Raw genomic sequence first — 72089 nt, 5'->3', positions numbered from 1 at the left:
CATCCATAAAGCCCCCCAGTTTTCCTCAATTGTGAATCTAAAGAAACCCAATTCAAAAATGTTGTGATTACATTGTGGGTAAGGCTGTATTGTGATCCTAATCTAGTGAGTAGGATTAAATTATGTTCATATGATGATTATATGGTTTTTATGAGGTTTTCATGATGAGTTTTAGTGTTTAATGTTAAAGGTGATCATGGTGACTTTAGGCCATTAGAGGTTAGATAAGGTTATAAGTTGATCTTGTTAATTCAATTGTATTGTATGCTACTTGATCATGATTGAATCACCTAGTTATGAGTTGAACTATACTTGATTAATTAAGATTGATCTTTTTGAATTGAACTTTAAAGATGAATTATCTCTACATTTTCCTAGTAATGAAGAATGTGAGAAGAAATCTTAGGCTAGAAGATCCTATAATCTACCCATGATTGGAGATAGAATGAATAGATAAATAATGAACCTTAGGTTGGTTGTATTGGCTGTAGGTTTAGGACGATTGAACGAAAGTGATAGATTTACTTGAGCATAGAGAGATTGTAAAGGACATCCCTCTATGAGATAAAAATATTGGTCAAGTCTGAACAAGAAAACCTTAAAGTATATGCTTGACTCTAAGTGGATATGCAAAGTGCGACGGATAGTCTAGCAAGGGTCTAAAATCCAAGTAGAAAGGAGAGCCACACCTAGTATTTGTGATGACTATCCAAGTAGGTCTCATGAGGCGGGAGTCATTCACGTAGTTGAGTCAAGGTATCCTAGTAGAGATCTCCATATCCTATAAACTTAGACGTGCTTGAGAAACATCTCTTAGTGTTCAAATCAAATAATGAATTTAGAAATTCCCAAGGGGTATCTCGTAGCGTTCATAATGTGTGAATGAACTTAGACATGCCGAAGGAGTATCTCGTAGTGTTCATGATTATTAAGGGATCAAGACATACCTTAAAAAGTATCTTGTAAGATCCATATGATTAAGGAACTTAGACATGATTAAACAAGTATCTTATATTGTTCAAAAGATAAAGATAGTGTATAGTCTCCAAAGTAAGAAGTAATAGAAAAGAATCCAAAAGTAGTACCTTGCATGAATCGTGTTATGGCCCATCATAAGTGCATTGCACAAGGTATAACCTAGGGTCACTAATGAAGGAGAGATTGAAGATAGGATTGGATTAGAGTTGCCTATCCTAGTATAGTAGACTAAAGATGAGAGAATCTTAATAAATGAAGTTAAGTCATGATAAATCCATGGATGGTAAACACGTAAATGATGACTTCAAGATAGGCTTAGTTTGTGAGGTAGTATGGGCTTTCTTATGTACATTGAAAAAACATGTTTTGAGGTGATCACAATGGTATAATACTCTTTAGTATTAATAACTTAGGTATTAATTATGATAGTGGATTATGATAAAGAATGAACAAAGAGAGGTACTTAGCTTTGGTAGTAGAATGTGATGCTACCTTAGCCTTGCACAAGTATACTTAACGGTGGCTTGTGATATGATTCATTTGAGTAAGAAGGACAAAGGGGTTAGGTATGAACTATTTTATGTTTATGATGCTTTAATATGCTTATTATTTACATGTTATGCTCATGTGTTTATCTGTTATGAATTATGATTATGTTTGTTATTGCCTAACCCTTTGAGATATATTATGATTTTGTATGGTAGTTTCCACACTTGGTACAATTCGTACTAACGCATATTGCCTACGTATTATTCCATGTAAGGTCATGAAGAGTGTAACATTCCAGAAAATTTACTTCTCTAGTGATGAGTTTATTAGGTTTTAAGAATATGTACTGGGGTACATAGGCATCCCAAAGTCTAATAATTAGTAATATGAGGTATGTTAGAGAATATTGGCTTATGGGGGTTAGCCAATTTCTATGTATAAACAAGTAACTTAAGATATACTTTGATGTTAAAATGCTCCAATCCAAGATTGTTTAGTAATTCTACCTACAATGAAGACCTTAAGCTAAATTTTTTATTTTCAACGCTCACACACATTAGGTACGAGGCATCCAAGTGTCAATCCTAGGAACCATAACACATGAGCATTTAAAATGATCATGAAGATTAAGAAGTGTCCAAGGACATAGTCGGGATCCTTGAGATAAGAAGTGCGCAGCAACACATGTGCAAGCACATGTGCAAGCACATGTGCAAGTAAATGTGCTACCAGCCAAGAGACCAAACGACCAAGCCCAATCGAATTCAGTTAGGCTGGTTAGGGGGCAGGCGCGCGTCGAGTCAAGCCACGTGTGCCTAGATTCCTAACAAATCCTAGGATCTAACTAACTTACCTAACTAGCTAACTAACCTAGGACTAACTAAAATAAACTAATTAGTGTGCCCGAAATCCTAAGATCTAACCGGGTGACACTAGCCGAGTAGCTAACTAAAGAAACATCCTAGTACCTAACCTAGGATAGTCCAAATGGGTTGTTTATGGTCCTAGTGACTTAGGGGTAGTTTAGTAATTACCCTAGATCACTTAATTAATTAAATTAGCAACTTAATAAATTAATTCAAAATCATGGTCAAACCCGAAACCCTTAGCAAATTTTCAGAATTTGGCTAAGTCAAATGCTTTCCTATTTTTAGTGAGTTTAGGAGAGCATTTTGGTATTTAGATAATTGATTTATTTAATTAAGTTAATTAGCCTAAGTTGAATTAGTCAATATTCAGTTCCTAAGACATAGACTCACGTATAACTAGGTAAGAAACTCTTGACTGACAAAAAGTGAACAAACATAAGAAAAATAAAAAAATTCTCTCGGCTCTCCTTAGGCGATGTCAAGGCAATTCTTCAAGATTTCGTGCCAAGTACAAGGTGATCTTAGTATATTCAATTCTACAATAAAGTATGGATTTTTTCCTCTTGGATTCCTTTCCCCAGGTTGATATTCAAATGTTTTGAACTCTATAAAATCGAAACTAGGGTTGTTCCTAATGAAATTGTCCAATGTTCATCTCCCTAGTTCACCCTATTTCCAATTCTAGTAGTATGTACCATGCAAATCTCGAGCATGTTTTTGGTATTTGGTGCTAACTAATCATTATTTGTAGGTTTATGTGATTTGATAATGTCGAATGAGAACTATAGCTTAGATCCGATGATTAATGCCTAATTGTGTTCGAGAAGATGAAATTGTTATACGTCATTTAAGAAATTCAGTTTACTTTTGAAAGGAATGAAAGTTTCGATTAGTGTTTGTGTTTACAGTAAATATGTTTCTAAGTGTTTGGAATGCAATATTTCCAAGAAGACATAAGAATGAGAATCAGAGCTAGTTAATGAATATCAATGCTAAATCAACTTTATAGCTTGGCCAAATTAAGTACTGAATTGTTCTTTTTATTAAAGGTTGGTTTGCTTAAAATAATGAGATTTCTACAGTATGTATATGAAGTTAATTGTTTTGGCTAGTGATAATATCATGACAAGTGCTTCGTGAAAGTTTGGTTTATGCCAATAAATTTGTCAGCAATATTATTTCCAAAATATGTAATAGAATTGGCCAATGACTAAGTCATACGAATCTTATATGACCAATGTAAATTATGGTGTTTCTTGTAAGGCATAATACACTATAAAGATTGAATTGACAAGTTGTAACTCAACGAACTCATAACCTAGGGTATTGTCATGACCTGAATTCTGGAATCCGAATCGCAACCGGCGTCGTTGACCTCTTAGAGGTTGCAGACAAGCCTCTTCTTGCATTCATCACATTTATCTAGTTAAATTTGCAAAAAACTTGAAAGTTTTTTACACTAATGAAGTATACATATATTTCATATATTTCTTTGGTAGATACATCATATACTATGCTCAAGGTAAAGGAAAACCATCTAACAAATGCAAAATCAATTCAAATTAAAGAATAACATATCATAGTAGTTTTCCAAAACGGCCTTATTACAAAGCTTTTAATAAATGTATGAAAGAAACTCTAGGTACAACATCCACTAGCTCTGTCTAAATACTAATGCTAGACTTAAACTGTAGCATCCTCAAAATCAAGGGACCTATCAAATGGTCTAGAGAACGCTGAGTCCAAACCGCTGCAATGAGTCTTCAATCTGTTCTCTGATCTGCACCTATAAAATAGTAAATTCTATAGGGTTAGTATGCCATATGTACTAAGAATTGATGTATGCACACACTAACATTAGGCTATGCATGATCAAGGAAAGATCTTCCTAAACAACATGCCATTTTTTGGAAAGTCTAGTTACTAGACTTTCCTAATTTGTTAGCTATGAATTGTGGTATAAATATGATGTATTTTAATGCATTTGAGGCACACAACTCATTTTCTATGTGATTACAAGGCATTATAATCATCAACATAATTTAGAACAACTCGTGCGAATATTTGAAAATTTGCTATGCCCAACCCAAGAGCTATTTCGTTGGGACTCAGTTTATTTTTCAATCTATTTCTTCTTCTTGGTGTGTAGTTCAATAATTTCTTTGGTCCTATGTTTTACTTATAAGTGCAATGATTCATTGTAGTCCCATACCCACAATGACTCAAGGAAGTAATCCAAGGACTAAGGAATGATTTCACTATCCTTACAATGAGTCATTTATTACATTATATATATTCATTAACACTTCATAAGCCAGTCTCTATTGACTATGCTACTTATTTCATCATCTTCATGTTAGGGAAGAAATGAAGCTTTTCTATTATGTTTCTACGCCCCTTTATTGGCATCATATAAGAAGTCATTATAATCCAATCTTATTTGGCTTTGCCTATTATTTGCTGAAACTTCGTTGGTGTTGATATTGGAAAGTGACATTCTTAAGCTCATAGTTTCAAACCTCACTTTGAACACACGTTCCATAATCTTTATTTCTTGCTTTCTTAGAGACATCTTTTAAAGTAAGATCATGAAAGATAACATGAAATCCTGTGACTTTCCAACACCTAAAAGAGGTGATTCACCGATTAAAATAAATCTAGATCATGTGAGCTAACATGAAATCTAGTGTCTGTCCCACACTGAAAAGCGGTGATTCACTGGCTAAAGTGAATCGATCTCATGTGTTTGCCCCACACCTGAAGGGGTGGCTCACGGCTAAAGTGAACCAAGAACATTCTTTTGAGCATTAACTGACATAGATAATGTGATCTAAACATGAAATCTGGTGTCTTCCCCACACCGAAAAGAGGTGATCTCACTGGCCAATGTGATACCAAAATATACCTAGCTATCTTAGGTGGAATCCACATGCTAGTTCCTATGTTGTCTAGATATAGTTCGAAGACTAGGAGACATATGGAGACTACTTATCCACCTCGGTGGTAGCCTCATCTCATGAGACTTACACGTGCAAGAACAGGCTCATAGATACACTAATGGTGATTTGCTCACTTTCTTTATCTTCTTATCTTTTAGAGTTGACTCAAACATTATGGAAGCTTGCTTCTAGATTAAGGTTTAATTACTCTATTGATGACTTTTCATCCCATTCTTTACATTAATTAAATGTGAATTATCCTTAAATAACATCTTTGTTGTTTATGAGACTTGTCTCACACGTTCTAACACCCTCATTGGTGAGTATCTTAACATAGTATCTTAGGTGTAACTTAGACTTGTATCACTTCCTTTAACACCTCATTCTGTTTACTTTCTTAACTTATACATATTCAATTGTGTCAATACTAAATTTACTTGCTTACGTTCATTTGATAGCTTCATATTATCGTTTGTGGACGATGAGAACTTCATTCGATGAATTACATATGTTCATAGTTCATTTGGTTAGGGTATGTTGGGACTTGTCCCAATGACTGGCACGCCTTTGGATATGGATTCATTGAATTACCTTAGATGTGATTATATTGTCATTTCAATACTTTTTCTATATATGATTGGCATAAAATTAGTATTGGCGTAGAAAATTTTAAAGTGACTTCATAGCCAATTTATTGGCACAAGCCAAAGTTAGACTCATTCATGTTTAGTTTGGTATACCTTAGCCATTAGACAATCTTCTAATTATTTAAAGATAACATTATAATCCAATTCCCTTCAACTTATTGGACAATGTATTTTTAGCCATTTTATTGGCATAAGCCAACCATTCATTCAAGATGTGATTTCATGGAGATCTCTTATCCAACCTTATTACATAGTTTAAGCATAACATTTAGTAGCCATTTCGGATAGCTTCATATGAACAATTAAATGAACATAACATCCTCAAAAAGTCACATTTAACAGTAGATATACACCTAATGACCATAACATCTCAAGACTAACACTTTCAGACATAAGTTAATGCAACATTGTTCTTTATATTGCGTAATGAACACATAAAATCATACATGTACAAAATATAGGTTCATTAGACATTTAAAAATCAAGAACCTACACATTAAAATAAGCCAACACCACATACCAACAACATGATCAAGATTACATCTATACACTTATTGGAATCGAAAACAAGGATACTAGGGAGGAAGGACGTTCAAAAAGAACATTGGGAAACAACCCTAGTTTAGAGATTTCATAGATTCAAGACGATGGAAAATACTCTTGAATAAAGAATTCTAGTAAATAAAACCAATAACTTAAGTAGAACTTAATCTACGAAGACCACCTTGAACGAAAACTTGGAGAAACCTTGAAATCGCCTAGAACGTCTATGAACTTTCTGGCTCTTTCTTTTGTTCATTTTAATGTTGTGTTCACTGAGTGTTTGATCGTGAGTTTTAGGTTTAGGAACTGATCTTGACTCATTCAACAAGTATTAATAAGTTAATTTAATAAATAAATTAATTAATTACTAAAAAGCCCCTCCTATATTGACTAGAACTAGGAAAAACACAACACTTAGTCAAATCCAAAAATTTTCTTAAGAATTTCGTTTCGACCCCTTTAAATTAATTAATTAAATGAAAAATTTAATTAATTAATGTACCTAAGGTAATTACTAAAGTACCCCTAACTCATTGGTACCATAACTAACCCTTTTTACCATCCTAGGTTAAGTACTAGGATGTTTCTTGATTAGTAGGTTAATGTACGAATTTTGGTTTGACCCCTTTAATTTGATTAATTAAATGGATAATTTAATTAATTAAGTGACCTAGGGTAATTTATAAAGTACCCTTAAGTCATTATGACAATAACTAACCCTTTGGACCATCCTTGGTTTGGTACTAGGTTGTCTTTTTCTTGTCTTAACTGAAATCTTAAAACTACTTTGTGATTTCGGTTTCTCCCTTTTAGATTAATTATTTAATCTGATAAATTAATTAATTAAGTAACCTAGGGTAATTACTAAAGTATCCCTAAGTTTTTAGGACCATAACCAACCCTTTGGACAATTTTAGGTTAGGTACTAGGTTGTCTTTTGCTTGCCTTAACCGAAATCTGGAAATGGCTTTGTGATTTTGGTTTTGTCCATTTAAATTAATTAATCAAGTTGATACATTAATTAATTGAGTAACCTAGGGTAATTACTAATGTTTTTTAAGACTATAACCAACCTTTTGGACAATCCTAGGTTAGGTACTAGGTTGTCTCTTTAACTTAATACTAGGTTGGTGTCACCCAATTTAAGTCTTAGGTTGTCGGGTGCACTAATTAGTTTATTTTGGTTTGTCCTAGGTTAATTAATTAGTTAGGGAATTAGGTTAGAGTCTATAATTATTTATAGAGCTAGGCTTCACATGGGTGAACCCATGTGCACGCCTTCCCCCTAACTACTGTAACCAAATTCAGTTAGGGTTGTCCCCTCCTATAGCCGATTCCCACATGCTTTGACCATGTGGTTGCACATGGATTGGTGGTACTTTCCTAACTAACTATTATTTATTTCCTATTTGGAATATTTGCTTATTGTCTCATGGACCCTCACTATGTCCTTGGGCACTACTTAATCTACATGATCATTTTAAATAGTCATGTGATATGGTACTAGGCTTGACACTTTACCTAATGTGTTACTATTATGCAACTTGATTTTTAGCTTAGGGTCATTATTGCAGGTACATCTCTTAAAGAAGCTCATTAATACTTAGAAATTTTGCTAACACCCTTTAAGCCAATATTTTCTACTATCCCAATATTTTGCTTATTTGGGTTTTATATAGAAATTGGCTAATACTTAGACAATTTTCTATACTATGCCCAATATTTCTCAATATTAGGCATTGGAATGCCTATGTATCCCAAATACGCTTTCTTAAAGATCTATTGGGCTCTCCACTAGACATGTCATTTTTTGGAATGTTAAAGGTATGCCAATGATTAGGACAAGTCCCAACATACCCGATCTAAATGAATTTATGAACATAATAGTATATTGAACAAGTACTTATAATTTTCATAAAGAATGGTACAAGACTACCAAATAAAAGTGAACAAGATAAGGTGAGTAATGAAATAACTAAAAGCTTATGAGTTATGGAATTAACCTAGAATGAGGTATTAAAGGAAGTGAGAGAAGTTTCACTTGCACCTAAACAATTATGTTAAAGATACTCACATAAGAGGGTGTTAGAAATCATGAGACAAGTCTCATTCACACCATAATTATAATGTAAGATTTAAGTTCACATTCATCAATTATATAAAGAGAGGAGAACTCATTCCTGAAGATAAGCATATCTTATACTAGAAGCAAGTTTCCATAATTTATGAGTCAACTCTAAAAGTCGTAAAGTATGATAAATTGAGCTAAGCACAGATAGACTACTAATGAGCTTGTGCAAGCACATGTAAGCCTTACGAGACGAGATTACCACCAAGGTGGATAAGGGTCTCCAAATTCTCCTAGTGTTTATACTATGTTGTAAGCATAGGTTACTAGCTATTGGATACACCTAAGAAAGCTAGGAATTATTCGGTTTCACTTTGGCTGGTGAACCACCTCTTTTAAATGTGGGAAAGACACTGGATTTCATGTTAGCTCACATGATCTATGTCTTTTAAATGCTAAAGATTTCTTTAAGAAACTAAGAAAGAAATAAATAAAGAACTAGGAAGATGAGGGGTGTTCGAATAGGATGACCAAAGAGTGAGGTTCGACTAAGTAATGATGTAAGTCATTCTTACTAATTACACAGAAAGATCCTAATGGAATTTTAAAAGAATATCCTAAGTCAACCTAGCATTTTCAAAGTGAAAATGAGATCAAAGAATAAGAAATGTAAGTTCAAAGTGAACCAAGTAAGCAAAAGCATAAGTATATCAAATCATCAACATTTGATAAGAATGAAGTTTTTAATAGTTATTGGCTTATGCAAATAAAGGGAGCAAAACATAATGACTCATGAATTGGAGTATGAACATATGCCCCACCATATTTATATTATCCAAATGATCAACTAATGGGCGTAGACAATAAAGATGGGGTTATAAAGACTTCATGCCCAATTTAACAAGAATGGAAAGAATAACTTGTGAGTAGGGTAGTCAAATCATTTCTTTAGTCTTTTGGATTACTTACTTGATTTATTGTATCAATGGGAATAACATGAATAATTTAACTGTTAAGTAAAATATAGGATGAAAGGAGATCATTGAACTACACAACAAAAAGAAGAAAAGACTGAAAAATAAACTAAGTCAAGGAGAGAGAGCTCTCGGCCTAAGGGGAGGAAAAATATTAAATTTTTCTTGAATTGTTCTAAAATTATGTTAATGATTCAAAGGTCTTATGTTCATATAAAAAATGATTTCTGTGCTTTAAATGCATGAAAATATGTCATTCATAGTATGATTCATAAATAACGAATTAGGAAAGTGAGGTCACTTCACTTTCTAAAAATGATATGTTGCTATAGGAAGAGCTTTCCTGGATCATGTATAGTCCTTATGCGTTTATGTGCATTTAACCATAATCAGTACAAGTGTATACTAACCCATATACAATTACTATCTTTATAGGTGCAGGTCCTTGAAGAAGATGGAAGATTAGTTGAAGTTGTTTAGACTAGTACCTCCAGACTTTGGTAGGTCCTCGTGAGTTCGAGGATGCCTACACTTTATTTTCTAGCTTTAGTAGATTATACATAGCTAGTGGATGTTTTCCCTAGCATTCCCTTTTAACCATTTGTTCAAGCTTTCATATTAAGGCTGTTTTGGCAACTATTAATGATACAATTAATTCTTCATTTCAATTGTTCAATCTGTTAATAGATGGTTGTTTAGTTTGAGCTCTTAGTATATCACTCTTATATAATAATTATATGAAGTCTAAGTTCACTTGAGTAAGTTTAAAAAGTTTTAAAATTTTTGCTAAATTTAATAGTATGATTGTGATGAAACCTAATAAGAGGCTTGTCTGCGACCTGTGTGTGATTAACGATGCTGGTCTCTTCTAGGGTCTAGGACCTAGGTGTGAAAAACTTGGTATCAGAGCATGAGGTTAAATTACCTAGGAACGAAGGAGTTGTTAGTTTCTAGCTTATGGTTGTGAAGTTAACCACAACCATGACTTAGAGACTTAGTGATGGTAAGAATCTTCCATTCTTCTACTCTTTATCCTGCCGTGTACAATTTTGACATTTTGTTTCATTCTAGAATCTAACTTCCTTCTTGTGTGTGCTTGTAGAAAAAGAATGAAAACAAGAAACGCAGGAAGGAGAGTTGGAGAAACAACTGATGGGGGAAACCAAGCTCCTCCCCAAGCCCTAGTTGTTGGAGTGCAAGTGTTTGTCAACCCAACTGCGTTGACAGATGGAGAAGTGAGAGCAACACTGGTTTAGATGGCCCAAGCCATCGCTACTCAGGCACAAGCTATCACAACCCAGACCACTAGAGTGGGTGCTCCTAGGGAGAACCCATATGCTAGCACCATGGCTAGCATACTGAGAGATTTCAATAGCATACTGAGAGATTTCACCATATGAATCCTCCAGTCTACTTCTGGTCCAGAACCAATGAGAATCCCCATGAGTTTGTGGATGAAGTCCATAAGATTCTCTGTGTTATGCGTGTTAATAAATAGGAGAAGGCTGAGTTGGCTGCATACCAGCTCAAGGATGTGGCTCAGGTATGGTACATGATGTGGGTAGATAGACGAGCACCAAGAGATGCCCCCATCACTCGAGACATTCTCATAACTTCATTCCTGGAGAGGTTCTTTCCCAGAATTTAGAGAAAGGCTAAGGTTGAGGAGTTCATCAACTTATGTCAAGGAGGTATGTCAATCAAGGAATACTCCTTGAAGTTTGTTAAACTTTCCAATTATAGTTTTTCCTTAGTGTCCAGTAACAGGGATGAGATGAGCAGGTTTGTGACTGGTGTATCAAAGGATCTGGTGGAGGAATGTCGGGCAGCCATGTTGCATGATAATGTGGACTTTACTAGGTTGATGGTACATTCACAGTAGGTGGAGGAGATTCGTTGGAGGAAGAGAGGCCGAGAAGGCAAGAATCCAAGGCCCTCAGATCAGGCTAGTTCTAGCACTGGTAGGAGTTCTCTTTGAGTTAAGAACAGGCCCAAGTTCAAGAAAGGGCACCGGCACTTAGGTAATCCTACTCCTTCCAGCAACACTAATGACAAATGGGGAAAGTATGCCCCAAAGAAGGGCAATGATAGAAATTCCCAGCGTGACAGAAAGCTGTGTGGTAAGTGGGGCCGTTTTCATGGAGGTGAATGCATGGTAGGTTCTAATGCCTGCTATAGGTGTGGCAAGAGTGGACATATGATCAGGGACTGCCCATATGTGAAGAATCTGGCCAAGAAAGATACTCAGCCTCGGCCTAATCCTATTCCTGCAGTCGAGCCTCGCAAGAGGAACACTATCTATGTTTTGAAAGGTAGAGAGGAGCAGGAGAAGTCAACTGATGTGCTCACTAGTAATTTGCATGTATTTTCTTTTCTTGTGTATGCATTGTTAGATCCAGGATCAACCTTGTCTTCTGTTACTCCTTTATTAGCTACTAAATATGAATTGCTTCCTAAGATCTTGCATGATCCTTTTTTAAGTTAGTACTCCGACACGAGACAACGTTAGAGATGAAACAGTATATAGAGATTGCCCAATAGTTGTTCTTAATAGAGTTACCTATACTGACCAAATAGGATTAACCATTCTTGACTTTGATATAATTTTGGATATGGATTTGCTCCATAAATGCTATGCTACCATTAGGGATGGCAGGGGAACCGGGATGGCCCGCCCCGACCCGAACCCGGCCCATCCCCCAGGGTTTAAGGGGTTTAAGGGGTGGGGGGATGAGGGGACCAGTTAGGGGACGGTTCACCCCTGCTTTCCGATCGACCCAGCCCGGTCCTGGCCAGGTTGAACCGGCCAGTTCGCGGGATCTCCTTCCCCCCCTTTTTTTTAAAAGTTTTAAAACTGACTGTTTAGATCCGTTGGGGAAACGGCTAGTGCCCCCCCCAACGGATTTATGTCCCTTTTTGTGTTCCCAAACACCCTCTACTTTTAATACTTTATTTTAAACCCTCAAGTTATAATAATTAAACTTTAACCCATTTTTAATACTATAAATACACCTATCCCCTACTATTTCTTACAAAATCATCTTTTCTCATTTCTCTCATCTATTTTCTATATCCTATCAACTCTCAATTCTCAAGTGTCAATTTAATTTCTATTCAATTTTAATTCTCATATTATTAGATTCCATATATTTCAATTTTTAATACAAAATTTTCATATTATATCAATAAATATAATTATATTATCTCATATTTGTTATCAAGTATTGGTTGGAGACTTGGAGTTACAAATTACAAGTTACAATAAATCACAAGCTTCACAATCGGTTTAACGTCTGCTATTAATGAAGACGCTTGGTACATTCGTTTCATAATATTTATATTTTATTATTCGTCTTTACTTTTGTGTTATTATTATTTTTATATTACACTTTATATATATATATATATACATACATATATACACACACACACACACACACACACACAGACACACACACACACACACACACACACACACACACACACACACACACATATATATATATATAATTAAGTATGAGTTCTACCAAAAAAACTAGCAGTAAAGGAAAAGAGACATCACAAGATAACGAAGAAAGTAGACTTTTTAAATTATTTAATTTTGGTAAAAAAAATAGTAAAGTAAAAAGAGTAGTAAAAGTGGTGGTACTTCATCTAAATCAACGAGTAGAGTTAGATTTAACATAAAGGATTCTACTTATGTTGATGATACTCCTTATAATATTGATTCAAATGTTCAACTCGATCACGAAAGTTTAGAACGACGTTATGTTAATATTAATCCTAATGTTGATGAAAATTCAGGTGAAGAAGTAGAAGCTGATTTGGGAGAAGAGGAGTTAGATGAAACACCTACTATTCCGGTGACAGAAGTTCGAAATGAGACTATCAATTTACCGGAGCAATATTTTGGACATCCACCCCTTATACCTCCTACAAGGGTGAAGGTGAAGTATCAACGACCTAAAACTTCTATTGTGTGGCAATTTATGACTTTTGATAAAGAAAATATTGTTGCTATTTGTAATAAGTGTAAGCAACCTTTTAAACATAAACAAGGTGGGGGTCGAGGTGGAACGAGGGGATTAAATAGACATTTGTTATCTTGTGTGCCGATTCAATATAAAGAAGCTAAAGCATAAGCCAATAGAAAAAAGGGAATTTCAATTAATGAATTAGATATTACCGGGAATGCATCGATAGGGGCTTCTAACATGGTTCAAGGAACATTAGATCCTTTTAACCCCGCTGGTCCAATAACACAACGTAAATATAATAAGGAATTAGATTGGGAAAATTCAGCTAAAATGGTTTTCGTTTGTGGTTTTACTTATAGTTTTCCTTCAAATCCCGATTTTGTTGAATATATTCAACAAACTTATAATCCGGATTATAGAGGCTTTTCAAGAAATACTGTTAAAATTGATGTGTTTGAATATCAAGGTAAACATTGTCAATTTCTTCGTTGTCTATTTGGCATATTAGATAGTAGAGTGTCTATAACTTCGGACATGGGTCGTAGTGTTAATGGAAATGATTATTTAACTATTAATGCACATTGGATTGATCATAATTGGAATTTGCAAAAAAGAATTATAAGTTATAAACTATGTATAGAGAAAAAAACTAGTGCATATTTAGCTTCAAATATTTTAAGTGTTTTAGATTATTACATGATTATAGATAAAACAATGTCTGTCGCATTACATAATGCATCTAATAATACAAATGCTGCTAACATGTTAAAAGTTAGATTATGTCCAATTGACAATAATATTTTTCATGTTAGATTGTTGCACATATATTAAATTTAGTTGTACAAGATGGTATTTCATCATTTGATTGTGGTAATGTAAAAGTTGAATATGCTGTTACCTTGATTTTTCATACAAACAATGCTGCTAGAATTAGGGAATTTAATGAGCGTTGTTCACTATGTGAATTGTCACCTAGAAAAATTCCAAAACATATTAAAACAAGGTGGAATTCTCTTTACGAAATGCTTTCGGTTGCTTATAAATATAGAAGACCCATACAAATGGGTTTTAATGCTCATAATGTTGATCCATTAGATAGAATTTGTGATGAAGATTGGGAAGAAACTAAAGAACTATTACAATTTTTAAGACTTTTTTATGATGGTACTACCATGTTTTTCGGAATTTATTATCCTACTATTTCATCCGTGTTAATAAATATTTGTGCTCTTTCAATTCAATTTTGTAAATATAAAAAAATAGATAAATTTAGAGTTGCAATTGAAGGTATGATTGAAACATTTAAAAAATATTTTTTTTCCTATTCCTCGAGTTTTTTTAACGGCTACTTTACTTCATCCTTCTTATAAATTACAAGGTGTGCAAGGCCTTGTCGACAGTTTTTATGAAACTTTAGAAATTTTACCGGAAGAAATTCTAAATTGTCAAGCGTGTAAGTCTAGCATAAAAGTAGAAGCAAAAGTTTTGTATGAAAAATATAGAACTACTGAAAATTTTCAATGAGAAGTTGGTCAAACTTCTAATGTTGAGATTGATTCGTCAGTTCCAATTTCATGTTATATGCGAGGTTTTCTTGGTCTTAATTCTACTAACTGTGATGATTTTGAAGAATATGTTAATCAATCTTTAGAATCATTGGAAATCAAAGATGGCAATGAAGATTTATTAGGATGGTGGAGTAGGCCAAGCGATGCATTTCCAACTTTGAGCAAAATGGTTCATGATGTTCTAGCTATTCAAGCTTCATCAGTTGTATCAGAGGCTGCTTTCAGTGCGGCAAGGTTTAAAATTGGTGATCATAGATATTCATTGGCGGAAGACAGTTTGGAAACAATAGTTTTATTTAGAGACTGGTGCAATGCCGAAAGGAGGAATAACAATTTGCTAAAGTTAAGTAAAAACAAGCAAGTTGGATCAAAACACAAATTGAATGCAGTGATGATGAATTAGAGGCACAAGAATTTCTAACAAGTTTTCCAACACCGGAGGATATCACCATCGATATGATGCGACAATTAGAATTAAATTTTAAAGGAGAAAACAAATATTTTCAGATTACATTCGAGAACTAATTGAAACAGAACCCTTCCTAGAAGGTGGCTGCGTAAAATTAGTTACTCATCTAATATCTGTAACAAATATTAGTTTTACGTATGAGAACTTATTGAAACAGAACCTTTCCTAGAAGGTGGCTGCGTAGATTAGTTACTCCACTAATATTTGTTAATTGTAAGTTGTAACTTCTAAGTTCTATTGAATAAATTTGAAGGTTTTAACTTTTGTTCAAGCTTTTTTATACAATTTTTGTTTTTCATTTTAATTTTAATATATACAATTAAATATATATGCTAAAGTAGTAATCTAATTTTAAAATACTTAATTTAAAGTTTACAATTTACATTACTTTAAAATATTTAAATTACAAATTTAAACTTCTCAAATTTGAAATTTAAAACTTTAAAGTTCAAACTTGAAATTTGAAACATGAATCTTAAAATTTGAAAATTGAAACTTTAAATTTGAAAATTTATTTTGATATTTGAAAATAAAAAATTAAATTAAAAATTGATTAGCTAAAGAAGTATCATTTCAATAAAAATATATAAATATTTAAAAAAAGAATCCCCCGTCCCATGACACCCCGTCCCGTCCTGTCCCCCCAAATCTCATCCCATCCCATATATATAGTGGGACGGGATGGGACCTATTTTTTGCCCCCCAACCCCAACCCAAACCAATTTCCATTCCTCTATATAGAATGACTCCAGTTGAACTCGAAGAGTTGAAGTTGCAGTTAAAAGATCTACTTGATAAGGGATTCATGCAGCCGATCATATCCCATGGGGTGCTCCAGCGGTGTTCATTAAGAAGAGGGATGGAACCCTTAGAATGTGTATCGATTATCGGCAACTCAACAAATTCACTGTAAAGAACAAATACCCTCTTCCTAGAATTGATGATCTATTTGATTAGATCCAAGGTTCAAGTTTCTTTTCTAAAATAGATCTCTGGTCAGGGTATCACCAACTTATAGTAATACAAGAGGACATTCCTAAGACTGCCTTCCGTACTAGGTATGGTCATTACCAGTTTCTTGTCATGTCATTAGGTCCCACTAAAGCACCAACTGCATTTATGGACCTTACGAATAGGGTGTTCAGTGAATACCTTGGTTCTGTTATCATAGTATTCATAGATGACATCCTCATATACTCTAAGACCAGAGAAGAGCATGAACAATATTTGAGAATGACATTACAAGTACTCAGAGAAAATCAGTTGTATGCAAAATTCAGCAAATGTGAGTTTTGGCTGAGATTAATAACCTTCTTTGGTCATGTTGTGTCCAATTTTTCTGTAGAGGTTGATCCAAAAAAGATTGAGTCAGTAAAGAACTGGCTGAGACCCCTTACTCCCACAGACATCCGGAGTTTCTTGGGTTTGGCTAATTACTCTTGCAGGTTTGTTGAGGGATTTTCCTTTATTGCTGCTCCATTGACATCTTTAAAAAAGAAGAAGACAAAGTTTGAGTGGTCGAAAACTTGTGAAAAGAGATTGCAAGAGCTTAAGAACCGACTCACTTCAGCCCCATTTCTCACATTGCCAAGGAGGGGTAAAGGGTACGTGGTGTACTGTGATGCTTCTCGAGTAGGTTTGAGGATCTGTTTTTCTTCAGAATGCCAAGGTGATTTCATATGCATCAAGACAATCGAAAATCCACATGAAGAATTACCCTACCTATGATCTTGTGTTAACTGCGGTGGTATTTGCGTTAAAACTTTGGAGACATTACTTATATGGTGTACATGTTGATGTATTTACTGACCATAAAATTCTTCAGTATGTTTTTACACTGAGAGAATTGAATCTTCTTCAGAGAAGATGGCTAGAGCTTCTCAAGGATTATGACATGAGTTTCCACTATCACCCAGGTAAGGACAATGTAGTGACCAATTCTTTGAGCCGATTAAGTATAGGGCAGTGTGTGTCATATTGATGATGAGAAGGAGCTGGTTAAAAAGGTACACCCATTGGCTAGGTTAGGTGTACGACTGGTAGATACACCAAGTGGGGTGTTTCAATTCATTCCAGTTCTAAATCATTATTTGTTGTAGATGTTAAAGCTAAGCAGCATCTCAACCCAGTACTCATAGAGTTGAAAGACTCAGTGTTGAGTAAGCTGAATAAATCCTTCTCCCTAGGAGGGATGGTGTGCTTAGATACCAAGGCAGATTTTGAGTGCCCAATATTGATAATCTGAGTCCCAAGATTATTTCAGAGGCTCATGGATTGATGTATTCCATTCATCCAGGTTCCACAAAGATGTATCACAATCTCAAGGAGATCTATTGGTGGGAAGGTATGAAGCGAGACATTTCTATGTTTGTGGAGGAGTGCCCCAATTGCCAATAGGGTTAAGGCCGAAAACTTTAAGCCTGGAGGTCTTACCCAGTCGATTGAGATCCCAACATAGAAGTTGGAGGCTATTAATATGGACTTTATAGTTGGTCTGCCCAGGAACAGGAAACTGCATGATTCCATTTGGGTCATTGTTGGCAGGATGATTAAGTCTTCTACTTCAATCCTGTGAAGTCTACTTACAGGGTTGAAGATTATGCCAAAATGTATATTGTGAGATAGTGAGGTGTCATGGTATCCCTTTATATATCATTTTGGATAGAGGACCAGTTCACTTCCCACTTTTGGAGATCTTTCAAAAAGAGCTTGGTTACACAGGTGAAGCTCAATACTACTTTTCATCCTCAGACGGATGGATAAGTAGATCTTTCCATTTAGACCCTTAAGACATGCTGAGAGCATGTGTTATTGAGTGCAAGGGGATTTGTGATGATCACTTGCAACTAATTGAGTTCTCTTATAATAGTAGCTACCATTCCAGTATTAGGAGGACACCTTTTGAAGCACTCTATGGCAGGAGATGTAGGTCCCCAGTTGGGTGTTCTAAGGTAGGAGATTCTCCCATCCTTGGTCCTGAGATCATACATTAGTCTATGGAAAAGGTGAGAATGATCAAGGATAGATTGGTTACTTCTTACAGTAATAAAAAATCCTATGTAGTTAACAGGAAGAGGGTTCTTGAATTCGAGGTAGGCTATCAAGTCTACACAAAGTTATCATCCATAAAAGGGATAATGAGGTTCGGTAAGAAAGAGAAGTTGAGTAAGAGGTATATATGTCCTTATGAGGTCTTACAGCGAGTAGGGAATGTTGAGTATGAACTGAACTTACCAAATAACTTCGCTTCCAATCATCCACTTTTTCATGTTTTGATTCTCAAAAGTGTCTACGTGATCCAACATCCATCCTGCCTATTGAGGGGCTAGTAGTCAATGGTAACATTTCTTATGAAGAGGTTACAGTTGAAATTTTAGATCGCCAAGTGAAGCAGTCGAGGAACAAGGCGGTGGCCACCGTAATGGTGTTATGGAGGAACCACCTTGTTGAGGGAGCAACATGGGAGGCCGAGGCCAACATGAGATCCCGTTATCCTCACTTGTTCAGTTATTGAGGTTAGATATGGTCTTCCTAAGTTCGATTTTGTGTATGAAACTCAAAATTTAGTGCAGTAGTTGGTTTTGGTGTTTTAAGTCCATAACTATGTGTTTTATACTTGCACTATATGAGTTAATATTAGTTCATACTTGCATTAATGTTGTTGTTTTTTTATAGCGTTGACACTATTTTTTTGTCACATGAGTTGTAATGTGCACTACGTGAAAGTGACATTGAGAAGAAAGTTCCTCAATCTCAGGTCTAAAACTTCAGATTAGTTTTGAGTGATGTGCATCATCTAGAGTAAATTGTGAATTAGATATTCACAAAGAGTAATGTTTCAAGTATGTTGATGTGTTTTTCGAAAATACCCTCTTTGATTCAAAATGATGTGTAGTGTCATTCGGGGACGAATGTTCCTAAGGGGGGGGGGGATAATGTAACATTCTAGAAAATGTACTTGTCTAATGAAGAGTGTATTAGGTTTTAAGAATATGTATTGGGTTACGTAGTCATTCCAAAGCATAATAATTAGTAATATGGGGTATGTTAGAGAATATTGGCTTAAGGGTGTTAGCCAATTTCTATGTATTAACAAGTAACTTAAGATATACTTTGATTTTCAAATACTCCAATCCAAGCTTGTTTAGGAATTGTACTTGCAATGAAGACGCTAAGCAATTTTTTTTTAATTTCAACGCTTATATACATTAGGTACGAGCCATCCAAGTGTCAAGCCTAGTGTGAGGTCCCACGACAAATCCAACCTGATTTGGCATCCGAATGGGGCAGAAGGATCTAGACTTGTGAAGAGGTTTGTAGAGAACTCTAGAACCTTCTAGATGTCTAGAGAAGACTAGAGAATTCCTTAGAATTCTCTAGGATACCTTAGATCCTTTTGGAAGAGATTAGCATATTCTAGGATGTGTAAAGTTCTCTAGAATATGGACTTGTAGAGTAATTTTTATTTACACTTAGGCCCTTAGGAGATAGTATAAATAGGAGGGCCTCTCATTTGTAAATCATCCAACAATCCAACCAAGCAAAGTGGCAAGAAAGTCTTCCAAGATTAATACAAGCCCTCTTCCAAAGTTCTTTCTAAGTCTTTCTTTACATTCTTTTAGCAATCTAAGGCTTACTTGAGCATAGAAGATCGTGAGAGAGTCGTGAGTAAGCTTTTGAGTGCCGCACGGAGTCTTAGAAAATACTTTAAGTCCGTGACAAAGTGGAATCAGAGCAGGTTGATTATAAGATAATGACTAACGATGGAGACGTAAACGGCACTAGCACCACCAACGTCCGCATGGATGGTTGAAAGAAGAACTGAAAGGTGAAGAAACATCAAAAGGGTAACAAGGAAATGCTGCCCGAGCTCACACCTAGTGAGGCACTAACATCTCACCCACCCTCGACTGTCCATGGAAGTGACGAAGAAATAGGCGAAGATGCCATAGACGTCACTGCCGGAGAAGAATCGGTCGCAATTGTAGAAGTGGCAAGACAAGCTGTCGAGATCTTAGGCCGACGCATGAACGTGACTAACAGCAAGTTCAAGACCCTTGAGGACTTCACCCTTGAGGAGAACGAGAGCATACAAAAGGAGTTGGAGGGACGCCAGTGGGCCGAGTTTGAGATGCAGGAGGTCATCACTTCCTTGGAGTGTCAGCTTATTGAAGCGCTTGACATAATCGAGATGTTGAAGGCTGAAGTGAAAGCACTCAAGGAAGGCGTGGAGGTTGGAGGATCCGCATTACCTGACCGGGATAAGGAGGCCAAAGTCGAGGCTCCCAAGCCACCTATATTCAAAGGCGTCTGTGACGCCCAAGAGGTGGAGAACTTTCTATGGCTCTTGGAGAACTACTTCAAGTGTAGTTGGGTGAGAAGTGACGAAAACAAGATCAACATTGCCGTGTTGTATCTTTCGGAGATGGCTATGCTATGGTGGAGGCGCAAAAAGTCCGAGATCGGGAAGGGGACGTGCACCATCAAAACGTGGGAACAATTCCACGAGGAATTCAAGAAAGCCTTCTACCCTAACAATGTCGTGTACGAGGTAAAGCATAAATTCTGGGAATTAAAGAAATTGGAAAGCATTCGGGCGTATGTGAAAGAGTTCAAAACTCTAACGCTTCAAATTCCAAACCTCACGGATGAAGACACGCTTTTCTACTTCATGGACGGACTGCAGAATTGGGCCAGGATAGAGTTTGAGCGGCGTCAGGTCAAGATCATAGACGAGTCCATCACACAAGCCGAAGACTTGACAGATTTCAAACATAATCGGCATGACAAGGTGATGTGCAAGGAAACAAGAAGTAGTCATACTAAAGGTGGGGGACACCGTTGACAAGGCAAGGAACAACAGGTACACCTCAAGAAGCATGACACACACAAACTGGACGGCAAGCGGTTTGGACGTCAGAGCTACATAGAGAAGTGGACGAAGGCCAGCAAAGGAGATGTATGCTACATATGCGGAGGACCACACGGCTATGCCAGCTGCCCCGAGATGAAGAACCTTGGTGCCATCCTACGCGAATGGAAGGAGAAGGACGCATAAGAGCAAGGGCAGGACGCAGGCACGACACAGTTGGGCATGGTTGAACTGTGGGGTGCGATAGACAAGCAAACCGAGAAGCCAGGATATTTCAGCACACAATATATCAACATCTTTATCAACATACGACAAGCTCGTGCCCGTGGTAGAATCCGGGGCTGAACAAAACATTATGAAAAAAACAGCGACATACAGGTAGGGCTGAACGTTGTTCCAAGCAACACCAGCCACAAGACAGTTAATGCCCCACCGACTCCCGTGTCCGGGATCGCTAAGGAGTAAGCATCACGTTAGGAAAGTGGCAAGGTAAAAAAAAACTTTACCGTCGCTCCTTTAAACATATTTGATATCATCCTCAGGCAAGAGTTATTTCAGCGCTGCCACACTATAATAGACCCCACCTCCAACGAATATTGGTCATGGAGAGGGAAGGGTCATGCATGGTACCTCTATTTAAAGTACCAAAGAAAGAAGAAGATGCCCACTTCGGACATGCATATTGTGAAGGGCCTAAAGAAAGGAGAACTGCCGTTCTTAGTCACCATTGCAAGTTCAGAAAAAGACTATGGTGATATAGAGTCCTTGCCACCAATCATAGAGACTGTCCTCGAAGAGAACAAGGATGTGATGATGGACGAGTTGCCGAAAACTCTACCTCTAAGGCAAGAGGTAGATCACAAGATAAAGTTGGATGTCGGATCCAAGCCACCTGCACATACACCTTACCACATGGCTCCACCTGAGTTAGAGGAGCTAAGGAAGCATTTGAAGGAGATCCTCGAGGTCGGTCACATCCATCTATCCAAGGCAACTAATGGCGCGCCAATACTGTTCTAGAATAATAAAGACGGCTCGTTACGCTTATGCATCGACTACCGGGCGCTCAATAAGGTCACGATCAAGAACAAATATCCGATCCCGCTGATTGCAGAATTATTTGATCGTCTTGGACAGGTGAAGTACTTCACCAAGATGGATCTCCGGAAAGGCTACTACCAAGTGCGCATTGCAGAAGGAGATGAGCCAAAGACAACGTCCGTGACTAGATACGGAGCATATGATTAGTTGGTAATGTGTTTCGCCTCAACCAACGTACCCGCCAACTTTTGCACGCTGATGAACAAGATCCTTCATCCTTACTTAGACCAGCTCGTGGTGGTATACTTGGATGACATAGTAATCTTTAGCAACACCTCGGAGGAACACGTGGAGCACTTGAGGAAAGTCTTCAAAATCTTACGAGTGAACCAGCTCTACGTCAAGCGGGAAAAATGCGAGTTTGCCCAGCCCAAGGTGCACTTCTTAGGCCATATTATCACCCAAGGCGAACTCCGGATGGACGAGGCGAAGATTAGGGCGATCCAAGAGTGGGAGGCACCCAAGAAAGTAACCGAGCTGCGATCATTCCTTGGACTTGTAAACTACCATCGTACATTGTCTACGCACATGGAGGCATTACCTATTAGGCTCAAAATTCATAGTGAAGACCGACAATGTTACCACTAGCTTCTTTCAGTCTCAGAAGAAGATCACCCCAAAGCAATCTAGATGGCAAGATTTCCTAGCTGAATTCGACTACGTGTTGGAGTACAAGCAAGGGAGGGGCAATGTCATCGCCGGCGCACTAAGATGGAAGGCTGAGCTTGCTTCCATCACTACAGCTCATTGTGACATTCAAGACACAATCAAGGATGGCATGCAAGACAATCCGGAGGACAAGAAGCTGATGGACTTGGCGACCCAAGGAAAAACCAGGCGCTTTTGGGTAGTAAATGGATTCTTGCTTACTACCTGTCAGAGGGTTTATGTACCCAAGTTCGGATCCATCAGGCGTCATATCATAAAAAAAAAGCAATGACACACAGTGGGTTGGGCATCCAGGGCAGCGAAGAACGAGGGCCCTGATAGAGACTCTTTACTTCTGGCCACTCATGCGGGATGATATTGAGTTTTATGTGCAAAACTTGTATTGTGTGCCAACAAGACAAGGTGGAGCAGAAGCAATAGAGAGGGTTGCTAGAGCCACTACCCGTAGCAGAAAGCCCATGGGAGAGCGTGACCATGGACTTCATTTCTTCCTTGCCGAAGTCCAACGGGTTTGGCACAATTATGGTCGTGGTAGACATATTTTCAAAATATGCTACATTCATGCCTGCAATAGCCGGTTGCATAACAAAGGAAGCCACTCAATTGTTCTTCAAGAATATAGTGAAGTATTGGGGGCTATCGAGACATATCATTAGCGATCGAGACCCCCACTTCACTGGGAACTTTTGGAATGAACTCTTTGAAATTCTTGGAACGAAACTTCACTTTTCCAAAAGTTTCCACCCGCAAACTTACGGCCATACTGAACGCGTCAACGCCCTTTTAGAGTGTTATATAAGGCACTATGTCAGTGCACACAAAAAGAATTTTGCCAGACTCCTAGATATGGCACAATTTTCTTATATTTTGAAGAGGAGTGATTCCATAGGGCGCACACCATTCGAGTTGGCGACATGCCAACAACCCCAAACTCTGCATTCGTTGCCAAAGTATTCTAGAGAATTCTAAGGAATTCTATAGTCTTCTCCATAGATCTAGAAGGTTCTAGAGTTCTCTACAAACCTCTTCATAACTCTAGATCCTTCTTCCCCATTCGGATGCCAAATCAAGTTGGATTTGTGGCAGGACGTCACACTCTCCCCCACCTAATGATGTGACGATCGTGACACATTTTTGCAAGAACTCCTAGACTTTTTCCTTAAACTGCCACAAGTCTTCGTATTTCTTCCATGTGGCTTCTTCTAGAGTTTGTCCCTTCTAATGTACGAGGAACATGACGCTGGCTTGCTGAACTCGCTTCTATTTCGCTTGGTAATCTATGATGGCTTTGATTTCTTGGTCGTGGGAGGCGGTGACAATGATGGGTTCCTGTTGTGATCGGTTCCGGCTGGGATCGTCCTTGTCTTCATGATACGGCTTGAGGACGCTCGCATGAAAGACTGGATGGATCTTTAAGTGTGGAGGTAACTCCAACTTGTATGAAATTTTTCCCACTTTGGCAATGATCTTGAACTGACCCTCATATATACGTACTAAGTTTTGATGGACGCCTTTTAGTGCTTTGAGTTGCCTTGTGTTGAACTTTACCAAGACCATGTCACCTTCTTTGTAGTCCGTGGGACGACGCTTGCGGTCAGCAAACTTTTTCATCTTCTTATCTGCCTTTTGCAAGTAGAACTTTGAAGTGTCAAGCTGCTCTTCCCATTCCTTGGCAATATGGTAAGCACCCAAACTCTTTCCCTCAAAAGTATTTGGCAATGAATGCGGAGATTGGGGTTGTTGGCCTGTCGCCAACTCAAATGGTGTGAGCCCTGTTGATTCACTCCTCTACAAATTATAAGAAAATTGCGCCATATGTAGGAGTTTGGCCCAATCCTTTTGGTGCGCACTGACAATGTGCCTTAGATATACCTCTAACAGGGCATTGATGCGTTCAGTCTGGCCGTCAGTTTGCGGGTGGAAACTTGTAGAAAAGTGTAGTTTCGTGCCAAGAATTTCAAATTGTTCATTCCAAAAGTTCCCAATGAACTGAGGGTCTTGGTCGTTGATGATATGTCTCGGCAACCCCCAATATTTCACTACATTCTTGAAGAACAATTGAGCGGCTTCCTTTGCTGTGCAACCGGTTGTGGTAGGCATGAATGTAGCATATTTTGAAAATCTGTCTACCACAACCATAATCGTGTAAAACCCGTTGAATTTCGGCAAGGAAGTGATGAAGTCCATGGTCACGCTCTCCGACGGGCGTTCTGCTACGGGTAGTGGCTCTAGCAACCCTCCCGGTTGTTTCTGATCCACCTTGTCCTATTGGCACACAAGAAAAGTTTGCACATAACACTCAATGTCATCTTGCATGCGTGGCCAGAAGTAAAGAGTCTCTATCAGCTTCCTCGTTCTTCGTACATTGGACGGTACAAACTCTAGAAGAAGCCACATGGGAGAAATATGAAGACTTGTGGCAGTTCAAGGACAAAGTCTAGGAGTTCTTGCAACAATTTGTCGTGGTCGCAACATCATTAGGTGGGGGAGAGTATGACATCCGGCCATAAATCCAACCTGATTTGGCATCCGAATGGGGCAGAAGGATCTAGATTTGTGAAGAGGTTTGTAGAGAACTCTAGAACCTTCTAGATATTTGGAGAATACTAGAGTATTCCTTAGAATTTTCTATAATACTTTAGATCCTTTTGGAAGAGATTAGAATATTCTAGGATGTGTACAATTCTCTAGAATATGTACTAAAGTTTAATTACTTTAGGGACTTGTAGAGTAATTTTTATTTACACTCAGGCCCTTAGGAGGTAGTATAAATAGGAGGGCCTCTCATTTTTAAATCATCCAACAATCCAACCAAGAAAAGTTGCAAGAAAGTCTTCCTAGCTTAATAGAAGCCCTCTTCCAAAGTTCTTTTTAAGTCTTTCTTTACATTCTCTTAGCAATATAAGGCTTACATGAGCTTACAAGATTGTGAAAGATTCGTGAGTAAGTTGTCGAGTGCTGCACGGAGTCTTAGCAAATACTCTAAATCCGTGACACTAGGTACCATAGCACATGATCATATAAAATGATAATGTAGATTAAGCAGTGCCCAAGGACATAGTCAGGATCCTTGGGACAAGTAGTGCGCAGCAACACATGTTCAAGGAGATGTGCTACCGGCCAAGAGACCAAACGACCAAGCCCAACTAAATTCGATTAGGGAGGTTAGGGGGTAGGTGCACCTTTGGTCAAGCTACGTGGGGCCTAGGTTTCTAACCAATATTAGGCGCTAACTAACTTTCCTAAATAGCGAAATAACCTAGGACTAACTAAAATAAACTTACTAGTGTTCCCAAAATCCTAAAACCGAACCGGGTAACCCTAGCCGAGTAGCTAACTAAAGAAACATCCTAGTACCTAACCTAGGATAGTCCGAATGGGTTTGTTATGGTCCTAGTGACTTAAAGGTAGTTTAGTAATTAACCTAGGTAAATTAAATAATTAAATTAGCAACTTAATTAATTAATTTAAAATCATGGTCAAACATGAAACCCTTAGCAAATATTCAGAATTTGGCTAAGTCAAATGCTTTTCTATTTTTAGTCAATTTAGGAGGGGCATTTTGGTAATTAGCCAATTGATTTATTTAATTAAGTTAATTAGTCTGAGTTGAATTAGTCTATATTCAGTTTCTAAGACTTAGACTCACGTTTAACTATGTAAGAAACTCTCGACTGAAAAACAGTGAAAAAATTTAAGAAAAACAGAAAAATCTCTTGGTTCTCCTTAGGCAATTTCAAGGCAATTCTTCAAGATTTTCGTGCAATGTATGGAGTGATATTCATAGATTTAATTCTACATTAAGGTATGGGTTCTCTCTTGGATCCCTTTCCCAAAAGGCTTTCAAATATTTTGAATTCAAGAAAACTGAAACTAAGGTTGTTCCCAATGAAATTGTCAAATGTTCATCTCTCTAATTCTGCCCATTTTCGATTCTAGTAGTATGTATAATTCAAATCTCGAGCATGTTGTTGGTTTGTTGTGATAACTAATCATTATGTGTAGGATTTTGTGATTTGATAATGTCGAATAAGACCAATAGGTTAGATCCGTATGATTAATGCCTAATTGTGTTCGAGAAGATGAAATTGTAACAAGCCATTTTTGGAATTCACTGTACTGTTGAAAGAAATGAAGGTTTCGATTACTATTTATGTTTACAATAAATATGTTTGTAAGTGTTTGGAATGATATATTTCCAAGAAGACATAAGAATGAGAATTAAAGCTAGTTAATGAATCTTCAATGCCAAATAAACTTTATAGCTTGGCCAAATTAAGCACCGAATTGTTCTTATTATTAAAAGTTGGATTGTTTAAAATGATGAATTTTCTATAGTATATACATGAAGTTAATTGACTTGTCTAGTGATAATATCATTACAAGTGTTTAGTTAAAGTTCGATTTATGCCAATAAATTGGCCAGCAATATTATTTCAAAAATATGTAATAGAATTGGACAATGACTAAGTCATACCAATCTTATATGTCCAATGTAAAATATGGTATTTGTTGTAAGGCCAAATATATGTTAAATATTAACTTGACAAGTTGTAACTCAATGAACTCATAATCTAGGGTATGCCAATAATTAGGACAAGTCCCAACATACCCTATCTAATGAACTTGTGAACATAGTACTACATTGAATAAGTCCTTATAAATTTCATAAAAAATGGTACAAGAGTAACAAATAATAGTGAACAAGATAAGGTGAGTAATGAAATAACTAAAAGCTTATTAGTTATGAAATTGACCTAGAATGGGGTGTTAAAGAAGTGAGACGAGTCTCACTTGCACCTAAACAATTATGTTAAAGATACTCGCATGAGAGGGTGTTATAAATCGTGAGACAAGTCTCATTCACACCATAATGATAACGTTAGAATTAAGTTCACATAAATTAAGTACAGAAAGGGATGATAAGTCATCCATTGAGCTAAGCATACCTCATACTAGAAGCAAGCTTCATAATGTATGATTCAACTCGAAAAGTTGTAAGCATGATAAATTGAGCTAAGAACTTATAGACTAGTAATGAGCTTGTGCAAGCACATGTAGGTCTTATGAGATGAGACTACAACCAAGGTGGATAAGGGTCTTCAAATTCTCATAGTTTTTAAACTATGTCTCTAGCATAGGTTTCTAGCTAGTGGATTCACCTAAGAAAGCTAGGAAGTATTCGGTTTCACTTTAGCCGGTGAGCCGCCTCTTTTTTCAGTGTGGGGAAGACACTGGATTTCATGTTAGCTCACATGATCTATGTCGATTAAATGCAAAAAATTTCTTTAAGAAACTAAGAAATAAATGAAGAAAGAACTAGGAAAATGAGGGGTGTTCGAATAGGATGACCAAAGGGGAGGTTCGACTAAGTAATGATGTAAGTCATTCTTACTAATTGCATAGTAAGATCTGAATGGAAATTTAAAAGAATATCCTAAGTCAACCTAGCATGTTCAAAGTGAAAATGAGATCAAAGAAGAAGAAGTGTAAGTTCAAAGTGAACTAAGTAAGCAAATGCATAAGTATATCAAATATCAGTGTTTGATAAGAATGAAGTTTTTAACAGTTATTGGCTTATGCAAATAAAGGGAGCAAAACATAATGACTCATAAATTGGAGTATGAACATATACCTTAGAATCTTTATATTATGAAAATTATAAAATAATGGGCATAGCCAATAAAGATGGACATAGAAAGACTTCATGCCCAATTTAACAAGAATGGAAAGAATAACTTGTGAGTGGGGTAGTCAAAAATCATTTTCTCAGTCTTTTGGATTACTTACTTGATTCAGTAGCAATGAGACTACAATAAATCATTGGACTCATAAGTATAACATAGGATCAAAGGAGATCATTGAAATACAAAACAAAAAGAAGAAAAGACTGAAAAATAAACTAAAACTCTGGGAGAGGGAGCTCTCGGCCTAAAGGGAGCAAAAATATTAAATTTTGCTTGAGTTTTTCTAAAATTATATTCATGAATTCCAAGGTCTTATTTTCATAGAGAAAATGAGTTGTGTGCTTTAAATGCATGAAAATATATCATATTCATAGCATATTCATAAATAACGAATTAGGAAAATGAAGTGACTTCACTTTCCCAAAATGGCATGTTACTATAGGAAGAACTTTCCTTGATCATGCATAGTCCCTATGTGTTTATGAGCATACACTCGTACTGAGTACAAGTGTTGTGCACTAACCTATATACAATTACTATCTTTATTGTGCTGGTCCTTAAAGAAAATTGAAGATTAGTTAAAGCGGTTTGAACTAGTAACTTCAGACATTGGTAGGTCCTCTTAGTTTGAGGATGCCTACTCTTTATTTTATATCTTTAGTAGATTAGCCATATCAAGTGGATGTTGTACCTAGCGTTTCCTTTGAAGCATTTGTTCAAGCTTTCGTATTAAGGCCGGTTTGACAACTATTAATGATATAATTAATTCTTCATTTCAATTGTTCAATCTGTCAATAGATGGTTGTTTAGTTTTAGTTGTTAGTACAACACTCTTATACAAGAATTATATGAAGTCTAAGTACACTTTAGTAAGTTTAAAAAGTTTTAAATTTTCTGCTAAATTTAACTGTATGATTGTCATGAAAGCTAAGAATAGGCTTGTGTGCGACCTCTAAGAGGTTAAAGACGCCGGTCTTATCTAGGGTACGACCCTGGTGTGACAAAGAATTTGAGGTTCTTTGAAGGGTAGAGTTTCTAAGGTTTTGAAGAAGTGAAGATTGGTGAGTACTCATAGTATTCAAAAACACGATTCTTATGTTCTTTTATGTTTTCTATATGTTTTAGATTTTTTTGGGTTACATCACAAGATTTTCATTCATCACAAAGTTAGATGGTTTTGAGATAATGTTATTAGAGATGCTTCCGCTTTTATGAAATACCTTTTGGTTTACATTTAAAGAATGTTTTAAATGTCCCTCCATTTATGCATGATGTTATTTAATGAAGTCAAGTGGCTTGTACAATACCTCCAAGAGGTCAAGAATGTTGCGCTGTGCTTCAAGAATACCATATCTTCTATGGAAAAGTTTTGGGTGGTGAAAAACATGGCATGAGAGAATAAGGTTATGAAATGGTCTTGGGATGTCTAAAACCACGTATAGTAGAGTCTTATTCATCGGTGTGAGTCGCGACACACCTATGAGTACGAGGTAATGGGATGCTTAGGACCTTTTCTAATGTTTGCCTATGATTTTGTTTAGGTTATGGGTAACACTAGAGCTAATTCTAGAAGGTAAGGAGATGGGAGGGGGGAGAAATAGATTCCACCCAAGTTCAAGATCAAGTGCCTCGCTAAGTGAGAGAGCAAGTTCCTCCTCAAGTTCCTAATGATCCTCTAATAAGAAATTCTTTGTTTGAGGAGTTAAGGGCTTCTATGAATTTTGTGTCTCAAGCCTTAACGATACAAGATAATAGAGGAGAGGTGGGTCTGACAAATCCTATAGGAAGAATAGGTTCTACTAGAGTAAGGGACTTCATGAGGATGAATCCACCGGAGTTTTATGTCTCTAAAGTTGGTGAGTGTCCGAATGGGTTTATTGATGAGGTGTATAAGGTGCTTGTAATGATGCGAGTGTCTTTTATTTAAAAGGTGGAGTTTGCTGCCTATCAATTAAAAGTTGTTGCCCAAATTTGGTTTGAACAATGTAAATATAGTAGACCAATAGGAGCTGGTCGTATAGTGTGGGAGACTTTTATGTTGGCTTTCCTTGATAGATTCTTTCCTAGGGAATTGAAGGAGGCTATGATGGAGGAGTTTATAAACCTCAAGAAAGGCGATTTTAGTGCTAAGAAGTTTTCTTTAAATTTACTCTTTTGTATAAGTATGCTCTAAGCTTGGTAGCAAATCCTAGTGACTTGATGAATAGGCTCTTAACGGGAGTGTTCGACCCAGTAGAAGAAGAGAGTAGTACGTCCATGCTTGTGGATGACATGGACATCTCAAGGCTTATGGTGTTTGACCAACAAATAGAAGAGTCAAAACTAAGGAAGGAGAGGGCTAGAGAAAAGAAAATTTCTAGGTTTGAAGGTGATAAGTCTTTCCATGCTAAGTCCAAGGGACAAGATAGGCGTAGAAATAAATGAAGATAATCATTCAAGATTTTTCCAACACCTCCAAGGTTGAAAAGGAGAAGGGTAGAGGGTCTTCCAAATCTATTTGCCCAAGTGTCGAAGTAGTCAATATGGTAAGTGTCTAGACGACACGGATGGTTGTTTTGGGTCTGGGAAGGATGGGCATGAAGTGAGAGATTGTCTGAATCTTAAGATTAAAGGAAGATAAGGAAAGAAAGTTCACCCCGGTATATTTTATAGTGCTCCTCTAAATAAGGGTAGGTTTTATGCTCTCCAATCCAAGGGCGATCAAGAATGATCTCCTTATGTCCCTTCGCGGTATGTGTCTTTAATGATTTATGAAGATTTTTAGAATTTCTTATGATTATGAATTGTCTTGTGTTTTTGGTGTTTCCTAATGATGAGTAATTGATGTTAGTAATACATGTGTGGATAATTCCCAACTGGAGGGGGGGGGGGGAAGGGAATAAGGAGACTTTTGATGAGGTCTTTATATGATTATGTGTAGTTATGATTAGCTTGGAATTAATTTATTTCCTTAATTTGGGTATGTGAATTTAGGTATAATTCATATACGAAGGGCTTCCTGTGTAGAGTTGGTCCTTTTGCTTAGTAAGGTGTCATTCGGGGACGAATGTATCCCAAGTGGGGGATATTTAATGATCCCAAAACGAATTAGGTGAACCTAGATCCTAACATATGTGTCATGAAGTTATGACGTATTAAAATGATCAAATATGGTGTTAAGAGTCAGTATGTAGAGTTTGATAGAGTTTGTAGGTGAAACGTCCAAGAACGTCAGGTGTTGCTTGAAAGTTAGCCTTGAGACGTACTAGTGCGCCTAAGTATGTTTCGTGACATTTTATGTAGTTTTTGGAGCTCAAATTGATAGGGAAGGTTGCTAACATCTAGACAATCCTATTTATGGTAGAAACATCCACGAAAAATTCTCCAAGGACCAACCTAAGGGTCTTTGATGAGGACCAAACTTGTGAGCAAAACTATCAAAAACTAGTCCTAACCAACGAGGGGCGTCAATGGACCTACAGTCCGTTGACGCCCTGTCAATGGGGGCGTAGGTTGACACTTAGACTGTGGATCTCAATCGACTAAAAATGGGTCTCTTGCAAAAACGACGGTTGCCAGTATGGCCCATCGTCTGGTCAATGCCCCATAGTTGGCCCTCGTCGATGAAGCAACAATCTTTGTACTCACTTTCGGCCAAGGGAGGGGCAATGTATAAATTCCTCCACATTCAAATAAATGCATGGTCAACTATTTCAGGTATTTTTACATATGTTACGAGTATTTAAAGAATAAAAGACCCCTTTAGAGTCTAGACGCCAAATTAAAACTCTCAAGAACACAATAGAAAAAGATGAGAGGTTGAGGGCAACAACTTAGGAGGAATTATCCAGGGATCAAGCTAAATTAAGCCTCAAATTCAAGGTATGTAAACATTATTCAATCATGAATTCTTCCATCCATGAAGTCACCCCTAGTTTTCCTCAATTGTGAATCCAAAGAACCTCAATCTAGAGAGGGTTGTGTTTGCATTGTAGGTAAGGCTTGATTTGGATCCCAATCTAGTGAATAGAATTCAATTATTTTGATATGAAGATTATTTGCTGTTTTCATGAGGTTTTCATAATGAATTATAGTATTTGAATGTTGAAGATGATCATGGTGATTTTGGGCCGTTAAAGGCTAGATTAAGGTTATAAGTTGATCTTCTTAATTCAATTGTATTGTATGCTCCTTGATCATAACTGAATCACCTAGGTATGAGTTGAACTAGACTTGATTGATTAAGATTGTTCTTGATTTAATTGAATTATAAAGATGAATTATGTCTATATTCACATAGTAATGAAGAATGGGAGAAGAAAGCTAAGGCTAGAAGATCCTAAAATCTACCTACGAATGAAGATAGAATGAATTGATGAATAATGAACCTTAGCCTTGTTGTGGTTGATGTAGATTTTAGATGATTGAATCAATGTGATAAATTCACTGAGCATGGATAGATTGTAAAAGACATCCCTCTATAAGAGAGAAGTATTAAGCAAGTCTTAACAAGGAAACCTTGAATTACATGCTTGAATCCAAGTTTATATGCAAAGTGAGATGAATAGTCTAGAAAGGATTTAGATTCCAAGTAGAAAGGAGAGACATACCTAATAGTTGTGATTACTATATAATTAGGTCTCACGAGGCAGGAGTCCTTCACGTAGTCGATTTGCGGTATACTAGTAGAGATATCCATATCTTATAAATCTACACTTGCTTGAGAAGCAAGTAGTGTTCAAAGAAAAGAATAAACTTAAACATTCCAAGGGTATCTCTTAGTGTTGATTATGTGTGAATAAACTTAGATATGCCCAAGGGGTATCTCCTAGTGTTTATGATCATTCAAGGATAAATAGATACCTTAAAGAGTATCTCATAGGAGCGATATAATTAAGGAACTTAGACATGGCTAGAGAAGTATTTTATAGTGTTAAAAATATAAAGAGAGTGTCTAGGCTCCAATGTAAGATGTAACAAAATGGTGTTATGGGACATCATAAGTGCATTGCAAATGGTATAACCTAGCGGCACTTATGAAGGAGAGATTGAAGATAGGATTGTACTGTCGTTGCCTTTAATTTTATAGAAAAATAAATACGAGATAACCTTAATAAATGAAGTTAAGTAATGATAAGTACATGGAAGGTGAACATGTTAAGGATGACTTCAAGATAGGCTTAGTATGTGAGGCAGTATGGGCTGCCTTATGGATATCGAACAAGCATGTTTTGAGGTTCTCACAAGCGTATACTACTCTTTAGTATGCATAACTTATTTCTTAAATATTATAGTGGATTATGATCAAGAATGACTAAAGATTTAACAACCCTAAAATGTACAAGATAAGTAATGCTTAATGTGTCAAGAATGCCTACGATTACACCGGGTTCACACGGATTGATGCACGTAGAAGAAGTCCTCGAAACCCTTGATACAACCAAGACAACTAAATTGGGTAGTTCTCTGAGCTTGGAAAGGTTGGGTCAAACCATTTAGGTCTCTGGAATATGAATATTTACTTGATGGAGTCTTTACCGGACTTAAAAATAGGAAATCTTAGGTTTGGAGGCTCTAGGGGTAATGGTGTTTTTACAGATTAAGTTTAATATCATAATTACCCTAAATATATATTTAATTATTTAATTAATAAGGTGGAGAGGCAATTTGGGGAGAGAAGGTCGAAATTGAGCCCTTGAAGTGAAGTCTTGCTCCACCCGGGTTCGAACCTATGTGGGAGCAATGATTTAATTTGAATTTTTTAATTGGTGAATTAATTTAATAAATTAATAATTAATGTCTTATTTAAAAAGGAAAATCAGATTTTATTATTAATTATTATTTATTTATTAATTAATGTATTTTTATGACTAAGTCTCCTAGTTGACTAAGTCTAAAGTACTTCACTCTTTTCACGTTCTCTCAGCTAAAAAAACACAAGAACTTATCAGAAACTAAACGTTCTTGACACTTGAAGAACTTTCACATTAAAAACTTATTCTAACATAGCTAAAAACGTTAGGCAAAGAGAGGAGTTTTTCTGTCGAGTTAATGTTGAACATTTTGGAGTTAGTCGTGTTCTTGGGAGGATTTTTTGGGAATCAATCAAGGGTTTAATGTCAAAAAGGCATGAGTTTTCTTCTCTCTTGGTTCCTTTCCCAGGAGACCCCTTAAGCTTCATATTATTCATTCAAAAACTAGGATTTTTTCCACTTTTGCATGCCCCTGTCTCTAGCTCCCAATGAATCGTAGGTTGGGTATGATTTCTGGTAGATTTAGGTGTATGCTATGTTTTTGTGATGAATATGATTATGTTTGTGTACTTGAAATAGTATGAAAGACAACCATGAATGCAAAAGTTTGGGCATGTGCAAAATGTTACTGTGAATGAGGTTTTGGGTTAAGGCTTCAAGTTTGATATTGTTTTGGTTATCATTTTATGTTCATAAACATATTTAAATCATGATGTTAATTATAATGGAAGTGGGGATAATTTGAGTATCAATATTTTGTCTAAACGAATCCATTAAATACACCCCAAAAAGTGTTACATAATCCATGAATTTTCCTAAGTTTTCAAGTTTAATTATTGGTGAAAATAAGCTAAGAAAATGATTAAGTTTCCAGCAAAAATATAAGTTTAGTTTAGGCTAAAGTATAGAGGAGTAAATCTAGAGATTCAATTTATTTTATAGGGATAAGGCCACCAATATTCGAACCTGTGACCTCTCAGTCCCTAGCGAAATAAATAAAAATAAAGAGAGGCTATAGGGGTTTTATCCCACAACCACCTAGTTGATGCGTAATGAACAAAAATATATATAGGAAAACAAAAGAGGGCTGTGGGGGTTCGAACTCACAACCCCTCGGCAAAGGGAGAGACTTTCTAAAGAAAAGGAACTAATAAGAAATGTTAATGTTGGGGATCAATCTTGGGTCCTTATGTCACGAGAAAAATTTAAAATCAAGGAAAAATGTAGGTGTTGTCCAAGGGACTTGAACTTTGGTTCCCTTGCCGAAATTTCCGTATTGATACATAAGTCATATGTGAATTAAATGTTGAAGAATAATTTCAGCTACTTATGTCGAAATCCAGATCTTGGCATGCATACAACATACATAAGTCTTGTACTACATAATCTTAAAAAGATATGAGTCACTTAACGAACTATGAATGAAGCCTCATGGCTTCTATGTATAGACCCATAAGTCTAGCATACATTTGAGAATAAGTGAACCAAAGATGCCTATAATGAAATGATGTAACCTTAAAAGGATTAAGTATGAGTGTAAAACATACTAAATGGTCAAGTTCATTGGCAGACGATGAAATGATTATTTTGTAATGAAACGATGAAACCCTAGGTGGGCTAAGTAAGAGTGTGAAACACAATGGCTAAGTGCATTGACATATGATAAAATGAACATTCACGTAAAAAAAGGGGTGAGTCATTATGAAGAGCAAAGGTGCTAATGTTAATGAATGTGGTGACAACATGATAAGAGACTAATGTAAAAGATGAGAGCAATCTCAAATGAGCCTAAGTAAATGTTACCAAAACATATTCATCTATGAGAGTGTAAAGTTAATGATGAGACCACTCTCTCTGAACACTCTAATAAAAATATCAAGATTAACACTCTTAATACTAATGATTAGAGGAGAAATCATCTATTGAGATATGGTGTCCTCATATTAGAAGCCAACTTCCATGACGTATGAGTTGAATGTAATGGAACTTTATACTGAGCACCGATATACTGGATATCAGCCGTGATGCCTTCTTTTGAGAATGGTGGAGGTTCACATAAATCTCATGAGATGAGACTTTCCGGCATTTCGGGAATGGGTATTTTTATATCTCCTAGTCTTAGAACCTATACTTCCAATATAGGGATCCGGCGGGGTTAAATTCTCATGTACCCTAGCATGTTTTGGGTACCCTTGGCTGGTGATTCCACCTCTTTTCTGTGTGGGGGAGACACTGGATTTCATGATGCTCACATGATCTATGTCGTTTAAGTTTAAAGTTCCTAATGAATGAATGAGGTTAGCCTCAAAGAATGCACATAATGAAATGAACAATACCAAAGGTGTTAGGATAAGATAATCAAGAGGTGAGATAGACTCGAGTAATGATACTAGGTTATTCTTGATCATTGCACATCAAACAAGATGAATGTATTAAAATACATCCTAGGTATAGGTGGTGTTCACAGTAGCCTACGAACGAAATAAAATTAAGTATGTATGAATGACTGAAGCAGACTCTGTGTTTGTTAATGAAGACTTCCTTGTTGAGGTCCCATATGTTGATCCCTCATTTTGGAAAGTCTTAATGTCAAGTCCATGATTCCAAGGTCTCATGGCATATGAATGAATCCTATAAAAGATGTTATGTGCTATATGCAATATGATTTGTGTTATGTGTAAAATGTTTCGTGCTATATGAAATATGATATGTTCTATGTGTAAGATGTTTTGTGTTGTGTGCAATATGATAAGTATGATAATACATGTTACTCTCATGGCATGACTTATATAGTCAAAATTTGAAAAGATCACTGACTTTCCTAATCGAAATTAGGAATGCTCACTGACTTTCCTAATTCACATTTTGAAAGTTCACTAACTTTCCTAATCCCAATTTGGCAAGTCCACTAACTAGACTTTCCATAATCATATTGTTAGGAAAGAGCTATTCTTACTAATGCATGTCCTTGGTGTGTTCTTGGATATACCCATACTTAGTACAAGTGTGTACTAATCCCATACAACTCTATATTTTTAGGTGCAAACACAGATGGACGCTAGAGTTCATAGGTTGACGTGCAGCTATCTGCACGTGGAGCTTTCATCCGGACTTGTAAGGCCCTCATGTTTTCGAGGATGTTTACCATGATTATCTAGATTAGATATAGGCTTTACCTAGTGTAGGATGTTCCACTAGTGTTTCTTTCCACTTTTATTTTAGACTTTGTATTGGTGCAGTTTTTGCAAAAATACTTTTAATGCAATTATGAATTGTTTCTTTTATTTGATTATCTCTATATTAGATGGTTAATTTGTTAATGCCTATGATGTTAAGTTCAAAATATTTATCATGAAATAGGAATTCAAAAGGTTCAAATTTTCCACTAAAATTAACCTAGATGAAGTGAGAATGATCTATGTAGGCTTGTCTGCAACCTTTGAGAGGTCAATGATGCCTGTATCATATGGGGTCTAGGTTTTGGTTGTGACAAAGTTTGTATCATAGCACTAGGTTAAATTCCGAGAATAATAATTTCACATCAACCAGATTGCGTAGTTTCTAAGTCATGGTAGTGAAGTGCACAACTATTTTAAGCTAGAGACTGCTTGGTGCATAGAAAAATTTCCCTTCTTTTGATCTTATCATGCCTTTCCTAATGTTTGAATTCTTGGCGTTATGAGCATGTCTAAAATCAAATCCTTGTTGTTTACAAATAATGAACACTAGGAGAGCTATTGGTCAGAGGAGAGGAGTAGCAGCTGCTGGGGACAATCAGGTCCCACCGTATGTTCTAGATGAAAAAGTGGCTATGCGAGTTAACCCAGCTAGGTTGACAGATATGGAGGTGCGAGCATCTCTGTCCCTGATGGCATAGAGAATCACTATCCAGTCCCAAGCCATGAGTGCCTAGGTCAACCGACAGAATGTTGAGAGGGAGAACCCACCAGTGCGTAGCATGTCAGACAAGCTCTAAGACTTCACGAGATTGAACCTGCCTATTTTCACAGGGTCTAAGACTCCAGAGGACCCCCAGGAGTTTGTGGATGAGGTGCATAAGATTTTGGTTGCTATGGGGGCCATAGATACTTAGAAAGCAGAGTTGGATTCCTATCAGGTCAAGGATGTTGCACATATTTGTTGCAAGATGTGGCAGGATAGCCGAGCTTTGGGCGGAGTTCTGGTCATTTGGGAGCTTTTTAAGACAAGTTTCCTGGAGAGATTTTTTTCCAGGGAGATGAGGGAGGTGAAGGTTGAGGATTTTATCAACCTTAAGCAGGGATCAATGACAGTCAAGGAATATTCCCTAAAGTTCATCAAACTATCCAGGTATGCTATTTTCCATAGTATCTAACAACAAGGATGATATGAGTATTGTAGTTTTTCAAACAATCCAGGTATGCTACTTCCCTTGTATCAATCAGCAAGGGATGAGATGAGCAGGTTCCTCACAGGAATGAATGGAGATCTGGAGGAGGAGTGTCGGTCTGTGATGCTTCATGATAACCTGGACCTCTCTAGGATGATGGTGCATGTCCAGCAGGTAAAGGATAACCACAAAAAGAGAGGCGTTCGTGAGTATCCAAGATTAAATAAGGGGCAGAAGAGTTGTGCGATGTCACGACCCAAAACCGGGCCGCGACTGGCACCCACACTTACCCTCCTGTGTGAGCGAACCAACCAATCTAGACCTTAACATTTCAATATAATATCAACATAAAGTAATGCGGAAGACTTAAACTCATTAAATCGAGACCAATTCATTAACTTCTAAAATTCAACATCTATTATTCCCCAAAATCTGGAAGTCATCACCACAAGAACATCTACTTTAAACTACTAATTCTAAGAGTTTCTAAGAAGCTAAAAATACATAAGAAGCTAGTCCATGCCGGAAGTTCAAGGCATCGAGACTTGAAAAAGAAGATCCAGTCCAAGCTAGAAGCATTAGCTCACCCTGAATTTCCGATGTAGTAAGACTGGCTTGAACTACTGTTGAGTCGAAGACGACGGCACGTTTGCTGCACTCCACAAATAAACAAGAAGAAAACAATAAAAGTAGGGGTCGGTACAAAACACGGGTACTGAGTAGATATCATCAGCAAACTCGAAATAGAAAACATTATATATTAAATAATATCATAAAATCAACTAATATCCTTAGCATGCAGCATTTACAGTTACCATAACTCTTGGTTACAACACCAAGCTCATCAATGATGACTCACGCCTCATCATCATACTCATTTGGGAATTAGGTTCATTAGATTGAATATATTAACATTTTTCAAGATTCTTTGTCTTTATTCCCCTCGTGTCGGTACGTGACACTCCGATCCTCATATACTATCCTGGTACCAGAACGTGGCACCCGATCCATATTCTATCCTAGTACCGGAACGTCGCACCCGATCCATATTCTATCCTGGTGTCGGAACGTGACACTCCGATCCTCATATACTATCCTGGTACCGGAACGTGGCACCCGATCCATATTCTATCCTGGTGTCGGAACGTGACACCCGATCCATATTCTATCCTGGTACCGGAACATGGCACCCGATCCATATTCTATCCTAGTGTCGAAACGTGACACTCCGATCCTCATATACTATCCTGGTACCGGAACGTGGCACCCGATCCATATTCTATCCTGGTGTCGGAACGTGACACCCGATCCATATTCTATCTTGGTACCGGAACGTGGCACCCGATCCATATTCTATCCTGGTGTCGGAACGTGACACCCGATTCATATTCTATCCTGGTGTCGGAATGTGACACTCCGATCCTCATATATTATCCTGGTACCGGAATGTGGCACCCGATCCCCTAATCTCACTACTTTCATTCATTAAGCCTTATTTTATACCAAGGCATTATCATTAACAAAGTAGATTAGGGATTTTCAAGATTTAGGATTCAATAGCTTCATCATGCTTATTTTATAACAATTATATTATCACATTCATGCAAACATACAATTAAGCATATAGAAGGGTTTACAACACTACCCAATACATATCATTCGCTATTAAGAGTTTACTACGAATAGCATAAAAACCATAACCTACCTTCACCGAAGAATTGCGATCAACAAGCTATCTTCTCAGAATCCTTGCTATCCTCTTCGTCTCTCTCTCTCTCTACTCGTTCTCTTTCTTTTTCTCTTATTCCAACCCTCTTTCTTTTACCCTAATTAACATATAATTAAGAATAAAAGATGGCAATAATGCCCCACTAATTAACTTAAGGTTACCTCTTTTAACCCCCAAGTAATTAGACTTATTAACGTTAACCCACTAACTTTATAATTAAGGCAAGAATAGTCAAAAACGTCCCTTAAAACGTATCAAGAAATCCGACCCAGACTGGGATTGCGCAACCTGCGACGGCCCGTCGTGTCTGCGACGGTCCGTCCTGCAGGTCGTCGCAAGGGTCAGAGACTCAATTTCCACTGAATAATCTGCTATAGTCCGTCACGCCTGTGACGGTCCGTCCCGCCATTCTGTTACGAAGTTTAGAGAGTCGATTTTCAGTACCAAATTTCAGATTTTCTAAGTGTTTTGAAACGAGACCCTGCGACGGCCCGTCGTGCCCATGACGGTCCGTCGTGGGGTCCGTCGCCTCAGCCTGTTTTTCCAGAAATAAAATCTGCTGCTCAAAACGACTAAACAGGTCGTTACAATAGATACCACTTTACCCATCGTTCATCCCCGAACGATCACAAGAAGGAAAACAAGGGCGAAAAGGAGTACCTGAATCTGTAAACAGATATGGGTATTTTTCTCGCATACCCGCCTCCTTCTCCCAAGTGGCTTCTTCAACGGGTCGATTCTTTCATTAAACTTTGATGGATGCAATCTCCTTGATCTCAACTTGCGAATTTCTCTATCTAGAATGGCAACAGGTTCCTCCTCATAAGACAAATTCTCATCAAGCAAAACTGAATCCCAACGGATAATGTAATTTCCATCCCCATGATATCTTTTCAACATAGACACATGGAATACCGGATGCAGTCCGGACAGTCTTGGAGGCAAGGCTAACACATAAGCCACCTCCCCTACTCGCTTAAGTACTTCAAATGGACCAATATACCTTGAGCTAAGCTTACCTCGCTTACCAAATCACATCACCCCTTTCATTGGCGAAACCTTCAACAAGACTTGTTCACCTTCCATGAACTCTAAGTCTCTAACCTTTCGATCTGCATATTCTTTTTGTCTACTTTGCGCCGCTAGAAGCTTTTCTTGAATAGCCTTCACTTTCTCTATCGAATCCCTCAAAAGGTCAGTACCCCAAGGTCTAACCTCGAATGCATCAAACCAACCAATGGGAGACCTACATCTCCTCCCATACAATGCTTCAAATGGGGCCATATCAATACTTAAGTGATAGCTATTATTGTATGAAAACTCCGCTAAGGGTAGGAAGCTATCCCAATGGCCACCAAACTCTATCACACATGCACGAAGCATATCCTCCAACACTTGAATCGTCCTTTCAGACTGACCATCGGTCTGAGGATGGAACGCAGTACTAAGGTCCAACCTAGTACCCAATTCCTCATGCAATGTTTTCCAAAACATAGAAGTAAACTACGTACTTTTATCTGATATGATGGATAGTGGAACCCCATGCAATCGAACGATTTCTGAGATATAGATCTTGGCTAACTTCTCTTCATTGTAAGTCATCTTTACCGGAATGAAATGAGCAGATTTAGTCAACCTATCAACAATCACCCAAATGGAGTCATATTTACCCATTGTTCTTGGAAGACCAACCACAAAATCCATTGCAATTCTGTCCCACTTCCATTCCGGAATGGGCATTCTCTAAAGTGTTCCTCCGGGCCTTTGGTGTTCATACTTTACTTGTTGACAGTTTGGACACTTGGCAATAAAGTCAACAATATCACGCTTCATTCTACTCCACCAAAAGTGTTGCTTTAGGTCACGGTACACCTTGGTTGAACCCGGATGTATCGAATACCTTGAACTATGAGCCTCTGTCAGAATAGTGTTAATCAAATCATCAACTCGGGGTACACATACCCTTCCCTTGATTCTCAAAACACCTTCCTCATCGATTTGTGCTTCCTTAGCCTCTCCTTTCAGCACTTTATCTCGGATCCGGATCAATTTTTCATCATTAAACTGTTTTCCCTTAATCTTGTCAAGAAAAGAAGATCTTGACTCCACACTAGCCAACAATCCTCCCTTCTCATTTACCTCTAACCTCATCAAGTCGTTAGCCAGGATCTGAACCTCTCTAGCCAATGGACGTCTAGAAACTTGCAAGTGAGCTAGACTTCCCATGCTTCCCGCTTTTCTACTTGAAGCATCTGCCACAACATTCGCTTTTCCCGGATGATACAAGATAGTGATATCGTAGTTCTTTAGTAACTCCATCCATCTCCTCTGTCTTAAGTTCAAATCTTTCTGAGTAAAGACATACTGTAGGCTATGATGATCCGTATAGACCTCACACTTAACCCCATATAAATAGTGTCTCCATTGCTTTAATGCAAACACTACCGCGGCCAATTCCAAATCATGAGTTGGGTAGTTACGTTCATGCACTTTTAATTGTCTTGAAGCATAAGCAATCACATTCTTCTCTTGCATTAGCACTGCATCCAAACCCGAATAGGCTGCATCACAATAGACAATGAAATTCTTACCTTCCACTGGCAAGGTGAGAATGGGTGCGGTAGTCAACAAAGTCTTGAGCTTCTGAAAGCTTTCCTCACACTCTTCCAACCATACAAATGGAACATTTTGCTTAGTCAAGCTCGTCAGTTGGGAAGCAATAGAAGAGAATCCCTTGACAAATCGACGGTAGTAGCTAGCTAACCCAACAAAGCTCCTTATTTCTGACACATTAGTAGGTCTTACCCAATTCTTCACTGTCTCAATCTTAGAAGGATCCACCATCACTCCCTCCTTAGAAACCACGTGCCCCAAGAAGGACACTGCATCTAGCCAAAACTCACACTTAGAGAACTTGGCATAAAGCTTTTTCTCCCTCAACATTTCCAATACCATTCTCAAATTCTCTTCATGTTCCTTCTTGCTCTTTGAGTATACCAATATATCATCAATAAATACGATCATGAAGAGGTCCAAATATGGCTTAAAAATTCCGTTCATCAAGCTCATGAACGCAGCAGGGGCATTCGAAAGACCAAAAGACATTACCACAAATTCGTAATGTCCATACCTCGTTCGAAAAGCAGTCTTTGGCACATCCGTTGCCCGTATTTTCAATTGATGATAACCAGATCTCAAGTCAATCTTAGAGAAGACACAAGCACCTTGTAATTGATCGAACAAGTCATCAATGCGAGGAAGAGGATACTTGTTCTTAATAGTTACCCTATTCAGTTGTCTGTAGTCTATGCACATCCGAAAACTCCCATCCTTCTTCTTCACAAACAAAACCAGGGCACCCCAAGGAGATGCACTTGGTCTAATGAAGCCTTTCCTCAACAACTCTTGAAGTTGGGCCTTTAACTCCCTTAACTCTGTGGGATCCATTCTATAAGGGGGTATAGAAATGGGGCGTGTGCCCGGTTCAAGATCGATACAGAAGTCAATATCCCTATCTGGTGGCATACCAGGAAGATCTGCAGGGAACACATCCAAGAACTCGCGGACTACCAAAACCAACTCAATCAAAGGTACTTGGGTAGTGTCATCCTTGAGATGTGCCAATAAAGCTAAACACCCTTTACTAACCATTTTCTTAGCACGAAGAAAGGAGATGATATGCACTGGATTGGAAGTGTAGTCACCCTCCCACACTAACGGATTTGTCCCAGACTTGGCTAACGTCACCGTTTTAGCATTACAATCCAAGATAGCAAATTGCGGAGAAAGCCAAGTCATACCCAGAATTACATCAAAATCAACCATTTCTAACATAACCAAGTCTACATAAGTATTGCTCCCCACAAAGTTCACCAAACAAGACCTATATACCTTTTTAACTAACACAGACTCACCCACCGGAGTAGAAACATGAATAGGCATATCAAGTAATTCACAATGTAAATTTAGACCATTAGCAAATGAGGAAGATACATAAGAAAATATGGATCCAGGATCAAACAATACAGAAGCCATGCAATCACAAACCAGAAGATTACCTGTGATGACAGTATCAGATGCCTCCACTTTAGACCGCCCAGGGAAAGCGTAACAATGGGACCTATCGTTTGTCTGTCCATTGCCCCTACCATGTTGTGATGTAGTGGTTCCAGTTTGCCCATCACCTCGGCCATTTTGGTGACCACCATTACCTCGACCACCACGTCCTCTAGAATAACGGCCCCTACCATGACCACCTCTACCTCTAACATTTGGAGGTTTATAACTCTGTTTTGGACAATATGTCTTAATATGTCCAATATCCCCACATCCATAGCACTCTCTGGGTTCATGCATAGGTCTCTCAGAGAAGTGTTGACCGATCGGAGGTGGACCCCCAACTACAGTCTGTAGTGAAGACTGAATGGGTCGAACTGCGTAACCTCCGGAACCCTGTCCTCTAGAGTAAGAACCATTAAACTCGCCTCCCTTTCGAAACCTCTTTGATGTCGGTGCCATGGTGAATTCATCTGGCTTCACTCCTTCCACCTCTTCCACGAAATCTACCACCTCTTTGAAGGATTTTGCAGTAGCCGCTATCTGTAAGGCTGAAATCCGCAACTCTGACCTCAACCCCTTCACAAAATGGCGAATCCGCTCTTGTGGACTGAAACATAGTTGGGTGGCATACCGGGATAAAGCACGAAACTTAGCCTCATATGCATTGACCGACATCCTACCTTGCTCTAGGCTCAAGAACTCATCCCTTTTCCTATCCCTCAAAGTTTGGGGGATATACTTCTCCATAAACAAGCTAGAGAATGAGGCCCAAGTCATAGGTGGTGCCTCTGTTGGTTGACACTCAATATGTGACCGCCACCACATTTTGGCGTTCTATTGAAACTGATAAGTCACAAACTCCACACAAAACCGTTCTACTATACCCATCATGTGTAGTAGCTCGTGACAGTCAACCAGAAAATCATAAGCATCTTCTGATTCAGCACCCTTGAAGACCGGAGGTTTCAATTTCAAGAACTTACTGAAAAGTTCATGCTGATCATTTGTCATTATAGGCCCAGTAGTCAGACGTGGAAATGTGCCTATGTCCAATGAGGCATCCATACGAGGAGCCATAGTGGCTGCATGTTGCACTTCTGAAATCGGAGGTGTTGGCGCAGAAAACACTGGAGGTGCCAGACCTTGATCAGACAACCCACTGAGATAGGCGAGAACCTGATTGATCATCTCTGGGGTAGGCTGGGGTGGCAATTCCTCATTTTGCACTTGTTCATTCTCCCCTTCCTCACCCTCTCTTATTACCTCCTCAGTCGGTGGAGGAGTCACTACCCTAGTATCAGATGGACTAGGTGCTCGTCCTCGTCCCCTAGAGGACCTCCTCCCACGACCCCTACCACGGCCTCTTGCCGCTGCTCTTCCTCGAACTACATCCCCATTGGCTTGTTCAGACGCACCCTGTCCCCCCGGTGCTGATGTTGGTGCTGGTGTAGTCGTTGCTCTAGTTCTAACCATCTGCGAAATAGAGTGAAGATGGTCAGATACCAATTTGTATCACCTAGATACCAATTGGACCCAAGTAGTAGCAAAGAAAGAATGAAAGAATGGAATTTTCCTAAAGTCTTATAGCCTCTCAAAGAAAAGTAAAGGCATCCCCCTATCGTTCTTTAAGACTCTACTAGACTCGTTCTTGTGTGATGAGACCAACGAACCTAATGCTCTGATACCAAGTTTTGTCACGACCCAAAACCGGGCCGCGACTGGCACCCACACTTACCCTCCTGTGTGAGCGAACCAACCAATCTAGACCTTAACATTTCAATATAATATCAACATAAAGTAATGCGGAAGACTTAAACTCATTAAATCAAGACCAATTCATTAACTTCTAAAATTCAACATCTATTATTCCCGAAAATCTGGAAGTCATCACCACAAGAACATCTACTTTAAACTACTAATTCTAAGAGTTTCTAAGAAGCTAAAAATACATAAGAAGCTAGTCCATGCCGGAAGTTCAAGGCATCGAGACTTGAAAAAGAAGATCCAGTCCAAGCTAGAAGCATTAGCTCACCCTGAATTTCCGATGTAGTAAGACTGGCTTGAACTACTGTTGAGTCGAAGACGACGGCACGTTTGCTGCACTCCACAAATAAACAAGAAGAAAACAATAAAAGTAGGGGTCAGTACAAAACACGGGTACTGAGTAGATATCATCGGCCAACTCAAAATAGAAAACAATATATATTAAATAATATCATAAAATCAACTAATATCCTTAGCATGCAACATTTACAGTTACCATAACCCTTGGTTACAACACCAAGCTCATCAATGAGGACTCACGCCTCAACATCATACTCATTTGGGAATTAGGTTCATTAGATTGAATATATTAACATCTTTCAAGATTCTTTATCTTTATTCCCCTCATGTCGGTACGTGACACTCCGATCCTCATATACTATCGTGGTACCGGAACGTGGCACCCGATCCATATTCTATCCTGGTACCGGAACGTGGCACCCGATCGATATTCTATCCTGGTGTCGGAACGTGACACTCCGATCCTCATATACTATCCTGGTACCGGAACGTGGCACCCGATCCATATTCTATCCTGGTGTCGGAACGTGACACCCGATCCATATTCTATCCTGGTACCGGAACGTGGCACCCGATCCATATTCTATCCTGGTGTCGGAACGTGACACTCCGATCCTCACATACTATCCTGGTACCGGAACGTGGCACCCGATCCATATTCTATCCTGGTGTCGGAACGTGACACCCGATCCATATTCTATCCTGGTACCGGAACGTGGCACCCGATCCATATTCTATCCTGGTGTCGGAACGTGACACCCGATCCATATTCTATCCTGGTGTCGGAACGTGACACTCCGATCCTCATATACTATCCTGGTACCGGAACGTGGCACCCGATCCCCTAATCTCACTACTTTCATTCATCAAGCTTTGTTTTATACCAAGGCATTATCATTAACAAAGTAGATTAGGGCTTTTCAAGATTTAGGATTCAATAGCTTCATCATGCTTATTTTATCACAATTATATAATCACATTCATGCAAACATACAATTAAGCATATAGAAGGGTTTACAACACTACCCAATACATATCATTCGCTATTAAGAGTTTACTACGAATAGCATAAAAACCATAACCTACTTCCACCGAAGAATTGCGATCAACAAGCTATCTTCTCAGAATCCTTGCTATCCTCTTCGTCTCTCTCTCTCTACTCGTTCTCTTTCTTTTTCTCTTATTCCAACCCTCTTTCTTTTACCCTAATTAACATATAATTAAGAATAAAAGATGGCAATAATGCCCCACTAATTAACTTAAGGTTACCTCTTTTAAACCCCAAGTAATTAGACTTATTAACGTTAACCCACTAACTTTATAATTAAGGCAAGAATAGTAAAAAATGTCCCTTAAAACGTATCAAGAAATCCGACCCAGACTGGGATTGCGCAACCTGCGATGGCCCGTCGTGCCTGCGACGGTCCGTCCTGCAGGTCGTCGCAAGGGTCAGAGAGTCAATTTCCACTGAATAATCTGCTACGGTCCGTCACGCCAGTGACGGTCCGTCCTGCCATTCCGTTACGAAGTTCAGAGAGTCGATTTTCAGTACACAATTTCAGATTTTCTAAGTGTTTTGAAATGAGACCCTGCGACGGTCCGTCGTGCCCATGACGGTCCGTCGTGCCCATGACGGTCCGTCGTGCCCATGACGGTCCGTCGTGGGGTCCGTTGCCTCAGCCTGTTTTTCCAGAAATAAAATCTGCTGCTCAAAACGACTAAACAGGTCGTTACAATAAGAGGCAGACCTGAGCCCAAGAAGGTAAATGAAGGTGAGATGCCGCGTCCCAAATAGAATTGTGCTAATTGTGGCCGTGCTCACAGTGGAGAGTGCAGACAGGCCACCAATGCCTGTTTCGGCTGCGGTAAGAGTGAGCATATAATTAGAGACTGACAACAGAACAAAGGTCAGACTAGAGGTAATGCTCAGGCCTGATCCACATAGTGCAGCAACAACCGAGCCTCCTAGGATGAACAGGTTCTATGCCCTAAAGGGCAGGGAGGAGCAGGAGAAGTCCACTGATGTGGTCACATGTATGCTGCAAGTATTCTCAACTTATTTTTATGCTTTACTTGATCCAGGGTCTACGCTTTTCTTTGTAACTCCTTTGGTCGCTCTCACTTTTGAAATATTTCCTGAAGTTATCCATGATCCTATAGTTGTTAGTACACCTTTAAGAGAAAATGTAAGAACTGATACAGTATACAAGGATTGCCCAATAGTTGTAACTGCTAAGACTATGTATGAAGACTTGGTTGAGTTACCCATGCATGACTTTGACGTTATCCTTTGCATGGATTGGCTTCACAGTTGTTATATTTGTTTCGATTGTCGTAGTAGAATTGTGAGATTTAGTCTGGGAGGATAACAACTCCAGTCGTCCTAATCCCTTGATTTCAAACCTTAAGGCCAATAAAATGATGTACAAGGGGTTATTATGTCGTATTTTGAGTTTTAATGATTTAAATAATGACATTCCTTCCATAGACTCAGTGCCTATTGTGAATGAGTTCCTAGATGTATTTCCTGATGATTTGCCTGGAGTCCCTCCTCCTCGAGAGATTGACTTTGGTATCGACTTAGAACCCAATACTACACCAATTTCTATTCCTCCATACAGAATGGCTCCAGCTGAACTCAAAAAGTTAAAGCTGCAGTAAAATGATTTCACTAATAAGGGTTTCATTCAACCGAGCATATACCCTTGGGGCGCTCCGGTGTTGTTTGTGAAAAAAAATGGAACCCTTACAATGTGTATTGATTATAAGCAACTCAACAAAGTCACTATTAAGAACAACTATCCACTTTCTAGAATAGATGACTTGTTTGACCAACTCCAAGGATCTAGATTCTTTTAAAAAATTGACTTTGTTTCAGGGTACTATCAACTTAGGGTTAAGGATGGAGATATCCCAAAGACAGCCTTACATACCCGTTATGTACACTATGAGTTCTTAGTTATGTCATTTGGTCTCACAAATGTACTTACTGCATTTATGGACCTTATGAGCAGGGTTTTCCGTAAGTACTTGGACTCTTTAGTCATAGTATTCATTGATGACATACTCATCCACTCTAAGACCAAGGAAGAGCATGAACAACATTTGAGATTAACCTTGCAAATACTTTGACTACATCAACTGTATGCCAAATTCAGCAAGTGTGAATTCTGGCTGAGATCAGTGACCTTCCTAGTTATGTTATGTCCGATCAAGGTGTAGAGGAGGACCCCAGGAAGACTGAGGTTGTTAAGAACTGGCCAAAACATATTACTCCCATAGATATCTGTAGCTTCTTGGGATTGGCTGGTTACTACCGCAGGTTCGTGGAGGGTTTTTCTTCCATTGATTCCCCATTGACAGCTCTTACTAAGAAGAGTTTCCAGAAGCTCAAGGACAGACTCACTTCAGGGCCGGTGCTTACTTTGCCTAAGTGTGTTGAGAATTACACTCTTTATTGTGATGCATCTAGGGCTGGTTTGGTTTGTGTTCTTATGCAGGGTGGCAAGGTGATGTCTTACACGTCAAGAAAACTAAAGGTTCATGAGAAGAATTAGCCCACTCATGACCTGGAGTTAGCAGCTGTGGTGTTCACACTTAAGATGTGGAGACATTACTTGTATGGTGTGAATGTAGATGTGTTCACAGACCACAAAAAGCTCTAATACGTGTTCAAACAGAGCGAGTTGAATCTACGTCAGCGGAGATTGTTGGAGCTGTTGAAGGACTATGAGATGAATGTCCACTACAACCTAGGTAAAGCTAATGTTGTAGCTGATGCTTGAGCAGGATGTGCATGGGAAGCACAACTCACGTTGAGGATGTGGAGAAAGAGTTAGTCAAAGATGTACACAGATTGGCCAGACTGGGTGTGCGATAAGTTGACTCTACTTGTCTCAGATCATCCTAGTTCTAAATCATCCTTGGTAGTTGAAGTCAAGCAGGGTCAGCATGTCGATCTTGTGTTAATGGAGATAAAGGACTCAACGTTGATAAAGATGAATGAGTCTTTCGCTTTGAGAGGTGAAGGCATACTTAGGTACCAGGATAGGCTGTGTGTGCCAGATGTAGATAATTTGTATACCAGAATTGTTGTAGAGTCCCATGGTTCAAGATATTCCATATATCCAGGTTCCACCAAGATGTATCATGATCTTAAGCATATTTATTGGTGGGATGGCATGAAGAAGGATGTTGCAGAATATGTGGCCAAGTGTCCTAATTGTCAGCAGGTTAAGGCAGAACATCCTAAGCCTGGTGGTCTTACTCAAATTATTAAGGTTCTGATATGGAAGTGAGAGGCCATTAATATAGACTACATGGTTCTTTTTCCAAGGACTAGGAGACAACATGACTCCATATGGGTTATTGTGGACAAGATGACTAAGTTTGCCCACTTTATCCTTTTGAAGTATACTTACAGAGCTGAGGATTATGCGAGACCCTACATTTATGAGATCCTGATATGGCATGGGATTCCTTTGTCTATCATTTCAGATAGAGGAGCTCAGTTTACTTCACATTTCTGGAGATCTTCCCAGAAGAGCTTGCGCACATAGGTAAAGATTAGTACTGCTCTTCATCCTCAGACTGATGGGCAGGCAGAGCGCACCATTCAGGCAGTGGATGACATGTTGAGAGCATGTGTTATTAACTTCAGGGGTAGCTCTGATTACCATCCGCCTTCGATGGAGTTCTCACATAATAGCTATTACTCCAGCGTTGGAATGGCACCGTTTGAGGCATTGTATGGTAGGATGTGTACATCTCCAGTTGGGTAGTACGAGGTTGGAGAGTAATCGATTTTCTGTCCATAGATCATTCATTAGGCCTTAGAGAAGGTCAGAGTGATTAGGGACAGAATGACTACTGCTTATAGTCGGCAGAAGTCATATGCAAATAATAGAAAACAGCAATTAGAGTTTTATTTTTGTTACCACATTGATATACTGTGGTTTCACGGTATTATTAATACTTTTTCCTTAAGTTCAGTGTGTCTAAAAGCCTTTTTGTGCTAATTTTTATATAAGTTTCTCCTTATTTGCAGGAAATCTGTCCAAAGATGAATGCGGAGGTTTTTTAGCGAAAAAATGAAAAAGAGACCACCTACGGAGCTTGTGACAATTACAGGTGCTGAAGGAAGATGGGGAAGTCTGACCAAGTGTGGGGTTACGTAGTCCATGACGGTTCGTCGTGTCTATGACGGTCCGTCCTGAATGTTCGTCATGAAGTTCAGAGAAGTAGTCCAGCACCCATATTCCAAGAGTTTAAGTGTTTTGGAACGAAGACCCTTGACAGACCGTTGTGCCTGTGATGATTGGTATACTTGCCGTCGAGGGTAATGAAAAGCGCAGCAGAAGAAATTGCACAAGTATGGGACGACAGAGTCCATGACGGTCCATCGTGACCATAACGGTCTGTCGCGATGTCCGTCGACCCAACTGCGTTTTGACTGATTTCTAGCAAATAGAGTCCTTGTTTAATTAGGTTTTTATTTTCAATAAATAGTTTGAAAAACCTTGTTGTTGAGGTTAGACTCTGGGCCATTTTGAGACTCTGGACCATTATTAGACTCTGGATTATTTCGTTAGGCCTTATATTTTCATTAGAATTTTTGTGAGATTCTTGATTACTTTGAGATTCTTGTAAGTAATTGTTGGTGATTTTAGTTTTATTAATCAAGCGAACTTTCAGATTTTACTCTTTCTCATTGAAGTAAGTACATGAATTCTTATATCTTATATGTGATTATTGTGATTATGACTATGGGTAACTAAACTCCATAACTAGGGTTGTGGGAACCATAGGCAAATAATGAGGTAAAACCTAACTAAAATAACAATTCTAGAATAGTGTCTTGCATGTATTAATAATTCTTTCCCTTAGAAGTCTTTTTTAACGGATGGCCAACGTTAGAACTCGCCTTAATGCTACTTGCCGGACCAAGGAGGTAGATAATAGGAAAAAAATTATCAACAAAGATTTAGTTTATACTATCTAATAGGATAGTATTGATTGGTACGAGGTAATAACTTAGTAAAATATCGAATATGATGCTTAATATAAGGTAAAGATAAGGGTTAGGATAGTAACACACGTAGCCGGACCAAGGTGCGGAGTGACATTTTCAAGATGCCGGACCAAGGATTTAGAAATACATAACTTATCACTTTGCATGCAAGATACTAGGAAAGAATTGCTATAGTTAGATTTATCAAGTTATGAACTTGTGGGGAACACATAAACCCTATTTACTTTGATTAATTGATTAAACTCCAACATTCAAAGTTTTTAATTTTCTCCTTTTATTTTGCTAGTTATTTTCATTTACTTAGAAATAGAAAACTCCCCTTTTATCATGTTTGCTTTCCAAGGAAGTAATTGACTGAACAATAGTAGTAATAGATTGAAGTTAAGTCTAAACTATTTTCCTCGTGGGAACGATCCTAATCTCACTAGTTGGGTTATTTACTTGACACAACCGCTTTACTTCTTATTTGAGAAGTAAGTTTGAGCGTATCAAATTTTTGCGCCGCTGCCGGGGATTATAGCTTTTAGATTAACTTAACTTATTACTATAGTTTAGTTGATTTTTTCTTGATTTTACTTTGTTTTACTGTTTTTAATTCATGCAGAACCACCCTCCTTGTATGCCAAATACACATAGAGGAAGAGAACCCTTGTTTCCCTACGATCACGAATTAGAGCGTACACTACGCAACATGAATAGAAACTTGGGAATCAATGATAATGATCCAACAACAAAAATCCCAGCTCCAGTTGATGTTCATGGTTAGTTTTTAGCTGATGCTCCGGGTGAACACCAACAGAGGTGACAAAATCCCTCTCTACGGCCCCAAGCATACTATAGAGGCTATGACAACATTGCTGACTCCGATGGGCCACTTGTCTTGCCCCCTCTACCACCAGGCCACACCTTTGTGGTAACTAGTAACTTGATGCAAATGCTCACTGCCAAAGGTTTGTTTTCAGGGCTACCTTCTAAGGATCCACATGCCCATATAGCTAAGGTAAGGGCAGCGTGTAAAAGCTGTGTAGGGAGGCCTGACTTACACTTGGATGTAATAGGGCTAAGAGTGTTTCCTCTTTCACTGACGGGAGAAGCTGATATATGGTTCACTGAGCTCCCTTACAACTCAATTTTCACTTGGAACCAACTAAGGGATGTTTTCTTAGAACGCTACTATCCGGTCTCCAAGAAACTAAACCACAAAGACAGAGTGAACAACTTTGTGGCACTACCAGGAGAGTCAGTTAGTAGTTCTTGGGATAGATTCACCTCGTTCTTGAGAAGCATCCCAAATCACCGTATAGATGACGAGTCACTGAAGGAATACTTCTATCGGGGACAAGATGATAATAATAAAGCGGTGTTGGACACTATAGCATGTGGATCTTATGGGGAGTGTCCTTATGTTGAGATTGCTGAAAAATTAAAGAAAATCTCCCGGAATAATAAAGATTGGAGTACTAGGAAGTCAGATATCGGGAGAAATACCTTCGCACTACATTCCACTCACAACCCAGCCACAAACGAGATTCATGAAGAAATGGTTCAGATGAGAACTGAGCTTCGGTTGGTACTAAAACATATCACTGGGGGTGCAGAAAAGATAAATGTAGTTAACTACTTGCCTAAACCACCACCTCCTAATGATGAATGCTATTATGTGGAGGACTCCTATGCAGTAAATAAGCAGACGGGGGGTTTCCGACCGAGCTCCGAAGGCTGAAATCAGGATAATTATCACCAAGGTCAAGGGAACCAAGGCGGAACTATGGTTACTTCAACCGTGAGGGTCATTATGTAAGAGATGGAAACTATAACCGCGACAACAACTTCAACAGAGCTAACTATGGTAATAGAAATGACATGAATGGGCCCTATGTTCCTCCTCAAAATCGTGAAGTTAATCCTAGGGATGCTGGAGGTAGTATGGCGCGAGTTGAGGATATGTTGCCCAAAATGATAAGTAGGTTCGATGCTAGTGATGAGCACATTAAAGAGTTAAGGTGTGATTTAGCTGGTATTGGGCAAAAAGTCGATACACATGCAATATCGATTAAGCTAATCGAGTTGCAAATGACCCAATTATTTGCAACTGTGAACACATGACAACCAGGCACTCTTCCTAGCAACACTGTCCAAAATCCGAAAACTGATGCACATTGTATGACAATCACTAATCGTTGTGGTAAGCAATTCATTGACCCACCTTTGTCGTCTAATAAGGAAAAGGTGAGAAAGGATGACGATAAGGTGGTAAAGGATAGTGGTGAAGCAGAAGAGAGCACTGGAAAAGATGCAGAAGTCCCTATGAAGGTAATTCCCATGCCTAAACCACCACCACCCTTCCCTCAGAAATTAGTGAAAAAAAGACCGAGGATGGTAAATATCAGCGTTTTATAACAATGCTGAAGCAGCTTTCTCTAAGTGTCCCTTTGGTAGAAGCTCTTGAACAAATGCCCGGTTATGCCAAGTTTATGAAAGATCTGGTTACAAAGAAAAGATCGGTCACTTTCGAGGATGATGATAGACTGTAGCATTGTAGTGCTATTGCTACAAGATCTCTCGCACAAAAGAAAGAAGATCCGGGTGCGTTCACTATTCCTTGTACAGTTAGGTCATTACATTTTGCGAAAGCATTATGTGATCTGGGGGCAAGCATAAATCTCATGCCCCTCTCGATTTACTAGAAGTTGGTTTTGGGTGATCCAAAACCCACTGCGATACGGCTACTGATGGCTGATCGGACAGTGAAAAGGTCTATAGGGATACTCCATGTTGTGCTAGTAAAAGTGGAGTCATTCATATTTCTGGCAGATTTTGTTATTCTTGATTGTGAAGTTGATTTTGAAGTGCCTATTATTCTTGGGAGGCCATTCCTTGCTACAGGTAGAGCCTTAGTTGATATGGAAAAAGAGAAGATGAAATTTTGGTTGAAAAATGAAGAAGCGACCTTCAACGTGTGTAGGACCATGAGGTAGAGTGGTGAGCTTCAATCAGTATCCGCCATATCCCACAAAGAAAAGTTGAATAATGAGAATGAAAAAAGTGCAAAACAAGAGTTTATGGTTGGGGATGTGGGGCTTTTAGACAGATCTGGGTTGCCTTGTCTTCCTGGCAAGCTAAAGTCCAAACGGACTGGCCCTTACTTGATTACTCAAGTATGCCCTTATGGAGCAGTTGAGTTAAAAACCAAGGAGGGAGTGCGGTTTATGGTGAATAGAGAACGAATAAAACTCTATTTTGGGCATACTGCATCGCTGAATGAAATGATAGAGGCATACTATCTTGATGAAGGCTGAGTAATCAAGTGTCCTCAGTCGTGCCGCGACGTTAAATCAGGCGCCTGTTGGGAGGCAACCCAATACTTGTAGTTTTTTTTTTCTTTCTTTCTAGTAATGTTAGCATTTTCTACTAATGGGTTTTAAATTTGCAGGCACATCACCAGGAAATTCTACAGAAAATCACTCTGCAACATTCACCAACGGACATATGCGACGGACCGTCGTTCTCTTGACGGTCCGTCCTGCACAACCGTTCTGGTTGTCAGAGACCCTATTCCTAAGGATCTCTCATATTTTCTAAGTGTCCTCTAACGGATATCTACGATGGACCATCATACTCTCGACGGTCTGTCCTGCATAACCGTCATGACGGTCAGAGACCCCTCTCTTATGGGTCTCCCTTTTTAGTTTCCCACGGTGGACAGCGACGACGGACCGTCATAATCACAGTGGTCCGTGCTGATTGTCGGTGCTTTGCGCCCCAGGTTGGCTTCACCTACCACTCTTGCATTTCAATTTTTTTATACATTAAGGACAATTGCATGTCTTTTTGTTGGGGGTGAGGTAAATGGAAAGTGAGTGCTAGGGTGAAGTCTGAATAGCCCAATTCACTATCCTCTTTTGGGGTTTTCTTGCCTTTGTTCTTTTTCCCCAAGAGATTGATTACTTTTTCTGTTGAATCGGCATGTATAAATCTTGTGTACATAGTTTAATTCTGGAGCATGATGGCTAAAATGTTATCCTGATAAAATGGAAAATGATGCATGACTACGCATAGTAATTTATAAATGTGTGGCTTTAAGAATGACATAGAGGTACACCACTGCATGACCCTAAGTCTAAAATTCAAACTAGGTGTCTGATAATCTGGTCAAGTGATGAGATGTCAAGTGAGTGTGAGGAATATTTTAATAGTCCACTATTTGTACTGAGCTAGAACTTCCCTGGTTAGTCCTGCTAAAAGTAAGTTGTATTAGACAATTAGGAAAGGAATATAGGCCCTTATTCAATATAACCCATTGTTTAGCCTAAATAAAAGAAAATCAAAAGAAATTTATCCTTCTTTGATCCAAATTATTTGAGCTTAAATTAGACCTTTCTTTCTCACCCCAACTGATCTTTTTCTGGGAATAATGTGTTGGCCCTGGTCCCTCCTTGGACATGTGCACCTCAGCTTATTCCAAAAGCATAAGTTGAGGGTGGCTAATGTTGTAAACAACCTTTTTATGGCCCTGACCCAACTTTGGGTATTTTGTACTTTGACTCATGGCAAAGCCATGAGTTGAGGGTGGCTACTATGAGGAATGCTCTGGAAAGTGGGGTTGAAAGAACAAAGAGAGAGAAATAAAAAAAGTAAAATGACTCAAGAATTAGTTGAAAGAAAAGTAAAGAAAAAAAAATATTCAAGAAATACAAGCAAGAAAAGAAGAGAGTCACTTACACAAATGAAGAAAGAAGGGAAAATAGCAATGTGAAAGAATATGAGAAACTGGGCGAGATAAAATATTATAAAATGGTATGTTTAGCCGATATGTCAAGGAGGGCAAAAATTCACTAAAGTATACCTAAATATACCCTACCTGACCCTGAGCCTATGTTACAAACTAAGAAAGTCGTATCGTGATCGTAAGGGTTGTATAGCAAACTTAAAGCAGTGAAAATAAGGGAAAGCTTATGGAAATAGGTATAAATGAGTGTGAATTTGTTCTAAGAGTGAGTGTTGAAAAGTGATCCTTAATCTCAAACTGAAATCATTGTGTGAAAAATGAGGATTTTGTTTTGAAGTGAGGACACTAGTTCCATTTCCGGAAATATTAGCACCCCGGTGAGAAATTGAAGAGGATAGGTGTTAGTGCATGGTGAGTCTGTGTGATTGTCTGATTCCACATAATTCAAGCCTAATAGTGATAGCATGCATTAATATGATGATATTAGTCGGGATTGATATCTATTGCAAAGGATAAAACATGGATACTATTGTACAAAGATTGTGTATTGAGTCGTAGTGCGTCGCTTGAGTACAAACAACGAATTTAAGTTGAGGGTGTTGATATACTGTGCTTTCACGGTATTATTAATACTTTGTCCTTAACTTTAGTGTGTCCAAAAGCCTTTTTGTGCTAATTTTTATATAAGTTTCTCCATATTTGCAGGAAATCTGTCAAAAGATGAATGCAGAGGTTTTTGAGCGAAGAAATACAAAAGAGACCACCTACGGAGCTTGTGACGGTCCGTCATGCTGGTGACAATCCGTAGGTGGCAGCGTAGAGCAGCTGCTGAAAAAAGATGGGGAAGTCTGACCAAGTGTGGGGTTACGGAGTCCATGACGGTTCGTCGTGTCTATGACGGTCCGTCCTGAATGTTCGTCATGAAGTTCAGAGAAGTAGTCCAGCACCCATATTCCAAGAGTTTAAGTGTCTTGGAACGAAGACCCTCGACGGACCGTTGTGCCTGTGATGATCCGTCATGCTTGGCGTCGAGGGTAATGAAGAGAGCTGCAAAAGAAATTGCACAAGTATGGGACGATAGAGTCCATGACGGTCCGTCGTGACCACAACAGTCCGTCGCGATGTCCGTCGACCCAGCTGCGTTTTGACTGATTTCCAGCAAATAGAGTCCTTGTTTAATTAGGTTTTTATTTTCTATAAATAGTTTGAAAAACCTTGTTTTTGAGGTTAGACTCTGGGCCATTGTGAGACTCTGGACCATTGTGAGACTCTGGATTATTTCGTTAGGCCTTTGATTATCATTAGAATTTTTGTGAGATTCTTGATTACTTTGAGATTCTTGTAAGTAATTGTTGGTGATTTTTGTTTATTAATCAAGCGAACTTTCAGATTTTAATCTTTCTCATTGAAGTAAGTACATGAATTCTTATATCATATATTTGAATATTGTTATTATGACTATGGGTAACTAAACTCCATAACTAGGGTTGTGGGAACCATAGGCAAATAATGAGGTAAAATCTAACTAAAATAACAATTGTAGTATAGTGTCTTGCATGTATTAATAATTCTTTCGCTTAGAAGTCTTTTTAACAGATGGCCAACGTTAGAACTCGCCTTAATGCTACTTGCCGGAGTAAGGAGGTAGATAATAGGAAAAGAATTATCAAAATAGATTTAGTGTATACGATCTAATAGGCTAGTATTGATTGGTACGAGGTAATAACTTAGTCAAATATCGAATACGATGCTTAATATGAGGTAAAAATAAGGGTTAGGATAGCAACACACGTAGCCGGACCAAGGTGCGGAGTGACATTTTCTAGATGCCGGACGTAGGATTTAGAAATACATAACTTATCACTTTGCACGCAAGATACTAGGAAAGAATTGTTATAGCTACACTAATCAAGTTATGAACTTGTGGGGAACACGTAAACCCTACTTTGATTAATTTATTAAACTCCAACATTCGAAGCTGTTAGTTGTCTCCTTTTATTTTGCTAGTTATTTTCATTTACTTTGAAAAAGAAAACCCCCCTTTTATCATGTTTGCTTTCCAAGAAAGTAATTTACTGAACAATAGTAGTAATAGATTGAAGTTAAGTCTAAACTGTTTACCTCTTGGGAACGATCCCAACCTCACTAGTTGGGTTATTTACTTGACATGACCGCTTTACTTATTATTTGAGAAGTAAGTTTGAGCGTATCACACATCTATATGAAGATATCAACTATGAAGGGGGTGATGAGTTTTTGAAGGAAGGGGAAGTTGAGTCTGAGGTATATTAGGCCATACGAGATCCTAGAGCGTGTGGGTGAGGTGGCCTATGAGTTGGCATTCCCTGCAAAGCTAGCTTCTATCCATTAAGTGTTAGATGTATCCATGTTAAAGAAGTGCCTAGGTGATCCAACATCGATTTTACCTGTTAAAGGTTTGGGGGTCGAGGAACACTTGTCCTATCAGGAAGTACCTGTTGAGATTTTAGACAGACATATCAACAGGCTAAGGAACAAGGAGGTTGCCACAGTAAAGGTATTATGGAGGATTCATCTTGTTGAGGGTGCTAAGTGGGAGTCCAAGGCTGATATGAGATTCCGCTACCCTTATCTTTTTAGCTCTTGAGGTTCGACTCTGTAATCTAAGGTCTAAGTTTCCTTAGCTCTCCATTCTTTGTTCCTATAGCGTGATTGTGTGTAGTAACTATGTTATGATCTGTTTAGCATTATGCGAAATAATCAGTAGTGTCATTCTAGGACAAATGTTCCTAAGGGAGGGATAATGTAACAACCATAAAAATGTGTAAGATAAGTAATGCTTAATGTGTCTAGAATGCCTACGATTAGACCGGGTAATATAGTAACTATCCTAAATATGTATTTAATTATTCAATTAATAAGGTGTAGGGGAAATTCAGGGATCGAAGGTCGAAACTGATCCCTTGATGTGAAGTCTTGCTCCACCCAGGTTCGAACCAAGATGAGAGCAATGATTTATTGTGTTTTTTTTATTGGTGAATTAATTTGATAAATTAATAATTAATGGATTATTAAAAAAGGAAAATCAGATTTTATTATTAATTATTATTTATTTATTAATTAATGTGTTTTTATGACTAAGTCTCCTAGTTGACTAAGTCAAAAGTACTTCACCTCTTTTAACTCAAACTCACGCTCATCTCTCTCATGTTTCTTCAACCTTTTCACGTTCTCTCTGCTAAAAACACAAGCACTGATCAGCAAATAAACATTCATGATGATTGAAGAACTTTCACGTTAAAAACATATTCAAACATAGCCAAAAATGTTAGGCAAAGAGAGAAGTTTTTTCGTCGAGTTAGTGTTGAAGCTTTTGGACTTAGACTTGTTCTTTGGAGGATTTTTTGGGCATCAAGTCAAAGGTATAACTTCAAAAGATATGGGTTTTCTTCTCTCTTCGTCCCTTTCCCATAAGACCCCTAAAACTTCATGTTATTTATTAATTAATTAGAATTGTTTCCCCTTTTCCATGCCCTTGTCACTAGCTCCTAATGAATCATATGTTGGGTATGATTTCAAGTAGATCTAGGTGTATGTTATGTTTTCGTAATGAATATGATTATGTTTATGCACTTGAAATTGTATGAAAGACAACCATGTATTCGAGAGTTTGTGCAAGTATGTGCATGTGCAAAATGTTCGTGTGAATGAGGTTCGGTGTAAGGCTTCAAGTATGATATTGTTTTGGTTGTCATTTTACGTTCATAAACCTATGTAAGTCGTGATGTTTATCAAAATGGAATTGGGGGTAATTTGATTATCAATATTTTTTCTAAACGAATCCATGAACCCCAAAAAGTGTTACATGATCCATGAATTTTCCTATGTGTTCTAGTGGAAGTATTGGTGAAAATAGGCCAAGAAAATTATTAAGTTTCCAACAAAAATTATAAGTTTAGTTTAGGCTAAAGTATAGAGGAGTAAATCTGGAAATTTAATTAATTTTAAAGGGATGAGGCCACAAGGATTCGAACATGTGACCTCACTGGTGTGATATCTAAAACTTGCAAGAAAAAAAATGGGGTCAGGGGGATTCGAAATGGGGTATACTGGCTGAGAAAGTAGAATGCGAAAAAATGGAATAAATAAAATGGGAGGGATGGGAATTGAACCCACGACCTCCACGCAGCGAATGAAGTGAAAGAGAATTAAAAGAAAGCAAGTGTGAGGCGTGGGAATCAAACTCACGACCTCAAGGCTGCAAATGAGAAAGGGAAAATAAAAGAAAATAAAGTGCGGCTGTGGGGGTTCGATCCCAAAACCTCACAGCCAACGCTTAGATAAGTCAATATTTAAATAAAAATAAAACAAGGCGGCTGTGGGGGTTCGAACCCAAAACCTCTCAGTCATTAGCGAAATAAAGAAAAATAAAGAGAGGTTGTGGGAATTTGATCCCATAACCTTCTGGTCGATGTGAAATGAACAAGAAAAATAGATAAGAAAATAAATGTGGACTGTGGGGGTTCGAACCCACAACCCCTCGGCCAAGGGATAGAATTTCAAAAGAAAAGGAAAGAAATGTTAATGTTGGAGCTCGATCTAGGGTCCTAATATCATGAGAACTAATAATAAAATCAAGGAAAAATGTAAGTGTTGTCCAAGAGATTCGAACATGGGTTCCCTTGCCCAAATTTCCGTATTAATACATAAGTCATACATGAATTAAATGTTCAAGAATAATGCCACCTAGTTAGATCGAAATCTAGATCTTGTCAAACATACAAGATGCATAAGTCTTGTACTACATAATCTTAGGAAGATATTAGTCACTTAACAAACTATGAATGAAGCCTTATGGCTTGTATGTATAGACCCATAAGTCTAGCATACGTTAAAAAATAAGTGAACCAAAGATGTATGTAATGAAATGATGTAACCCTAGAAGGGTTAAGTACGAGTTTAAAAGACAATAAATGGCCTAGTGCATTAGCATACGATGAAATGATAATTATGTAATGAAATGATGAAACCCTAGAAGGGTTAAGTAAGAGTGTGAAATACACAAATGTCCAAGTGCATTAGCATATAATAAAATGAAAATTCACATAAAAAAGGGGTGAGTAATTATGAAGAGCAAATGCGTAATGTTAATGAATGTGGTGACAACATGATAAGAGACTAATGTAAAAGATGAGTGCAATCTCAAATAAGTCCAAGTAAATGTTACCAAAGCGTACTCACCTGTGAGAGTGTAAAGTTAATGAAGAGACCAGTCTCTATGAACACTCTAATGAAAGTATTGAGATTAACACACTTAAATGATGATGAGATGAGAAATCATCTATTGAGCTATGATGTCCTCTTACTACAAGCCATATTCCATGACGTATGAGTTGAATGTAATGAAACTTTATACTGAGCACCGATAGACTAGCTATGAGCGGTGATGACTTCTTTCGGGAAGGCCAGAGGTTCACGTTACTCTCATGAGATGAGACTTTCTGGCATGCTGCGTATGAGTCTCCTTATATCTCCTAGTCTTCGAACATATACTTCCAATATAGGGATCTGGCGGGGTTAAATTCTTATGTATGCTAGCATGTTTTGGGTCACCTTGGCCGGTGATTCCACCTTTTTTTAGTGTGGGTGAGACACTGGTTTTCTTGATGCTCACATGATCTATGTCTATTAAATTTAAAGTTCCCAATGAATGAATGAGACCAGCCTCAAAATGATGCACATAATGAAATGAACGAAACCAAACGTGTTAGGATAGGATAATAAAGAGGTGAGCTAGACTCAAGTAATAACACTAGGTCTTCTTGATGATTGCACAACAAACCCAATGAAATTCTTAAATTACATCCTAGGTATAGTTGGTCTTACACTAACTTATGAACGAAATGAAATGAAATACGTATAAAAATGAATGAAGCAAACTCGCTGTTTGTTAATGAAGAATCACTAGTTGAGGTTCCATATGTTGAGCCGTCATTTTGGAATGTCTTAATGTCAAGTCCATTATTACAAGGTCTCATGGAATATGAATGAATGCTATAAAAGATGTTATGTGTTATATGCAATATGATATGTGCTATGTGTAAGATGTTATGTGCTATATGCAATATGATATTTGCTATGTGTAAGATGTTATGTGTTTTGTGCAATATGATAAGTATGATGATGCATGTTACTCTCATGGAATGACTTTCCTAGTCCAAATTTTAAAAGCTCATTGACTTTCCTAATCCAAATTACGAAATCTCAGTGACTTTCCTAATCTAAATTTGGAAAGTTCACTAACTTTCCTTAACACAATTTGGTTAGTCCACTGACTTAACTTTCCATAATAATATTTTTAGGAAAGAGCTATTTTTACTCATGTATGTCCTTAGTGTGTGCTTGAATATACTCATACTTAGTACAAGTGTGTACTAATCCCATACAACTCTATATTTTTAGGTGCAGGCACAGGTGGGCGCTAGAGTTTATAGTTTGACGTGTAGCTATCCGGACGTGGCACTTTCATCTAGACATGGTAGTCCTTCATGCATTCGAGTATTTATACCGTGATTATCTAGCTTAGATATAGGCTTTCGCTAGTGGAGCATGTTCCACTAGTGTTTCTTTCCACTTTTATTTCAGACTTTTTATTGGTGCCGTTTTTGCAAAAATACTTTTAATGCAATAATGAATTGTTTCTTTCATTTGATTATCTTTATATTATATGGTTGATTTGTGTACACCTATGATGTTAACTTCAAAATGTTTACAATGAAATAAAAATTCAAAAAGATCAAATTTTCTGCTAAAATTAACCTAGATGAAGTGAGAATGACGTATGTAGGCTTGTCTGCGACCTATGAGAGGTCAACGATGCCAGTCTCGTCTGGGGTCTAGATTATGGTCGTGATAAAAGAGAGGTACTTACCTCTCATAGTAGTATGGGATGCTACCTTACCTTGCACGATTATACTTGGAGGTGTCTTATTATATGGTTCATTTGAGTAAGGAGGAAAAAGAAGTTAAGTATGAACTCTCATATGTTTTTGATGCTTTAATATGCTTACGATATACATGTTATGCTTATGGCTTTCTCTGTTATGACTATGTATATTATTGACTAACCATTTGTGATGTATTATGTTTGGTATGATAGTTTCTATACTTGGTACAATTCGTACTAACATGTATTGCCTACATGTTGTTCCATGTAGGATCATGAAGAGTTTGAGTTCTTTTGAAGGGCAGAGTTTCCATGGTTTTGGGTCATCATAGCATTCAAGGACACCACCCTTAGTTTCTTTTATGTTTTCATTATGTTTTAGATTTTATGTGGGCTGCATCTCAAGATTCTCATTCATGACAATGTTAGATGGTTTTGAGACAATGTTATTAGAGATGCTTCCGCATTTATGAAATACCTCTTGGTTTAAGTTTAAAGAATTATTTAAATTTCCCTCTATTTATGCATGATATTATGTAATGAAATCAAGTGGCTTGCACAAGACCTCCAAAAGGTCAAGTATGTCGCGTTGCGATTCGACAATTCCATATCTTCTAGGGTATACTCTCGAGTCATGACAATAATACTTCCAAAATATGATTCTAGCTCTTATCTTTAAAACATGTTTCTTTCTATTATTTGAGATAATTTTTCAAAAACATAGCTCGAAGGCTATCATGGAAATCATAGTTTCATCTGCTGCTTCATTTAGAAAACGATTACTATTTTCTTAAAAACTAGCTCAAAATCTCTTTGAAAATCATAGTTTTTGTTCTTATTTAAAGGTGAAAAAATTGTAAACTCTTTGGAACTACATAGTTCCCTTATATTTCGTTGAAGTAATGAACCTCAACTTTACTCGTTACTTAACTTGAACTATTGTAACACTCTGAAAGTCCTCACTTAGTATAAAGCCCAACTAGATGAAGTAAGACTTTAAACATAGTTTCTAAGTCTAAAATAATGTATTGAATCTATTTATGAGGTGTTAGAGTCAAAATGTTAAGAAACGATCATCACGTACGGCGAATTGTAAAATGTGAGCTTGTGTGTCTTGACATATTTCAATGGGTTTTAGGAGTCGGAATCTAATGAAATTGGGAAAGAATGTGTTAAATATATAGAAGAGTGATTTTAGGGTCGAAATTTCTGGTTAAGACTCCCCAAGGAACAGCCTAGGGGTCCTTGATAAGGAACATTCAATTTACCTTTCAAAAGCAGATTGTGGCAGTGTGCAACCACGACCACAGTCAACGAGCCTTCGTTTGAACGGCACTCTGTAATTTTGTGTTGCTGATTGAATTTAAAAATTTTTAAAAATAGTTTAAAATGGCACTCTTTTATCCAAACTACACCTTGGCAAGATGGCATGTTAATGGAACGATGGATGGTCGACTAGAGTTTTCGATTGGACTTGTTCACAAGTGCGAAAATTCAGCCGAGCTAAGGGTGGTTTGGTAAATTCCATCTTTCGCCAATTAAGTGTGGGGTCATTATAATTTGGTAATTTTAAGTATGTTGAAAGACTTTAACTCGTTAAAACATTGAACTCTTCATAACTTCCAAATCAAAAATCTAAGCCTATTTTCCCTGTCTCACAAACTATCTCTCTAGACCACCATTGAAGAAAAAAAAGCACTCAAGCTAGTTCACTCAATATTCATTCTTTCTAACTTCAATTTCGTGGAATATATCACTTATGGTATGGGTATATTGATTCATTGATTAATTTCTCCATGAAGTCCTTCAAAATTTCTAAATTTCGAAAGCTAGATTGAAACCAAAACTAGGGTATGTATTCTAACCATGGTTCACTCTTAAATCATTTTCATTATGTTATGTTCCTTATATTATGATTATATTGGGACTAATTTGTTGCTTCTATTATAAAAATCCCCCAAAAACTAATGTGATCCCATAACCTAACTTTTACTAATGTTGTGGGGTAAATTGAAAAATCATGAACATGCTGTATTACAATTGATGATTTTCTACCTATAGAATCTTGTCTTCCATGATTATTGTGATTTGACTAAAGTATAATCATAATACATTATTCATAACCTTTCAAAGAAGGTAAATTCTACGGTTGTTTATGTGATGAAGAGTATTGAACATAGACTTTAATTACTTAGAAGGTACATGGCTTATGGAAGAATAAAACGAAGGTAATTTGGATAATTTTCATTCTATTGAGTCTTATCTACAATGTATTATGAATTATGTATAATGAGTGTGGTCTATTATGTTGATTGAAAATCTAGTTCTCCTGAAAACACTATAATTGAGATTATGAAAGTAATACTCACACATGTATATAATGATTCTATGGTGAAAGTGTATTCTCATATAATTAATCTAAGAGCTTTATTTTGAATTGTTTTGAACAAAGATGAATTACTCTTCACACATGTATATACAATTAAGATAATAATGGTAGTAAGTTGGGAAGTGTACTAAGCACCAAGCGGATATGTACAATGAGGAAAAAGACCCTTCCGCTAATGCAATAGGCCAGGTCATCCAAAGTGATTACTCATGAGATAGAAGCCTTATCACTAATGCTATAGGCCGGTTTCTAGAAGCAATCTCACTATCCCTTAACTACGTTCCCCTGTAGGACATAGCTAGTCGATCCACATAGTAGCTAATTCAAGGTTTCACCTTGGCAAGTGGAATACCCCTTTTCCCTGTGGGGCTTTATAACACCGTATTCCATGAAAAAACTCTCATGGTTTATGTTAGTTATAGTTGCTCTTCCCTAAGGTACTAAAGTGAAGTATAGATAAGGAAGTAAGAACTAATCTATGAGCTCCTAATGAGTTTACTAAGTATTAGTGGGGGTATGAGACTTCACTTGTACGTTTCACTAGTAGGGTTAGAGGGTCATTATAGGTGGTTCCTTGTAATGATGAAATGATTATGATAAAATGTATATGAAATTGAACGTAAAGTTATCATGTGTGACCAAGGTGATTTTGTATGGGAAAGCTTGGTAGGGTTGGTAGTATGGAATGCTAACTTTACATTGTCCAAATGGATCCTAGGATGTTCTCAAGTCATGATTGTGTTGAAAATTAAGATATTATTGTTTTATTCGCTTACACGATGTGTTGGTACTGCAAATGGCTTTACAAAACCTCATGTATGCGTACTTTATATGAAATTATCATTTTTCTCATGTTTCAAAGGTTTGATTGATTTCTCCATACTTCGTGCATTAATTGTACTAACCCCTTTTCTCCCTCCTATATATGAGTATAGGTTCCGGCTAGTTAGTTGCTTCACCATTCTTGAAGGAAGCTTGGACTTATTATCTCCAAGGCATTGTGGTATGTCCTCAAAGATGAGTGGACATATGCACTATTGGACACTTTATGTTGCTCTGTTGATGTATTAGAATTATTGATGTTCGGTTAGGTACATTTTGTTCTAAAGACAATTGTGTCTAAAGGATTAAGAACCTTATTCGTTGATCTTATTGAACGCTTATAAATAGACGGTTTTGTGAGAAAAAATTAGAATATGATCATGAAATGCATATATTTGCAAAACGAGAAGTCTATGTAAACTTCATAAGCGAGTAGTCTATGTAAACTCTATATAGGATATGGGAGAAGTTTAAGTATGCTTCAATATATAAAAATTTAAATTTTTTTCTACATTATTTTAAGTGCATTATGCCATGACGATTGTGCTAAGATGCTTGTATAAGACCTCTTGGAGGTCGAGTACGCCGGTGACGTTTAGAGGATTCTCCTATATCGTTACAACTGTAAGTCTTTAGATGTTTGTAAAATACTTTTGAAAACATGAAATACTTCTCTTGACTTCCTTCATAACTTATTGACTTGATTCTTACTTTTCTTTACTTGCCTTTTAACTTTTAAATTCTGTACTATGATCTTAATTTTTCTTGAATTGGATAATGGATTCAAGGTTCATGATCTCATGTTTATGGATGATTTCATGATATTTAAATGTACATTAGAGTGTTGGAATAAACTATAAAACGTAGGTGTATTTCTAAGGAATAAGTACTAAAAGGTAGGGAACGAATGGGAAGGACTAGCGTCCGTGGTGCTTGGAGAGGCGTGGGACGACTGTCATCAAAGTTCAGAACAAAATCCGGGGCGCTCTTGCTGGCGCGGTGCCTCAAGGGTGAAAGATCAAAAACACTTTTGGGGCGCGCTGGTTGGCACGACACCCCACCCCTATTCCCAGACGTTTGACGACTTGTCGTGCTCGTTTTTCATATGTAAACCCTCTAAACTTCATTGATTTTCCCCCAAAAATTTAAAATCACTTAGACCCTCAATATACATCAGATTCAAGTCTAAATTACACCCGTAAACAAGAAAAAATCTCTAGAAACTTCAAAAACACAATTTATAATTGCTTAAAGGAATATCATCAAGAACTCAAAGGATTTACTATCAAACCACACATATTTCGCTGAATTGAATGATGATTGGTGCGTTGGTAAACAAACCCAATGCTATGTGATCTCATATAACTCGTAGGGATCACCAATTAACGAAATCCACAAGCTAATCTCGACGATCTTGATGACTCTTTAATGTTCTTCTCCTTTCTCCCCTTTTTTCTCTATAATGAAAACCCTAACTATTTTCCCGAAAGTATAAACTGACTAACATCAGTTTAGACCCCAAAAAACTTCCCAAAAACAAAATAAAATAATTGAATAAGGAAATACCATAATGTCCTTCAAAAATCAAGACTGGACTTTCGTTATTCAAACAATCAAACTTTCAAAGGGCATAACTCGCTCATACAAACTCGAAATCGTGCAAAGTCGGTGGTGCTGGAAAGACTATCGCAAGAGTTACACAAAAATAAATGGAAGTACACTAACTCATATTAATAATGGAGTTAGATCTGTTTCAAGTTGATCAAAAACTCAACATTCCCTGTTCTTAGCTTCTTCCTAGCTATTTCAAATTGCGAGGTGTTACACTATATCTTCCTTGAACAAATTTGTTCTCTTGTATAAGATTTCTCTTACTAGGCTAAGGTTTGTAACATCAAGTTCAAACACCCAACAAACAAATGCAAACAAACAACATCCTCAATTATAATTTAAAGATTACTAATAAGAGAATTATTACCTTGGTCTGCACTTTCTCTGGATTCATATAGAGGTGGATATAACTTTTTCATATCCTTCTCGATATCCCAAGTAGATTCCTAAACAAATTGGCTCCACAAAATTACATTGGCTAATGCTATCTCTTTTGTTCTCAACGTGCAAACTTGGTGATCTACAGTATGAACAAGAACCTATTAATACAATAATCTATCCTTGATCATAATATTTTCAGTTGGTATGATTAATGAAGGATCGCCCATGCACTTCTTCAGCATAGAGATGTGAAACACCAGGGGTGAACCGCGACTCTGTGCCATTTTAACTTCTCTGGAATCACTTTGACTTTTTCCATAGTTTGATATACTAATTCTGGTCCTATCAACTCTGCTTCATCAACATCAAACCATTCAATGAGAAATATCCATATTTTCCCATAAAAAGCTTCATAAGGAGCCATTGGATGCTCGACTGGTAAGTATTGTTGTAATAAAACTGAATTAAAGGTATATGAACATCCAATATACCCTTAAAATCAATCACACATGCCCTTAATGTATCCTGTAAGGTTTGAATAGTGTGCTCTGCTTGACCATCTACCTGAGAATGAAATACAGTTTTGAAGTTCACATTTGAACCCAAGCCTTTCTCAAAAGATTTCCAGAACTGTGGAATAAATTATGCACCTCTATCTTAGATAATAGATATTGAAACCCCACAAAGTTTTACCACATCTTGAAGATACAACTTAGCAAAATCTTCTTCCAAATGGGTAGTCTTTATCGACAAAGGTGGGCAGATCGTATAAGTCTATTGATAATCATCAAAAGAGAATCATGTTATCTACGAAATCTTGGTACCTTCTATGAAATCCATATTAATCATCTCCCACATCCATTCTTGAAATTTTATGTTTTGGCCAACCCACAGGACCTTTGATGTTGTACTTCAACATGTTGGCAATTTGGACACTTAGCAATAAATTTTGCAATGCCCTTCTTCATACTATTCCACCAGTATACTTCTCTCAAGTAGCGATACATGTTTATGGAACCCATATGAATGGAATACCTAGAAAAATGAGCTTCTTTCATGATAATCTCTTGGAGTTTATCTACCATTAGTAAACACAATATACTGATATTTGAAAACAGAATCTCCCCTTGTTCAAAAGATAATACTTTTTGCTTATGAACACTTGCCGTCAATTAAAGTAAAATTGGGTGTAGGTCTTGGTTTTTTTTAATTCAAACCGTAATAAATATTCAGACCCATTCATCACTAATACTCCTCGTTATGTGTAATCAATTAGTCTAAATCCTAAGTGTGAAAGTCTATGCACATATTTTGCTAGCTCTCTCTTTTCTTCCCCAACATGGGTGGTAATACTTATAAAAATACCTGCTTAATGCATCAACAACTAAATTAGCCTTATCAGGGTGATAAAGAATACACATGTCATATTCTTTGAGTAATTCTAACCACCTCCTTTATATGAGAATAAGCTATTTCCGAGTGAACAAATATTGAAGACTCTTGTGATCCGTGAATACATCAACATGAACAACATACAAAGAATGACACCATATCTTTGAATCAAGTACCATGGCATCCAACATTGAGTCATAAGTTGGTAATTCTTCCGATGAACTTTCAACTATCTGGAGGCATAAGTTATAACCTTTCCATGTGCATTAAGATGCAACCCAAAATAATTCTAGATGCATCACAATACATCACAAAACCTTAATTACATCTTTGTTAGGTCAAAACGTGTGTAGTAGTCAACCTCTATTTCAATTCCTAAGAGCCTTTCTCACAAATTTCAGACCATTGAAAATTCATTGTTTTCTGAGTCAACATAGTTAAAGGAGATTCAAATGACATTAACCCCTCTACGAACCTTCTATAATATCCACCCAATCCTAAGACACTCCTAATTCCTATTTAAGATGTGGGTCTAGGCCAACTTTGCACTGCCTTTATTTTCTGAGTGTCAACTCTAATTCCATCACCGAAAACTATGTGACCCAAGAAAGCTACAAAATCAAGCCAAAACTCACATGTAGAGAATTTATCATATAACTCCTTATCTTTCAAAGTTTGTAGAGCTATTTTGAGGTGACCAGTATGATCTTCTTCATTCCTAGAATAGATTAGTATTTCATCAATGAAGATGATAAAAAACATATATAAATAAGGTTTTTAAAATCTATTCATAAGTCCATGAACAATGCAAGCACATTAGTTAAACCAAAAAACATAACCAGAAACTTATTATAACCATATTGAATTCTTCTGAAAGTTGTCTTTGGAAAATAACATTCACGTACTCTTAATTGATGGTAGCCAGATCTGAGGTCAATCTTGGGAAAAAAGAAGCACCCTATAGCTGATCGAAAAGATCATCAATTATTGAAAGAAGATATTTATA

At 37.7% G+C, this 72089-nt stretch overlaps 2 protein-coding genes across 2 annotated transcripts; both read left to right on the top strand.

Annotated features, from left to right (window-relative positions):
• Positions 1–10616: 10616 nt before the first annotated feature.
• LOC104645981 (uncharacterized) lies at positions 10617–11992 on the top strand. The gene is made up of 4 exons (XM_010318939.1): positions 10617–10757; positions 11006–11136; positions 11251–11385; positions 11497–11992. The coding sequence occupies exons 1-4, from the start codon at positions 10617–10619 to the stop codon at positions 11990–11992; spliced, it is 903 nt and encodes a 300-aa protein (XP_010317241.1).
• A 26308-nt stretch (positions 11993–38300) lies between these two features.
• LOC138341637 (uncharacterized) lies at positions 38301–50588 on the top strand. Its single transcript, XM_069293130.1, has 9 exons — positions 38301–38429; positions 38739–38911; positions 39026–39125; positions 48530–48575; positions 48691–48837; positions 48886–49113; positions 49292–49460; positions 49988–50312; positions 50484–50588. Exons 1-9 carry the CDS (start codon positions 38301–38303, stop codon positions 50586–50588), a joined length of 1422 nt encoding a protein of 473 aa, XP_069149231.1.
• The last annotated feature ends 21501 nt before the right edge of the window (positions 50589–72089 follow it).

This window comes from Solanum lycopersicum, chromosome 1, assembly GCF_036512215.1.
Source record: "Solanum lycopersicum chromosome 1, SLM_r2.1".
NCBI classification, from domain to species: Eukaryota; Viridiplantae; Streptophyta; class Magnoliopsida; order Solanales; family Solanaceae; genus Solanum; species Solanum lycopersicum.
The sequence above is the reverse complement of the archived record's forward strand: the minus strand, read 5'-3'. Positions and strand labels throughout refer to the sequence as shown.

Coding starts and splice junctions, on each gene's coding strand:
- LOC104645981 (XM_010318939.1), top strand. CDS start 10,617: ATGAAAACAAGAAACGCAGGAAGGAGAGTTGGAGAAACAACTGATGGG. Junction 10,758..11,005: donor GAGAAGTGAGAGCAACACTG/GTTTAGATGGCC, acceptor GTTAATAAATAG/GAGAAGGCTGAGTTGGCTGC. Junction 11,386..11,496: donor AGGTTGATGGTACATTCACA/GTAGGTGGAGGA, acceptor AGTTAAGAACAG/GCCCAAGTTCAAGAAAGGGC.
- LOC138341637 (XM_069293130.1), top strand. CDS start 38,301: ATGAACACTAGGAGAGCTATTGGTCAGAGGAGAGGAGTAGCAGCTGCT. Junction 38,912..39,025: donor AAGTTCATCAAACTATCCAG/GTATGCTATTTT, acceptor TGAGATGAGCAG/GTTCCTCACAGGAATGAATG. Junction 48,576..48,690: donor GCCCAAGAAGGTAAATGAAG/GTGAGATGCCGC, acceptor GCATATAATTAG/AGACTGACAACAGAACAAAG.